The sequence below is a fragment of the Chenopodium album genome, chromosome 9 (assembly GCF_948465745.1).
Source record: "Chenopodium album chromosome 9, dcCheAlbu1.1, whole genome shotgun sequence".
NCBI lineage: Eukaryota > Viridiplantae > Streptophyta > Magnoliopsida > Caryophyllales > Amaranthaceae > Chenopodium > Chenopodium album.
In genome coordinates, this window is record NC_137842.1 from 67177934 (window position 1) to 67242538 (window position 64605).

General features: G+C 36.1%; 8 protein-coding genes and 1 pseudogene across 8 annotated transcripts in view; 6 read left to right on the forward strand and 3 right to left on the reverse strand.

The window, feature by feature from the left end:
* LOC145558897 (arginine decarboxylase-like) overlaps positions 1-216 on the reverse strand; it is a 3125-nt gene extending 2909 nt beyond the window's left edge. The window contains exon 1 of the mRNA XM_081620262.1: positions 1-216. This exon is cut by the window's left edge and continues 2909 nt beyond it. The gene's annotated coding sequence lies outside the window, so the exon portion shown is untranslated.
* Positions 217-12156: 11940 nt separating this feature from the next.
* Positions 12157-17966, forward strand: LOC145558016 (uncharacterized). The gene is made up of 6 exons (XM_081619173.1): positions 12157-12394; positions 12566-14688; positions 15178-15621; positions 15775-15984; positions 16042-16668; positions 17880-17966. Exons 1-6 carry the CDS (start codon positions 12157-12159, stop codon positions 17964-17966), a joined length of 3729 nt encoding a protein of 1242 aa, XP_081475299.1.
* Positions 17967-24685: 6719 nt separating this feature from the next.
* Positions 24686-28295, reverse strand: LOC145558898 (V-type proton ATPase 16 kDa proteolipid subunit). Its single transcript, XM_081620263.1, has 3 exons — positions 28089-28295; positions 27612-27897; positions 24686-25098 (listed from the first exon to the last, which is right to left on the reverse strand). Exons 1-3 carry the CDS (start codon positions 28168-28170, stop codon positions 24966-24968), a joined length of 501 nt encoding a protein of 166 aa, XP_081476389.1. The 5' UTR covers positions 28171-28295; the 3' UTR covers positions 24686-24965.
* Positions 28296-29240: 945 nt separating this feature from the next.
* LOC145558899 (zinc finger CCCH domain-containing protein 1-like) lies at positions 29241-32574 on the forward strand. The gene is made up of 4 exons (XM_081620265.1): positions 29241-29379; positions 30006-30092; positions 30179-30981; positions 32136-32574. The coding sequence occupies exons 2-4, from the start codon at positions 30059-30061 to the stop codon at positions 32238-32240; spliced, it is 942 nt and encodes a 313-aa protein (XP_081476391.1). The 5' UTR covers positions 29241-29379; positions 30006-30058; the 3' UTR covers positions 32241-32574.
* Positions 32575-33318: 744 nt separating this feature from the next.
* On the forward strand, positions 33319-36670 carry LOC145558900 (NADP-dependent D-sorbitol-6-phosphate dehydrogenase-like). Its single transcript, XM_081620266.1, has 6 exons — positions 33319-33706; positions 34756-34850; positions 34940-35057; positions 35444-35576; positions 35910-36129; positions 36227-36670. The coding sequence occupies exons 1-6, from the start codon at positions 33574-33576 to the stop codon at positions 36455-36457; spliced, it is 930 nt and encodes a 309-aa protein (XP_081476392.1). The 5' UTR covers positions 33319-33573; the 3' UTR covers positions 36458-36670.
* A 120-nt stretch (positions 36671-36790) lies between these two features.
* Positions 36791-40305, forward strand: LOC145558901 (NADP-dependent D-sorbitol-6-phosphate dehydrogenase-like). Its single transcript, XM_081620267.1, has 6 exons — positions 36791-37035; positions 38115-38206; positions 38296-38413; positions 38854-38986; positions 39448-39667; positions 39958-40305. Exons 1-6 carry the CDS (start codon positions 36900-36902, stop codon positions 40186-40188), a joined length of 930 nt encoding a protein of 309 aa, XP_081476393.1. The 5' UTR covers positions 36791-36899; the 3' UTR covers positions 40189-40305.
* Positions 40306-40797: 492 nt separating this feature from the next.
* Positions 40798-44718, forward strand: LOC145558902 (NADP-dependent D-sorbitol-6-phosphate dehydrogenase-like). The gene is made up of 6 exons (XM_081620268.1): positions 40798-41103; positions 42324-42418; positions 42518-42635; positions 43018-43150; positions 43574-43793; positions 44259-44718. The coding sequence occupies exons 1-6, from the start codon at positions 40971-40973 to the stop codon at positions 44487-44489; spliced, it is 930 nt and encodes a 309-aa protein (XP_081476394.1). The 5' UTR covers positions 40798-40970; the 3' UTR covers positions 44490-44718.
* A 273-nt stretch (positions 44719-44991) lies between these two features.
* On the reverse strand, positions 44992-48805 carry LOC145560277 (polyprenal reductase 2-like). The gene is made up of 6 exons (XM_081621536.1): positions 48627-48805; positions 47229-47578; positions 46274-46508; positions 45603-45701; positions 45382-45453; positions 44992-45273 (listed from the first exon to the last, which is right to left on the reverse strand). Exons 1-6 carry the CDS (start codon positions 48786-48788, stop codon positions 45169-45171), a joined length of 1023 nt encoding a protein of 340 aa, XP_081477662.1. The 5' UTR covers positions 48789-48805; the 3' UTR covers positions 44992-45168.
* Positions 48806-53045: 4240 nt separating this feature from the next.
* On the forward strand, positions 53046-54295 carry LOC145558017 (protein BASIC PENTACYSTEINE4 pseudogene; annotated as a pseudogene).
* The last annotated feature ends 10310 nt before the right edge of the window (positions 54296-64605 follow it).

Here is a 64605-nt window from a genome sequence, read left to right on the forward strand (position 1 = left end):
AATAGTTTTATGTAAATTGTTACAGATCTAGATGAAACTGACCATGCAGGGGGAATTGTTTAGTATTGATGATTATAGATCTGGGTTTCGGGGATTGGGGCGGAGAGAGAGTAACAGAAAATGCTAGGGTTTGAATGCGGATTTGTTTGGAGAAGAAGAGGAGGAAAAAGAGGAGAGAGAATCGGGATTGTGTTGAATGAGGGAAATGAAAGGAGAGAGTGGGCGAGAATTGCATGAAGGGTTCGAGGTTGCTTTTATAGGAGCTGTGAGCTTCGGGATGAATTTCTATTTTTTATTTTATTTTTTTTTAATTTAAAAAAAAAAAAGGAAAAAATTATTTATTTTGTTTGTTACGTGGAGAGCGATAATGTTTTGCTTTTTGTTAATTTCCCATTAATTCGGGTCATTCCTATAATCTCATTCTCTTTTATATACTTTACTTGAATTGTAATTTGTATGGTGAGAGAATGTGAGATGTGACATTAATCCTACATACTCCATATACCGCGATAACTCATATAATCAATAATCAAGAGTATTTTTTCACCAAAAAAAATAAAATAATCAAGAGTATTTAAATATTACTGGACTAGACCTTGCTAAATCAGTTTGTCACTCGTATATATAATTTGGAGTGTTTAAAAATCAGAATACATCGGGCTAAATTGGTTTAGTCTTTGGGTCATAATTTTTCGATCCCTTTATACTCTATATTGCAATTTAATCTAGGATTTAAACAGATTGTTAGTTTTATGCATAAGCAAACTATACCTAGATAAATGTCTCAAATTTGACTTGATCCAAATACAAATGAAATTAATACTTGGTTTTATATATAAAAAAACAAAGAGCCTTAATCAAATTTGTAATTGTCCAGCTTCATATCCGACCTAATCACTTTTAAGTTTTAACCAAACAACTTATTTGCTATTACCTCCAAATCATATCCATTCGTTTACTACCAATTTGAAGCCCTCTGGAGTAGCTTGGATGGTCCATTTATCTCTCTCATCCACACATCTTAGTGGAGGGCATGATTGTTGGGGATGATAAAGGAAGATAATAGGGAATTTTAGGATTCCATCCATCTACAATTCAGCCTTGCAATTTTTATGCATGTGTCGTCATAACTTTAAAACTTGATTTGAAGACCGATTAGGAGTTCCCCTATTTATAGTTCTTTAAACTTTATTCACAAAATTAAATTTTCCAATAAACTTCAACTTTACATACTTTTGGTTCAATGAAATTTTGTTCATTATTACACATAATTAAAAAAACATAGTATGTTAAGAAAAAAGATAAAGATACAATAATATGGAGTATAATCTTATGAATATAAGGATATTTCAAGCATATGTGAATAGTACTTTGTATTAAAATCTTTTAATATTACCTCTATTTCATATTATTTGCAACGATTTGACATAAAGTAAAGAGGAAAAATGTCTAATCGTTGCAAATAATATGAATCGGGTGTATATAACTAAATTAATATATATATTGAAGTAAAGGGCAATTAGAGCGAAGTTTTCATTGATGTATATGGTAACTTCGTACTCCTTCAATAATAAATTCAAAGTGTTTTTTATAACCGTTCATAAGAGAATAGTTTATGAATAGAGCGAGACACTTGAGTATGAGGGTGTAACCAAATATAATTAATATTGTATCTCGTAACATCACTATATGGATACTTCGGGATTTCATACCCTCCTTCTCTCTATGGTGTCTTGTCAATCAACCCGGACAAAGGTTCACCTAGCTAGATTATCAGGTGTCAATTCAAGAGATTAATTATTAATCAAGTCTAATTAGGTTGGATTATTTCAAATATGAATCACAATAAATCATTATTTTTCACTTATCAAACTTAATAGGGTTAAAAATGATTGTTTTAAATCAGTCCGTTTTTCACACATTTATTTTCCAATAAAATAAGGAGTATTCTTTCTTATAGTCTTACCTACAAAGAAAGTAACAATAATTGTTAGCAATCAATACAAAAAAATTTCTAAAATAAACACAAACATAGACATAAATATTAAAGAAAATTAAAAGGGGATGGGATAGATTGGGATTTGTTCCAAAAATGAAGCCTGAACTAGTTATGACCTTTACATTACACAACAATCATGGAGCCTCTTTCACTCACTCTCGCATCTTCTACTCTCGTGAATCATGGTCCACTTTACTAACTACTCCATATTTCGACATAAAATTATAACTACATTTATCCTATTGAAGAACTTTCCTTGTTTTTGTTTTTTCAATTGAATTGAATTGAATATACACTTGATATTTTTTTTAGTTAAACCTCCCTTAGCTTAGCCGTGATCTTTACTCGTAGTAGCTTGTGATTTGGTTTGCGGTGATTATTCCAATGCCAACATTATTCATAACGTGTTACTTCCGCGTCAACTAATAAATGGTATAGGAATGGGATACTTCCATTGACTTGATGTGATGCAATTCACAATTTAGTACACCGTATTACGTATGAGCATATGCTAATTTTATGGTGGGGTGACTTCTAATTCTAATTTTTGGTCATTGACCACTAATTTTATAAGCATGTTGGTACTTAATTTGTACTATTTGATACAATTATTGTTTGGTGATATAAGTTTTTGTAGTGAATGTGGAATCTTGCGCAAATATAGTTTTATCGTTGATAAGTCTAATATGTAAGCATTTGAAAATTACACATTAACAATAAGTAATATGTACTTTGTATGATATAATATACTTAGTATACTTTTTTGAATGTTAATCGTGAAATAATTTTGTACCTTTTAAAAAAGACTTTAAAATAAAAAATAAAAATAAAAAAAAAAAGCATTATGAGGGCATACTACGGTTTATGGAGTATTGGCTATTGATGACTATGCTTTATACGCTTCATTGAGTTTATTGTACCATCACCGAGCTGAGGTAGATGATCATCCTACACCGTTGTGAAGATAAGATATATATATGCAACATATGTCAACCGTATTACACTTAATTACTCCTTCATATTCCTAGTGTATCGTGTGTATATATAAGAAGATTAGACGAAGATTCTCCTTATCTCCTACGTTACTAGGGTTAAATGAGGTTACTAGGGTTAAATGAGATAAAAGGCTGATTATTACTAACTGCCAAAAACCAAGACATCCCACTACTCTTTATCCCTCCCTTACTTAGCTCAAAGATATTCTCGACACTACAATATCACATCTCTCTTTTTCTTTCCTTTCATTCCTACAAATTCTCTTTATCTAGCTCTTATCTCCATTTGTATATAAGATTTAAGCTAAGAGAATATTTCTAAAATAGTTTTGATGCAATATATTAGTTGATGCTCATTTTAAAGTATGTAGTTTAGTTAGTTATATTTTGGAAATGTAAGTAGACATACACTCTCCCGACAATCTACAAAGTATGTCTTCTAGCTAAAAGAATATGAATAGATAGATTGAGAACATATTCACTATTGATCATTTTTGTGTTTTTAGAGAAATAAATATTGCCTTTATATAAGCAAACAAGAAACAAGAATAAACAGAAGATAATCAATCATATCACTCACCCGCACTAGGCCACTCCCCTGTGCCGCAAGGCATTTATAAAAGTTTTGTATCGCTATGAAAAAATTACGGTGATTGTTATTATATATATATATATATATATATATATATATATATATATATATATATATATATATATATAGATGATGGTTACACTTTAAATTATTATGTTTTTGTTACGGTAAAATTTTAAATATTAATAACTCTAGCTATTTATGTGATTGTTTATTATTTTAAAATTAAATTAAACACTTATACTCGAAGATAAAAATTAATACTCTGTACTTATTACACGGAGTTATATTTTTCTTGCGTTTAAATCACAAATTAGAATCAAAGTGAAACTTATAACTGGTACGGAGTATCAAAATTCAAGGTGCAACATCTTAAGACACGGGTAAAGTATGAATTGAAGCAAATGCAATTTATTAGTCACCTCAACATAAATAAATTAATCCACCATTTAACACTATTCTTCTTATTATTAAATTTTCTTCCGTACATAAATTAAGCTCCAATAAAGAATGTTAAAAAGACCTTATTATAAGGTCTTGAAAAAAAAATGCAATTTAATTGAGAGTAATTACATATGAATATGCATGCCAATATGGTGGAGTAATGACATACAGTACGATAATATGAGTACTATGTAACACCATGTCACCATTACACAATATTTTGAACCACTTAAAACAAAGACGTTATGTTTTAAGAAAGGTAGTATTAATTTTCCTTAAATTTTTGGGATGATATAAGCATATAAAGAACTAGGTTAGGTTCGTGCAATAATGCACGGTTGTTAAAGTTCCTCTATATGTCATATTATTATAAAATAAACTCTTGCTATATTGATTTAGTAATTTATGTTTTAGCCAATTTTTATTTACCTTATTAAAAAATTTACATTAAATAAATTTTAACCAAAAAAATAAAAAATAAAAACTAAAAGACACATCAGGAGATGATACGTGTCATTGCTGGTGTGTCTTTTAATACTACGTATATAGTTATTGATTGTTTGAGATCATAGAATAAGAAAAGAAAGCAATGATATAAGCATATAAAGAATTGTTTGACATGATAGAATAAGAAAAGAAAGCAATAATCTCCGTAATTGATAAATTAGAGAAGAAGAGGGCGTGAGTGGTAACAGTGACGCAACTATAAAACGCAGCAAATAAATCCAAACTTACAAGTTTCAACAACTCACGATACATGAAACTTCCCTTGCATTTCCTTCCGCATATCTGTCAGTCTGTCACCCCCTCGTCTTTTTAAAACAATCTAGTGCATTTTAACTTGTTAACCATAAATAAATACGAAGTATACTAGTCCGTATTCTACTCTATTAGCGGATACATTTTGCTTTTGACACTATTTATAAACTTTGTGAGGTTGAAGCGTGGAGCAGTGGCATCGGCCGCATCGCTCCCACCTCGTATCCCTGAAATCAAGGGATCAAGCCTAATGAGACTCATTTGAGGGATTTCCCTTATCTCCCCTCTCAAATGAGCCCCCTTCTTCTTACCAAAACAAAAAAAAAAAAAAAAAAAAAAAAAAAAACTACTTATATACTTGTATATTACTTTGATATTTTAAATTTTTTATTTTAATAAAAAAAAAAAGTTGTGTCTCAATGTGTCTTTTTGAATATTAACTTTTTTTTTATAATATTGATTGTCTGATATTTTTTTTAATAATATTGATTGCCTGATATTGTTTAAAATCTTATATATATTGACAAACGTGTCTAAAGGAACATGTCAACGATTATAAAGCAGATGAAGTGTTTATGTAGTGTTAATATTTGTACTATTATTTGGAATTGTTTTACAAAGTCAAAATCAATTTAAAATCAAAATTCAACATTAATGGGCAATTAAATTATATGAAGTGTGTTATTTCAAAAAAAAAAAAAAAAAAAAAAAATTACACAAATTGTGTTTTCTAAACTTGATTTATAGAGTAATAAGGTTTTTTATTTTAAATTTTATTTTTTATACTTCAACATCCAAAAGCTTCCCCTATGTGCATTTTATAAAAAAAATATTTGTAACTTCTCTACATTTACTGTTAAATTCAATAATTCATTTCTCTAATATCTAATTACTAAAGCATTACCGTTAAAAATTGATATTTGCAAACTGTATATTGATTCAAAATTAACAAACCTACAACAATACTTTATTTATTTACTCCAAAAACAAATATTTTTCGTGCTTGATTAAAGATGTGAAGTGTTTGAGGCTTTCAAGTTTCAGCTACTCTTCGGAACAAAAATGTTTTAATTGTTCAACGAAATGATGGTGATTGGTAATTGGTTAGCCGGGCAAGACGCGACCTTTGCGGTTGTAGTGACATCCACGCGGCAACTCGACGGCGCTCTTTGACCCTAACTTCGTCTGACGAATCTCTACTTCAATTACTGTACTCCGTACTTTAATTGTCAATATCAATTTACCTAATTTACTCCGTCATTATTTGTGCGGTATTATATCTTCCCCCTTACGGATTTCTAATTTAATACAGTAATGTTCTTGTCCACTAAAATAAGTGCTCAATAAAACAAACACGAAGTAATGTATGGTTGGTGCACCCGCGATGGTGCGCCCAAAAAGATCATTAGCTATATTTAAAAGAACATGGACAAAACAAAAATCATAGATATTTATAAAGAACGTGAGAATAATATGTTCTTTAAGTCTGATTATTATGTTCTTTGAGTTTGAACAATATGTTCTTTACATTATACAATATGTTCTTTAATGTATGTACATTAAAAAAAAGAAATCAATCACCCGAGTAATCATGAAAAATAACATGTTATTTAATGTTTTATCATGTTCTTTTTGTAAAGAGTTTATGTTTTTTAACTAGAGGTGATAAAAGTTAGACCGGCCCGGCTCGATTTTCGACGGGTTTTGGGTAGAATTTTTTCGTCCCCCGAATCCGGTCGGACCCAGCCCGTAAATTTAATTTTTTGGGGGATTTGGGAATGCGTTTTTATGCAATTTAGTTAAATTACTCGACCCGAAAAACCCGCACGACCGGACCATTTTGGGCGGGTTTGGGCACAAAAACTTTGGCCCCTAACTTGGCCCGACCCGAGAACTGAGTTAACTTTTTAACCTTGGTCTAGCCCGCTCAATGATCACCTCTATCTTTGACAAACACAAACATGTTTTTTTTTGTCAAATATTATGTTATTTTTCAAATACGTTCAACCACCAAGTAACATATGAAAAATAACATGTTCTTTTTGTAAAGACTTTATATATGTTGTTTATAATGTCATGTTCTTGTCAAACACACATACACATGTTATTTTGTCAAACACATGTATGTTCTTTTGCAAACACTAGCATGTTCTTCTTTTTTTTTTTTTTTTTTCGTTGTTGTCATGTTCTTTAAAATATGTCTAATGTTCTTTCTTAGTGCACCATGTGCATGGTGATGGTTCACTATACTATTTCCAACACGAAGATCATCTTGTTAGCAGGGGCGAAGCCAGGATTTTTTAGTCTTGGGTGCCGGACTTGTTAAACGACACTCCGGTTCAAAAAATTTAAATGTACTAAGCATGTATTCTATTCACCTAATTTTACCTATTTGAACTTATTTGAACCTATCTGGACCTATTTGAACTTTTCAAAATTTATTTTTGTTGTAATTATACTTGGGTAGTTGGTAACCCTTATCAAAACCGTTATAATTTATACGTGAATAGGGCGATCCTTATCAAAACTTATTTCAGTTATAATTTATACATGAATTGGGTGATCCTTATTATGAAAACTTATTTTTTTAGGAACTTAACTTATCTAAATTTGTTAGACCTTACAAAAGTAAAAATAAGGTGAAAAAAATTAGTTTAATCTTACTTTACGAATTGAAGTACTAGATTTTTTTTTGCCCCATCAAAATGTGTGTTTTGCTCATTATCATCATTCAAATTACTTTTTGAATCCAAATTTTTATAACTATAGAAGATTATTTAATGAAATAAACAAGTAAAACTACAAATCATAGTAATCATATAAATAACATTAAAGAATCTATTAATTTAATGAAATGACAAATTAAAAAAAAAAAAAAAAAAACCTGGACGAAGAACTCCGTACTTTTTTTTTTGAAGGAAAGAACTCCGTACTTTGTTGAACTTGAACTCCCACTTTTATTTTAAAAAAAATACTAGTTATTTTTAGCTAGGTTTATTTGGGCCATACCATCGGGCCAAGAACAACCCACATTAATAATCACGTGGTTGTAAATTGTAAGAATACATGTTAAAGGATTTGTCAAAAAAAAAAAAAAAAGGAAAAAGAATACATGTTATGGAAGGACTTGATCCTGAGTCTCTTGGGTAAGAGTTTCAAGGTTTAACCAATGTGACAAGAATTGGAATGCCTAATTTACTCTATTTTAATGATATATATAATATTTTTATGGGGGCCAGTCAAAAAAAATTATAAGTCACAGATTTGGGCCGGGCCTCCACCAGCCCCCCGTCCCTTCGCCCCTGCTTGTTAGTGATAATACAGTAACAAAACAAACACGATATATTAGGAATTCTCCTCGCGAGGAGAGTTTTCTAAAATTTTCTTTTTTCTTACTCTTATTAAAAAAAAAGTACACTCATGTCTCTATCTTTTTGTCTCATTGTATTTTTTATTTAAATCAACGCGTTTTGTGTGCGACAGACCATATTATATGAGTGCTTGTAATACTAATGACTTAATGAGTAACCCCTGTAATACTGAGTGAATAACCCCTAAAAACCTAACCGGATAACCCCTGTAATATTGACAAAGTAACCTGGTAACACTGACGTAAAACAATAAAAATACTTCGTATAATACTAACAACTCATATTCATGTTGGCATACCACACAATATGTCCAATCACATATAAGAATTGTGTTGTCGTATTAGAGTATTTTTAAACGTAATAACAAAAAAAAAAAAAAAAATAGAAGTTCAAGTAATTACGGAGTACTCGTGGTAAATTACTCGATTGTTTAGAGGGGAAAAGTTATAATGGAGTAATGTTATGTATTTGTAAATACATAACAATGATTAAAATACTACATCCGGATCGTATTATATGCAACTTTGAAATTTTTTATATCTCACAAATAATACCCCAAATTTGCATATAATATGATCCGGAGCCCGGAGGTAGTATTCTAAAAACATAGAGAGAAAAGAGGATAAAGATAGAAAGAGAAAGGTCTTTAGGTAGACCCCACCTATTTTTTTATTCAGATTGTCTCACGTGATGGTGGATTACATGTTGATTGTTCTACTGAAATCTTATATAGTACAATTGAATCTAAAGTGGTACTCCGTACTATTTATGCATAAATTTAGCACAACTGAATGCATATATAGTATAATCGTTTGTTCAGTGATATTATTTGATCATCTAATGATACCAAAATATGCATTCGTATATACATATGTGCAATTACACAAATGCCCTTTGTTATGCATTTCTACACACATAACATTCGTCCCATTGAAATCCCTCTAAGGTAGGAACATAGATAAAAAGCGATGTCGTGGCAGTATCCAATAGAAAGATACAAATCTAGTGAAATGGAGGAAATTAGGTCGTATTTGAATGTGCGCTTATATTAAAGGAATTTAGATGTCTAACAGGGAGTTGAGATGTGGAAAAAACCAAACATACCACTAATAATGAAATGACTCACCTTCAATTTGGGTGGACTTTTTGTTCCTTTCCTCTGCAAGATTCTACTCTACTTAGGGGTCGATGCGACCTTTTCTCTTTTCTCATTTTTTTTTTAAAAAAAAAAAAAAAAATTTAAAAGTTGGATTCTGAAGATTCCTGATTAACCCACTGCCAATCATGGGATTCTGATTAGATCAATCCTCCCTTTTAATTAGGAGATTTTGTTTTTTAATGTCTTTCCTTTTTCTTTTTATCATTGACCTCATTATTGCCTTTGCGCTTCATTAGCTGACCGAATTCTAATACAGTATGTATTCCGATTCATGTTAATCATAACATATTATTTAAACAAGCTTTTAAAAAAGAGATTAGCTTTATGAAGGCAAAAGCAAATTTCACAAGTAAAATAATAAAAAATAATACTATAAATTTAAGGGGGGGGGGGGGGGGGGGGAACTCCATATCTTTAAAGTTTAGCTTGAAGTTATCTATACATATTACATACTATCTTGTTATACGTCAACACTAGTTTATTTATTTCTTTAAATTAGGATCTTCAGTTCAGTTCAGCTCAGCTCCTAATTTCCTTCTCTTATAAAATATTCATTTCACTTCATTTCAGTTCAGCTCAGTTTAATTCAGTTCAATTCAGTCGAGTTTAATCAATGAGAACAGACCCTTAGTTAGATAACGTTCTAGAAATTAAAATCTAATAGATTGAGCAAATAAAAAATGTTATAAATTGGTGCATATATGAGACTTAAATCACGCATAAATGCACAATATAAAATTCGTCCAACAACTTTATACGTAGTACATATCGTACGAGTAATCGATTGGTTTGGTCTTTATGACCTAATTTTTTCTGGTATAGAGAATCATGTTGTTCATTAATTTGGGACAAGTTCTTTATTATTTGTATCAAATATATGGTTTTGTAATTTGTAACGTGTTTAGGAACCTTAGGATTTGTTTTTGTTACATTTCTTAATCTTAAGTAGGTTTTTTTTTTTTTTTTTTTTTTTTTTAAATACTATATTTATTTGTTTATTTATTCTATTAGTCAAACAATACACTATAAATTACAAATTGGGGGAGACAATGTGAATTTGGAAAGAAGAGGAAGGTTTTTTTTTTTTTTTTTTTTTTTTTTTTTTTTTTTTTTAATTTTTTTTTTATTTATACGAGAAAGTAAAGGATTTCATTAATAAAAGATATCCAAACGACACTTACAAGTAATTCCTAAGAAACCTAAAATTCCAATACAAGTACAAATCACCTTATTTAGAACTAGATATATCGCAGATTCGATCAACGATCGCCTTAATAAAAAACTTCATCCGAAGCAATACAATATATGAGTTAGCAATTCAAGGAGAGGAAGATTTAAACATTACAATAAAAAAAAAAAAAAAAAAAATTACATTTTGGTGAAATGTTCTTAGATTAATCTAGATGTAAATCATATAATAGGGAAGTGATAAACATATAAGAAGCTAAAAAAATGTTGAGAATAAATTAACATTAAACCTATGCGTGATTTTTGTTCTGAATTTCTAACTTAATTCCATTTTAGAAAGTATATTTAATGCTTAAGTGTTATATACTCGTATATAATTACCTTTTAAAATATTGACTTTTGTAAAAAAAATTAATGTATGTATATTGGAAACTGTGGAAAAAGACAAATTACACGTTATAAACAAAAAAGACAAAGTAAGATAATGAAATTTATTTGTAATTTGTACTCCATAAAAATTAAATGCCAATTAATGAAGTACCTGTAACTCAATAATTTATTTGGTTGAGTCAAAATTCACATAAAGTAGAATGTTATAGAAAGTGAAAAAAGCGAAATCAAGGTCATTTTCAGTTCAATTTACAACTAAAATATGAATTAATATGATATTACGGAGAATAAGTTTATATAAATCCGAATGATTTATCTAAGTGAAAATTAGCTGAATTAAATACACCGAATATAATATTAATCGGTATTGCAATTTCGTATAGGTTAAATTGTTTATCATATAGATGGCTGGATCAGTGCAATTTTGACACGCACCCAGCAAAGAAGTTATCGGCAATTTACTCCAATGTGTACTAATACAATTGTCGGACAAAAGTTGAAAGTTTAAGCTCCCTGTTGAATACTTGTCTAATAAGAAAGGTGTATGGGATGATATCCGGGCATGACCGACATCTTGCGAAAGCACGTGACCAGATCACGAGAAGACGCCGATATGTTACAGAAAGAGGACATGTCGGCCTGCCGCAATTTAACACGTGGCACCAAAAACTCGACACTTGGCGCGAAAGGTTGTGCATGGGTGAAAGCCACCTGTCAAGGTAGATTACTATAAATAAGTAGGTAAGACCTCATTAATGGGGGGATTGAAAAAAGGACTCTCTCTCTCTAATCTCTCTCTCTACTTTCTTTCTCTTACTTGTCTTCTCTTCTCAAATACTTTCTGACTTTATCATCGGAGTGGTTATCCCCGGATCACCCCGGGGTTAGCTAACCTCTTTTCATTGTGTAGGTTCTCAGCTTGCCGATAGGGGTATCAGAATCTCAGTTCCGAGTTCCTGGAGGAGTTGGGATCAGACAGAAACAATTTGGCGCTAGAAGGAGGGGATTGTTGATCACTTCTATCGCCTAAGAACCTCACACAAAATATATACACAACAACAATAATCATGGCCGGAAACAATTTAAACAATGGGATACCAGAACAACCCCAGGTGGAGATAGTGGATGAAACCCATACCCTAGAGGGTAATCAGTTCCATATGCCGATAACCCCCCCTGCAGGAGGAAGGGAGGCAGAGGATCCTATGGCGGCATTTACTCCAGATGAATTGGAAACAGCCGCAAGGGTGATGAGTGCAATGAGCAAGAAGAGAAAGGAGGCTGAGGCAGCACGGGCTGAAAGAGAAGCTGCCCAGGCCGATAGAGGAACATCGCACCATCATCAGGAGGAGCAACACAATCGACTAGAGAACTCGTCAAGGAGACCCCGACATGAGTCGCCAGTGAGGACGCATACAACATCACGGCAAGATGAGCAATCCTCGAGCCGTGTTGCGAGTACCAGAACTCGGCAGCAAAGAAGCTCACAAGTGGCAGGTCAAGCAGTACGCACGGTAGTGCAGCTAAGGGCATCCCCATTTGCCCAGCACATCTTAGAACAACCAATGGAGAAAGTGAAAATGCCGACTTGTAGATATGATGGAAGAGGGGATCCGGCAAGATTTATAACGTCTTATGAGGGACATATGATGCTGTACACAAATTCAGATGCAGTTTGGTGTAAGGTCTTCCCGACAACTTTGATTGGGGCGGCAGCCGATTGGTTTAACAACCTTGAAGTTGGATCAGTAGATAGCTTTGAAAGACTGACTGAGATGTTTGTAGGGCAATATGTCAGTAACAGCGTGAGGCAGAAAACTTCTGGAGAGTTGATGGCTGTGGAGCAGAAATCAGATGAATCTTTGAGGGATTACATCAGGAGATTTAATAATGAGGCAAACACTATTCCGAAGTTACAACAGGAGATAGCTGTGATGGCTTTGATGAATGGATTAGTTGATTCAGATTTCAAAAGGTATCTTACAAGGAAGAGTCTGCCGACATTGGCGGCAGCGTTCAGCAAAGCTCACGATTACATAAAGAGTGAGGAGCTGTTGAAGACGAGTAGCAGGCATATGGCGGTAGGAAAGGGGCAAATTCAAAATGAGGGGGCCTCGTCTGGAGGGAGCAGGCCGAGAGCTCCTGCCCCGGGAAGGGGAGGAGGAGGCCGGCAAGATACCAGACCGACAAGGCTGCCAATGAGATACAGCACCTATACCCCCCTGAATACACCAAGGGCTGCAATCTACTCAGTGAATCAGAACAGAGAAGATTGGTCAAGGCCGATTCCCATGAAAGCAAGGTCGAGGGACATGAAGAAGTATTGTATGTTCCATAGGGATGTGGGGCATTATACAGAAGAGTGTACCCAATTGAAGGACAACATCGAGGAGTTGATCAGGAGAGGGCACCTAACGCAATACCGGTCGAATACCGGTAGAAATCAACAACCGGCACAGGCCTTTGAGAGGCAACAAATAGAAGCAAGGCCTGAAAGAGCTCAAGGAAGAATAGTCCGGCAAGGGGACGCAGGAATACCACCGTTATCTACTGGAAGGGTAGATGTGATAACGGGAGGACCGATTCACGGAGGGACGATTAGTGGGGCAAAGAAGCATTTAGCGGAGCACCGGCATCTGGTCTGTGCTTTGGATGTAGATAATCGCCCTCGGCCGGCATCAATACCACAAGTTGTGTTTACGGAAGAAGATGCACGAGGTGTAGTGTTCCCACATGACGATCCGTTAGTCTTGATAGTCAAGATAAATGGTGCCGACATCAAAAGGGTGCTGGTAGATGGGGGCAGTTCAGCAAATGTTCTGTTTGTTCAAGCTTTTAATGAGATGAATATCGGGAGGCAATACCTAAAACCGGTGTCGTATCCAGTAATCGGGTTTAATGGATCAACTGTGAGGCCGGAGGGGAGTATTGTGTTGCCTGTAAGGATGGGTGATGGACCACAAGCAAGAGATGTGATGGCAGAGTTTCTGGTGGTGGATGTCAAGTCGGCGTATAACGCAATCATCGGCAGACCGATAATTCATGACATGCAGGCTGTTGTATCAACCTACCACCTGGCAATAGCCTATGTGTCAAACTTGGGAGCTGTGGAGAAGGTGTATGGAGGTCAGGTTATGTCAAAAGCCTGTTATGTCACAGCTTTAAAGAACCCCGTTGGTAGTGCCACAGTTCCATGCAACCCAACAAGGGAAAGTGAGCCGACAGGGCAAGATTTGACAATGAAAAACTTTGACGCAAGACCTGAAGAAACACCAAGGCCGTTGCCGGGCGGAGAAACCGTCCAAGTTGAATTGCAGCCAGGCGACCCCAGTAGAACAGTGAAAGTTGGGGCGGATATGGATGTGGAGACCAGATGCAACCTGATAAGTTTATTGCGCGAGAACGCCGACGTCTTTGCGTTCTCAGCCAGTGAAATGCCAGGCATACATCCTGAGGTAATGGAACATAAGCTGAATGTTGATAGAAAGTTTAGGCCGATAAGGCAAAAGAAGCGTAATTTCTCGACTGAGAAGATAGAAGCAATCCAGGCCGAGGTGAATAAGCTCTTAGCGGCAGGGTTTATAGAACCCTGTACATATCCCGAATGGTTGGCAAATGTAGTAATGGTGAGGAAGCCGACAGGGAAATGGCGAATGTGCGTGGATTTTACAGATTTGAATAAGGCCTGCCCCAAGGATTGCTACCCATTACCTCGGATAGATAGGCTGGTAGATTCGACCTCTGGTCATGCCATGCTTAGTTTTCTGGATGCATTCTCGGGATATCACCAGGTCAGCATGCATAAGGCCGACAGAAATAAAACGGCCTTTATAACGGATGTAGGTGTGTACTGTTACAAGGCAATGCCCTTTGGGCTGAAAAATGCAGGGGCAACCTATCAGAAGTTGGTGGATAAGATTTTTGAGAAACAGAAAGGGCGGAATGTTGAGGTGTATGTGGATGATACGATAGTAAAGAGTAAGAACAAGGAAGACCATATAGCCGATTTGAGGGAGACATTCGAAACCTTGAGAAAATATCAAATGAAGTTGAATCCAGAGAAGTGTGTCTTTGGGGTGAGATCAGGGAAATTTTTAGGTTTTATGGTTAGTGAACGGGGGATAGATGCAAATCCCGATAAGGTGAATGCGGTGCTTCAAATGAAACAACCAAGAACCATTCGTGATATACAGAGGTTAACGGGCAGGATGGCAGGGCTAACAAGATTTATCAGCAAATCAGCTGATAAAGCACTCCCGTTTTTTATGGTGCTGAGAAAGAATAAGGCATTCGAGTGGGGAAAAGAACAAAGTGATGCCTTAGAAGTAGTGAGGAATCATCTTAAATCTCTTCCCACAATAGCGGCCGTTTTGTTGGTAGAAAGGAAGAGGCAACCACAACCGATTTACTTTGTCAGCCATGTCTTGAATGCAGCAGAACGCAGATACCCAGTAATAGAGAAAATGGCTTTAGCTGTACTAGTAGCAGCCAGGAAGCTAAGACCTTACTTTGATGCACATCCGATAGAAGTACTCACCAATCATCCCCTAGAGAAATCACTGCGAAAAATGGATACGTCTGGTAGACTACTGACATGGGCAGTAGAGTTGTCGGAGTATGAAATAAGTTACAAGCCCAGGACGTCAATTAAGGGTCAAGCGTTATCAGATTTTATTGTTGAAGCCACATACACGGATGAAGAAGAGGAATTGGGAACATGGCAGGTATCAGTTGATGGATCAGCCGCAGCAACGGGGGCAGGGGCCGGAATTGTGATAACGGCTCCGGATGGAAAAATATTTGAATACGCCATGAAATTTAAATTCAAGGCAACAAACAATGAGGCCGAGTATGAAGCTGCGGTAGCTGGAATGCAGTTGTCGATAGCGGCAGAGGCAAAACGGTTAGTTTTGACAACTGACTCCCAGCTGGTATCAAACCAGTTTAAGGGGGAGTACGAAACTCGAGAGCCAGCAATGGTAAAGTATTTAGAGAAGATGAAGCAATTGGCAGCTCAGTTACAATACTTTGAGATCAAACTGGTTCCGAGATCAAAAAATGCTCAAGCAGATGGACTGGCAAGATTGGCAAGTTCAAGCTTCAATGACTTGGAAAGAACGGTTATGGTTGAGATTTTAAAGCAGAGAAGCATAGATGAGATGCCGGCAGATGTCAATTGTGTTGAAGTGGAAGATCAGTGGTATGATAAAATACTGGCATACATCGTTCATGGTGTAGGACCAACCGATAAAGGGGAGCTGAGAAGGTTACGGAAGGATAGTGTGTGGTTCGTTATGTACCAAGGCCAGTTATACAAAAGGGGATTTTCATTGCCGTTGCAAAGGTGCATAACGGGTTTTGAATCCGCAAAATTAATAGAAGAATTGCACGAGGGAAGTTGTGGTAATCACCTCGGAGCAAGAGCTTTGTCCAGAGAGGCAATGAGAAGGGGGTACTACTGGCCGACAATGATTGCAGATGCGACGGCCTATGTTAGAAAATGCGAAAAGTGTCAAAAGTTTGCTCCAATTATCAACTTGCCCCCAAATGATCTGACTCCGATGTTGAATCCAGTCCCCTTTGCCCAATGGGGAATGGATATAGTAGGCCCGTTCCCATCAGCAACAGGTGGAAGAAAATATCTGATAGTGGGAATTGATTACTTCACCAAGTGGATAGAAGCAGAACCAGTAGCGAAGATAACGGCATCGGAAGTGAAAAAATTTATATGGAAAAGCATTTTCACGAGGTTCGGACTGCCGATGGCGATGGTTTTTGATCATGGAACTCAATTTGACTGTAAGCCAGTCAAAGATCTCTTAATGATGTATAAGGTAAAATTTGCTTATGCAGCAGTATGCCACCCACAGTCTAACGGCCAAGCAGAAGCAGCAAATAAGCAGATAATAACGGCAATTAAGAAAAAGATCGAAGACGCAAAAGGTTTATGGGCAGATTTGATACCAGAAATATTATGGGCCAACAGGACGACAATGAGAGAAGCCACAGGCGAGTCCCCTTACACTCTAGTTTTCGGAACAGAGGCGGTCATACCAGCAGAAGTCGGGTTGCCGACATTCCGAATTCAGCATTATTGTGCAGATCAAAATGATTTACTCCTGCGGCAACAGTTAGATTTCTTGCCAGAGCTAAGAGAGAAAGCAGCAGTTAAGTCAGCTGCCTTTAAAGAAAGAATGTCACGGGCCTACAACAGAAAAGTATCATATAGGCCGTTAAGCAAAGGTGACCTAGTCTTACGAAGAACCGCAGCAACCGGTAAGGGAAATGAAGACGGGAAGCTGACTGCAAACTGGGAAGGGCCTTATCGGATAAGAGATGTCGTCATCCAAGGGTCATTTTATCTGGAAACCCCGGATGGGATACCTCTAAAAAATGTATGGAACTCCGCTGTATTGAAAAAATACTATATGTAATGAACAAGTCCTTATTTTTTGAGGAAAAAGATATCAGTAATGAATGAAGAAATATCCAGACAATACGCATTGAAATAGGCATCCTCCATTTAACAGAACATCGTTAAGTGGGATGGACAGCTAAAAACCGCTTCCATGAAGATAACAGTTATACAACCTGATCAGTTGTATATGTTAACTCATGAGGTTGCAGGTTCAAAATATAAATACCGGCCAAATCAATTCGAGTATACGCCGACATGAGTCGTAGCTCAGAAAATGATCGCCGAGAGGGTACCTAACTGGCTAAAACAACACAGCAGTAGGTGACCAGTGTTATAATCTGAACCGGCAATAACCGTTCGCTTTCATGTTCGCAGCTCAGTGTGCATAGCTCTAGCGTGAACTATGTACACTGGGGGGCACGAGGAATGATATGGCGTTCAAATGCGTTGTGGTATCCATAGTATGCTGATAAGTTTTTAAAATATGCTGGTAATAAAAATCCATAGTATGCTGATAAGTTTTTAAATATGCTAGTAATTTTTATATGCAATTTCTCGAGCCAGGTTTTAGATCCGGTATCTCCGGAAGCTGGCGTCTTTAAAAAGGTTTCTAACTGGAAGTTTTCTGATTTCAGACAAAGCATTAGGTAAGTAACTATTGTTTGCAACTTTTTATGCGGTGAAAACTAGCAAGGCAAGGCAACATGATTATTATAACCTTGTTTAAAAACAGGCAAACTAGAAAATGATAACTAAAGAGTAACACAGTTATGATAAAAGTATAGAATTTTGGAGGCAAACGGCAGACGGTAAAAATAAAAATAAGTTTACACAACAGATAAAATTAACAGCCGACAGGCATCACCACAAAAGAGGGGTATATGCCGATAAAACAGCACTGTCAAAACATGTTCATACATACAAAAACAATAAAAGAGTTACGGCTGGTAAGGCCCAATGATACAAGACCCACAAGAAGATGTCGGTGATGACTGCCCGCCCCTTTAAGATTGAGCATTCTCAGGCACTGGGGAATCCAAAATGCTGGGATTGCTGGGGCCGTCATCAACAGTTGGCGCCAGGTTATACAAGTCCTCATCAGAAAATTGCTGCGCCTCAAAGCCAGAAGGGATCTTGTAGGCTTCCTCGCCGAAAGCCTTTTCAACTTTTGCCCAATCATCTTTCTTCCAACCGGCGGCGTGAGCAATACATCTCTGAGCAGCGGTCCAACCTCCATCAAAACGATCTTGGAGCTTGGAACAGAACTCATCAGAGGCTAGATAACGGCCAACCGCTCTCCGACGAATACCAGGTTTGTCTGCTTCCATTTTTTGAACCTTTTCTTCAAGGCTCTTAATTTTAATCCTGGCCCCCCGGAGATCTTTTTCAACTGAGGGAAGCCGCTCAACAACCTTGTTTTTCTCAGTGATTTCAGTTTTCAAACTTTGCACCTCTAGCTCGAGGTTGGCAACCCTCTCAGCTTTGATCTTCAGCTCCGACATCTCTCTGTCGTCTTTTTCTTTTATTTTCCTTAAGTCATCCAAAGCCTTTTCAGCATTTTTGATGACATCTTGCATAACACTTTCGCTGGCGGAAGCTTGATGATGCTTCTCCTGATAATAACGATACATCTCAACCAGCTCTGTGCCAGACATAACGGCCTACAGAAATGTATATGCGTAAAAATAAGAAAGCCGAGAACGCTACATAAAGATATATATATATAAAGAAATAAAGTAATAACATATATACGTACCTTCATCATGTTGTGCATATGAACAGCAGCAAGAGGGCCGATTGGACCAGCAGGTCTGTCCATTGGCAGTGTCAAATTGCTCAACAACCGATAACCGAGACTCCCACCTTGCATTGGGTCATCGGTTATCATGGATTCGTTCCGGCCGACATCCATGGCAGGCTGCCAACGGTCGCCGGAATGGCCGGGAGGGACAGCAAACCCCTTCAGAACTTCGTCTGGAAACCTTCCAGAAACACGTTCAATCCATTGATTGGACCGATAAGTCAAGGCTGGGATGCTAGAATCCGACCCAACCGTTGTAGGAGCAACTACGGTGGTTGCCTGAGGTAGACGGGGAGATTCAGCAGAAGTGAGATCTTCGACCTCGATACCCTGAATAACCTTCTTCACAACGGCCTCAGGACTTTTAGCTTTGTTAGCAGTCGGGGTCTTTTCAGACACTGATTGGTCTTTCTTCTTCTCGGGCGCCGATTGCTCCCTTTTCTTTTCGGCTCGCCCTTCCGGTTGCCTGGGGCTGGAGATCACAATGCCGCCTCGCCGGTTGGCTAGAGGTGTTAATTTTCTTTTCTTAGTATTTTCATCGGCCATGATCTCAGCTCTTCTCTTGGCACTAATGGCTGGAGCACGCCCGCAAACGGAAGCAAGAGTATCGTAGGGGTCGGAAGCTTTGGGGCAGCGCCTGATAACCCTTGTCCCGTCAGCAGATAGGCCGAGTTGTCTGTTGTCCAACTTATCAATACCTAGTGAAAAGGAGTGTAAATTCAATCAGTTAAATGCGAATATATATATATAAAAAAAATATAATAAAAGGGAAAAGAAGGTAGCACCAAACAAGTAGGCTACGCCGTTTTCATTATGAAAAAAGAATGAATAATTAGTAAATAAGAATAATAAGCTATACCATGCTGGTCAGTCCAACAAAGACCGACACGAGAAAGCGGCGCGTTGCCCAGAATGTAACTCACATTCGGCACCCACACCGCAGGAATAAGATGAACCTTGCCGTCACCTTCATCATGTTCAGAGATGTCAAAATAATTGACAACCCTCTCTTCATGTTTCCCGAGATCTCTCTCGGGGACAGAATCAAAGTGGGGGTGAGGCTTGAAAAAAGTTCTCCTTAAAGGAAAATCCTCTGGGACTGACATGAAGAAAAACTTATCCTTCCAACCTTTGCAGCTAGATAATTTAGGATGGACGGTATATTTATGAGGTAGGGTATATAAAGACCACCACCCATCTGATTGACCATCTCTCTTTAGGGTAATAAGCCGCCTGAATACATTAAGGGTTAGAGGGAAGTTCCGATATAGCATAACCCAAACTGTAGCGATAACGGCACGAATGGTTTGAGGGGTTAACTGGACCAGGCAAACGTTCCAAGCCTTCAAGATTTTAGCAACAAAGGGATGTAGAGGAAAGCGAAGGCCGAAATCCAAGTGCTTCATATAAACAGCAACGGAACCAGCTGGACAATCCAACACTGAAGCTCCAGATGGAGGGAGAGACAACTCATACCCATCAGGTAAGTTGTAGAACTTTTTCGCACGACGACAATAGTCCTTTGTAATTGCCGTTTTCCTAAAAGCTTCACTTATCTTTTCCTTTGCTACTTTTCCGTCGCTGGCAAGGACCATAGGTTGTCGGAACTCGGCCCTATCAGTCTCAGAACTATACCCCTCATCCAGATTCTCTTCCTGGATAACCTCAGCCATTAAATCAACAATGTTATCCCTACTCTCATTATTTACACTGTCTTCCTGAGCGTCGTCATCTCTTAAAACTGAGTTGACGGCAGAATCATGAACAGGAGATGACGGACCTTCTTCAGGTGTCAAAGGGATATCATCCTCAAGTTCTTCTTCAGAAGAACTTACAACCTGACCTTGTCCAGGTCTTTTGCTAGATTCCGCTGCCTTGATGGCCTCAGCTGCTTTGGCTGCTTTGGCGGCCTCAGCGGCTTCACGGGCGGCGGCTCGAGGTTGATAACTTGTACTCTTTACCCTTGGCATAGTGTTTATACCTATATTGCCAACGTTAGTGCCGTATTGATTAAAATATCGTCTCCCAGTAAAGCTGCGTAAGTGATAACGGATATTAACAGGTACAACATCAGGAATTTCGGTATCGGCAGGGATATCAGGGTTAGTAGGGTGAAGGGCACTTTCACGGTGGGCAATGATCCTATGTGTCCTAAAAGCGCGTTTTTCTTCTTCAGAAGATAACGTCTCAAAAGGATAGTCAATATTATCAGAAAGGGAAGACGAATTACCCTGAATACTACCGGTTTCTTTGCCTAAAGATTGCCTAATTAAACGACGCCTAGCAGTACTAAGGTTAGGAAAATTCTCTTCAGCACTATCTTCAGACATTTAATTGAATATAAGAAAATAAAAAAAAGGCATGAAAAATCAGGGGTTAGGGTACAAAAATACCTTCGATGAAAATCGCGGATTTGACGCCTCTAACTGATAAGAAAGAGAAGATACGCCTGAGGAGACGGAATGCACAAACCGAACGTGAAGAAGATAACAAAGGAGAAAACTTTGGTCGGTAACTTAAACTTTTTCGACAGAAAAAAAAAACTAGGAAAGAATGCGAAGTAATGAGGAAATGGCGGAATTTTGATCTAAAGAGAAGAAACTGAAAGGCCAATTGAAGTGAAAGGCGGTTCAGAGATCTGACGGCTGTTAATTGACAAGCTTTTTCAAAAAGTAGCGGCAGGATTTGTGACACGTGTAAAAACTTTCCCGCCCAAGCAAAAAAAAAAAAAAAAAAAAAAAAAAGGGAGAAGAAAAACGGTTACACTACCATAACGTCCACTTTGCACTGAGTTGACCTTGTATGTTATCAGCATACAAGGTCACTTGGGGAGGAAGACGGAGTTTTTCGCTCCCAGGTTCTTTATAATAAGTTGACCTTGTATGTTATCAGCATACAAGGTCACTTGGGGAGGAAAACGGAGTTTTTCGCTCCCAGGTTCTTTATAATAAGTTGACCTTGTATGTTATCAGCATACAAGGTCACTTGGGGAGGAAAACGGAGTTTTTCGCTCCCAGGTTCTTTATAATAAGTTGACCTTGTATGTTATCAGCATACAAGGTCACTTGGGGAGGAAAACGGAGTTTTTCGCTCCCAGGTTCTTTATAATAAGTTGACCTTGTATGTTATCAGCATACAAGGTCACTTGGGGAGGAAGACGGAGTTTTTCGCTCCCAGGTTCTTTATAATAAGTTGACCTTGTATGTTCTCAGCATACAAAGGTCACTTGGGGAGGAAAACGGAGTTTTTCGCTCCCAGGTTCTTTATAATAAGTTGACCTTGTATGTTATCAGCATACAAGGTCACTTGGGGAGGAAAACGGAGTTTTTCGCTCCCAGGTTCTTTATAATAAGTTGACCTTGTATGTTATCAGCATACAAGGTCACTTGGGGAGGAAGACGGAGTTTTTCGCTTCCAGGTTCTTTATAATAAGTTGACCTTGTATGTTATCAGCATACAAGGGTCACTTGGGGAGGAAGACGGAGTTTATAAGGTTACCCTCTGCCGAATTAATAGCAAAAAGTACTGAAAGTAGCAAATTAAAATGACACTTCTCGGCAAAAGAACATAGAGCTTCAAAATATATGAATGTGTAGAAACTAATTTGCCTAGATACAGGCCAAGCGATTACAATGAATTTTGACAAACGACAACATTATTAGTGAAACTTTGTTAATACACAGTACTTAACATAGTGCAACAAACGTTGTTACAACAAAATTTCCAATTTAGAGAAGAGTCTGAAGAATGAGATGTGGAGCCCAAAATTTGTTCTGTCAGGTTCAACATGTCTCCCATGATTAACTGAGCACGATGATGAATGATCATACGTCCTCACTTGGGGGGCTAATTGTATGGGATGATATCCGGGCATGACCGACATCTTGCGAAAGCACGTGACCAGATCACGAGAAGACGCCGATATGTTACAGAAAGAGGACATGTCGGCCTGCCGCAATTTAACACGTGGCACCAAAAACTCGACACTTGGCGCGAAAGGTTGTGCATGGGTGAAAGCCACCTGTCAAGGTAGATTACTATAAATAAGTAGGTAAGACCTCATTAATGGGGGGATTGAAAAAAGGACTCTCTCTCTCTAATCTCTCTCTCTACTTTCTTTCTCTTACTTGTCTTCTCTTCTCAAATACTTTCTGACTTTATCATCGGAGTGGTTATCCCCGGATCACCCCGGGGTTAGCTAACCTCTTTTCATTGTGTAGGTTCTCAGCTTGCCGATAGGGGTATCAGAATCTCAGTTCCGAGTTCCTGGAGGAGTTGGGATCAGACAGAAACAAAAGGAAATCACATTGACACGTAAATTGAATCGTAATGAATTCCGGATGAGATCAATTACTTTAGAACATGTATCACGTTTTCATGTTTTGTGTTTATCGGGTTGTTTCTTTAGCATTAATCATGTTTCTCTAACTAAACTGTTCTAATTTATTGGTGATGTAAATCATGCATAACGACATAACATAGGCCACTTGGGCTGTTTTAGACCTTTAGGCTATTAATTGTGTCCTGTGTGTCAGGGTCGTTCATTCCAAGTCTCACATGCAAAGAATAAAGAGGAGATGACTTCTGATAAGTAAGTGCACACCCCAATTAGTATGAGAGCTTTTAGAATGATGCCAAAAAACATATTCGTGCAGGATAGGCCTAAAGCAAACAATATCAGACTAATGTAGAGTGGAGTCTACGTGCTGCTCGACAATGTGGGTGACCCGGGTCCAACACCGTGTACAAATTCAAAACTAGTTCTCGACTCTTGAGAGTTTACCAATTCTATATTATCAAGTGGAAATTTTTAAAAACGTAATGACCAAGATAAGGTTGTTGATAGCTATACCGAGATATGCTGCATACTTCACAATGCTCCGTGTTATCCATGATGCATTTCGATGGTGTGAGGATAAAGTTCCTAATGAAGTAACGAGAGATGGTCTTTTGACTATTTAGCTCTGTAAATTCAACTTGAAAGTTGACATGGTTTACGGTTTACTCTTCCAGCTTGGTTGATTAAAAGAGCTGTGTTGAGCTGAAACGCATTTCCGAGGTTGAACTCATCATTCTTATGACTTACGAGTATCTAGCTTATCACAATTTTTCCTGTAACTAACCGTTTGTCTAAAGCAGACGCCCAAGAATTTTTTTTGCGAGCAAGGAGGATAGTTGTAAAGATGGGAGCATAAAGATCGAATTAATATGAGAAGGCATAACAAGGGAAAGGCTTTGAAGTAGAAGAGGGCGTTACTTGCAAAGAAGAGATGAGAGATCGCGGGTGCTTCTCTTTATGCATATACTCCGTAATTCCCTAATCATATTTTTTCCCCTCCATCCATGTACATGAATGAAAGCCTGAATTGCATCACGGATGTCTCCTTCGACCTCCCAGATCCAGAATATGTCTGAATAGAGACGGGTGGTAGTTTTCAGAGTGTTTTCTTACAATCATGAAGAACACAACAGTATATTTTGAAGCAGAAGAAAATCAAGAAATATTCAAAAGCCAAGGATATCATAAATATTCAATAAAACATGAGGCAAAATACATACAATAAAAAGATTGAAAGAAAAATAACTTTGCAAGCAATTTTATTCCGCAAGAGCCTACAAAATAGCAGCAGAGTATAAAATGAATACGGTAGATCAATGTCTTCCACCATAATGTAAACCAGAGTTTCACCACATGTAACCTAATAAGTTATAACAATTATAAACCTGGATATCTCTGCCCTTCACCAGAGGGGAAAAATGGAAGAGGAAAGCAAGGAGAAAGGGCAAAAATGTTGTTTCAATCCGTGTTCAACACTACAACATAACTGATCAAAAGTTCAGTACTGTACTTAATCTGCTCTTGACTGTCCGGCACGAGATGACAAGATGATGCCGACAATGAGACCGTATAGAGCAAGTGCTTCAGCAAAAATGAGGATAAGAATCATTCCGACGAAAAGCTTGGGTTGCTGTGCATTGGCTCTGTCCAACATAAAAGGAATAAGATGTATTAGTGCCTACAATAAGCAAAATTCAGTGCCACATCTTCGAGTAAGATATCAAAGCATGATGTAAGTCAGTCATGGTATTTCGCAGGAGAGAAAATATTTTTAAGCATGGAAACTGAATACTGAAGCTAGTGGGGCATTCATAAAGGACAATAAGATTTTCCCAGACTATTGCATTCATAAAGGACAAATCAAACAATTATCTTGCCAAAGCAAACTTAAATTACAAACCCACAAAAGTATTATGGGCACTCAATGTAAAGACTATTGCAGGCAGCGGAACAGAGAAGGCAAGGCTGGTCACTCATGTGACTCACCCAAACAGACTCTTTCTCTAACTTGAGGAAAAAAGAGATGTTGTACAAGAAGGGAAAAAAAAAAACACTTCATATACTCTAACTTGCAGTTGTTATTATGCATATCGTAAAAGAATGCAATAGTTAACAGTGTACGAAAAATATGCCATCTACTTAGATATTAAAATAAGCGGAAGACATGTTTATCACATAAAATACACTTGACAAGAAAATTACCTCTATAGCTACAGACCTTTCTACCAAAAGGTAATAAAAAGGCTGCTAGAATACTAAGCCCGCATTAATGAATTATGCACAGTGCTTCACTATGGCTCAATTTTGCTAGAATTCCATTTGTCCTTCTCTTAATTCTCCAAAATTTCCCATTCCCAATTAATGTGGAAGTTTATCATATAATCAAAAGGAAATTTGAGTACAATTGAGTAACTGACAATGTTTTACATGACCCATTTTCAATTGAATCATATTCCTCATCCCAAAAGCATGAAATTTCAGGGGGGGAAATTATTCAGATCAAGCACAAGCCTTGTTGCCCAAACCATTTAGGCGAATCAGCTATATTTTCTCAAACACTCACCCTTAAGATAGGACAATAGTAACTAATCCAATTAACAGTCTAAAGTCTAAACTAATACACCTTTCATTTTTTAATATCTACACACTAGTACTTTAGCAATAATATAACAAACTCTATTTTGACCGTCGTTGGTGATTTATATAAAAGGAAAAAACATAATAATGTGGGTTCTTGATATATTTATCACACTATATGCTTTCAATTATCACTTTCTTATAATATTTACTTATTGATAATTAACGACATTGATGGTCAAAGTAAATTTATGTGTTGGAAAATATGCAAGCCTCAGTGTAGATTTAAGAGAGAATAATAAAATACATAAAACAGAGGTAGTAACTTTTGGCTACAGATTGAGTCCGTGTGATTTAACATGCTTCCTTATCAAACTTTCAATGATACTGTACAGCAGAAATTGGCTTCAAGGGTTGCGATAATAGCCAACTCGTGCACTAAGAGACTTCAATACAAGCTAATATTAGTGAATAAACATTTCAAAGCATAGATAGAAGCATTTTGTTTATGACTTATAAAACCTTCATAATGATCCAAGAAACCATTTGAGATTCTAATGTGATAAATAAACTTTATTTCCAGGACAGGCAGGGATGGGGGATGAAGTGTTTTTCCAGTTTTGAACCCCAATTCTATATACATTTGGCATGATTAGTAGACTACCATATAATCTCCAAAAAAAAAAAAAAAAAAGCAAACAAAGTGCCTCTGAAATCAGAACCCACTTCCAGAAAAACCACCACTACCGGCTACCACCTAGTGCCTTATGTTAGTAGTGTAAAAGATTCCTAACCTTATTATACCCCCCTTCACTGCAACTAGAAAAGGGGTTTTGAACAGAGTTTATTGAACCTACTCACAAGCAACATGTATGGATTGTTACACAGAAAATGATGTACACACTAAATATATTAGATCATCCAACTACAGACATATCAATAGAACCACATCGCTGAGAATCAAGATCTAATCACCTCACGGCCAATGTTTTGAATAACATAAACCACATTTACTATTGATTCCCAAACAGGTAAATAGGAAAGATATAACCAATACCTTAATAGGAAGTCAAGATGCAGGCAAACTTGCCCTAAATTGGGCACTTGCCAACTGATGACTCAAACAAACAAATTGACAATGAAGCTAATAATTGAAAACAGTAATACTCCAAATAAACTGAGCACTATTAAGAATGCTAAATCCTATCAAGAAGACATTAAAAACGAGCCCAAATCAAAATTTCTTCGATGCTACAAAGTGGTCAAAAGTTGAAACCAACATGATGAGGCAAACATACAAAGAACCATTAGTTCTAGGCTCTAGCAATCATCACAATTTTCTAATCATACGTCCAGGCTAATCCACATTCAGCAAGTCCAATCACATCAATCAAAGGAACCAAAAATTCAACAAAATAAGTCAAAAGCATAAAAACATTGAATCATCAAAACATTCTTCAATACACAGATAATCATCAACAAAAACAACTAAAAACTCAAGTCAAATCAAATCACAAATCCATATTAACAAGCAGAAAGTCAAATCAAAACGATCAAAGGAGATAAAAGTTAAAATTACCTAACACCAGCATCACCAACAATACCAATAGCCATACCAGCAGACAAACCAGCAAGACCACAAGCAAGACCAGATGAAAGATGAGCATAACCATCAAAAAGGTAGTATGATTTAGCTTTAGGGTTAATTCCAGTACTAATAATAACAGCAATAATCAACCCATAAATACCCAACACTCCAGCCATAACAACTGGAACAATTGACTTCATCACGAGTTCAGGCCTCATTACTCCCATTGATGCTACTCCCACCCCACTCTTTGCTGTCCCATAAGCTGCTCCCATACCTTCAATTCAACAAATTCAAATACCCAGATCAAAAAAATTGAAACTTTATACAATCAAAGGTAAATAAAATTGAAATACCAAACACCCAGATCAAAAAAATTAAAACTTTGTGTAATCAAAGATGAATATAATTGATACACCACAAACCCAGATCAAAAAATTGACAGAAATTGAATCTGAGATTGCTTACAGGAGAAAACTAGGGCAGCAGCGGCACCGAGAAAGCCGAAGAACGGCGCCGTTTCATCGCCGTTAAAGACAGCGGTTGACATGGTTAATGAGATGATCGGAAGGTGTTTGATGAAATGCTTGATCCGATCTGAGAATTGAAAACGAGAGGAGAGGAGAGAAGATGGTGGGGTGGAATATGAGGATATAGAGGAGACAAATTTTTGTTGAATTACTAATTATCTTTTTTTTTTTCTCGTGATAAAATTAATAATTTTGAGATTTTATTTTATTTTATTTTTAATTTTTTGGTTTTGTTTTGTTCTGGAAAAAAACTGGGAAACTTCGTGGACTTGTCAGTTATCATATGTTGGTTGTCATTTTTAGGGGTTAAAGGTTTGGGCCAGTTGTGAATTTCAGTCCAATTTAGCTAGAGATTTCTTTGATCCGAGATCTGTTTGGTGTGTTATGCTACGTTCAATCATCCGATATAATGTGAAATTGTTTAGGGTAAATTCAAGTTTTTATCTGAGATAAATTTGTGAATATATCTTTTCTTATAACTAACTTATTTTCTTAAAGTAAAATAATAAGGGGCACATAAATTATTATATAATAGGTCATTAGAAAACGACACTAAGTTATAACTTTTTGTAGGATAAAAAATCTAATTTTAGAATTTTATTTTCAATAAACTTTGGATAGATTTATAGTATAAAACTGTTGGTTTAGAGTTTTAATTCCAATAAAATACCATTATTTACAAAAATAAATTATAAATTTAGCTAAATTACGAGATAGCAACACCTGTCATTTCAACTTTTCAATAAATAATGTGTTACATAGACAACAATTAAATAATTCATCATATAAATTTATTTTTATGTCATAATTTTTTTGAAGTGAAAGAAGTAGTTCAAAATGTACAACATTCTTTTTTTTAATTTATTCTAATCAATTGAAATTAAATCTGATTATAGTTAGTAAAATGTACAACCTATTGTATGTTGGTGTAGTGGTGATTGATAGTATACTTGTTAGGGAGAACACGTGTTCGATTTCTCACAACAAAAATTGAGAGGGGACTGGAACCTAAGCACCCAGAACTGATCCCGAATCCAAATTAGCCCATCGAACCGTGTGGGAAAAAAAAAAAAAAAAATAGACGCAGTCACGCAGATCTAAGGCTTCTATTACTACCTCTCTCAGTTATTTCATTGAAGCGCACTCAACGCTCTCCATTGAAGCGCAGTTGACGTTCTCCGTTGAATCCAATACTTGTATCCCCCACCCCCATCGAAGCAGCTTCTAAGGTAAGTTGTTTTTATCAATCATATCAATTTCACAATCTAGGGTTTATATTTCATCTAATCTAATTTAATTTCCAGTGCTTTATGTTTAGGGTTCGTAAATCTCAACTATTCATTCCAAATTCTTAGATTATGAAACATCATAACCAAAAGAAAAGAAAATTATGAGCTTATTGAATCAAATATCCCTAAAATTATGTATTTTTCGAGATAATTAAATATGAAATTAGATTATGAACTATTTTGTTTGTGTTGTTATGGTTTGTTCAATATGATCATTGCATACGGTCGTCAAAGGGGCATAATTTACTCTTAGTAGCTTGACATAGAATATCGATTAAAACAGGCTTAATTTTAATCGATATTCTTTGGTTTTATGAGTTTTTGGATAATCAATTCAATAAAATTATACAAAGTATAATACTAGCCAGCACTAGCTATTTAGGCACAACTGGAAATCATTGGGCTACAATGTTACATTACCTTCTTGTGTATGCTGCTAGAATTGGTGTTCCAGTAATTTTTTTTTTTTTTGGATATATGTGTGAGATTATATTTAGTTTTTAGAATGTTGATTGGTAGTTGTTGCTGGCCAAATTGTTAATTTTCCCACCTATGCAATTTTGCAGTTTTCGGTGTGTTCGGTTGGCTCTGTGCATAAGCTAGATTCTTCAAAATTAGTATGTCTGAGGAAAATGAAAAGAAGACTGAACAAGGTTTGATTCTTTTCCTGAGTATCAATATATTTGCTCCTATTCCTGTTTATATTTTGATTGTTGCTGAATTTCTATTTTTTGGGCAGTGTGCAGCTTTGTTAAAAAACCAATGGGGAACAAAAACATGAGAAAACGGCCTATGGTTGACGCTGGAGATGACGATAAAGGGGAGAGTTTTGTGACACACTGTGCTAAAAGGCCTACTACTGGGACATCCAAGCGGACAGTGTCTGAGGAATCAACCAAGGATGAAAAAAATGTGCTGTTTCAATATGAGTCTTCGAAAGAGATTCAGGTGCAGAATGATAGCAAAGCGACAGCTACTCTTGAAACTGAGACAGACTTCTCAAGAGACTCCAGGGCTATTCGAGAGCGAGCTCTCATGAAAGCTGCGGAGGCGTTGAAGGGAAAAACTAACAAGACATCTGGTGATGAAAAGGTATATAAGGGTATGAACAGTTACACTGATCACAGAGCAGGTTTCCGCCGTGAGCAAACTGTTGCTGCTGAGAAAGCTGGTGGGGCTCACGGTCCTCTCAGGGCCTCAGCTCATATTAGAGTATCTGCTAGATTTGACTACCAACCAGACATTTGTAAGGACTACAAAGAAACTGGCTACTGTGGTTATGGTGACTCATGTAAGTTTATGCATGATCGGGGTGATTATAAGTCTGGATGGCAGATGGAAAAAGAATGGGATGAAGCAGAAAAGGCTAGAAAGAGAAATTTAGCTATGGGATGTCATGACAGTGATGAAGAGGATGTTGATCATGACTCGGAAGAGGACGATGATTCCTTGCCATTTGCCTGTTTTATTTGTAGGGAGCCTTTTGTCGACCCAGTAATGACGAAATGCAAGCACTACTTCTGTGAGCATTGTGCTTTAAAGGTAATTGAAAATTTTCATCTGTTTTTTCGATATTATGCTTGCCATGAGTGCTTGTGATTTATGCATACCATGCTTTGTGTTTATTAACAAGCTCTGATTTTTATTTGCTGCTGATGACTTTTGAACTTTGGTATAAAAGAGCTTCATGCCATGTATTATTGTAGCTGACTCTATTGTGATTTGTGTCCTTATCACACCTAGTTTGAAAAGCAGGTTTCCCGTCTCTCATTTATAAATCATTTAAATGAATGAATAATCTTGGGCTGATTGAAAAATCTTTTGACTCGAATATTTCGGTGAAAATTGACGTGTGTTTTATGAGCTATATTTTAGCTGGAGCCAAATGGTTTACAATCTCAAATTTTTACTTTTCTTTACTTTGTGAACTTGCCTTTGGGTCCCTTAAGTATGGAAAAGCTTCAATGAATGCTATACAAGCTAAAGCTTGGCAATGTTTATGCATTAGCACAGTATCGAGGAAAATTGTGGGTGGTAGTCTGGTAGAAAGTTAAACAAAAAGGCAAGGCTGCAAGGTGCCAAGGTTGTCACAGATGGACATGTCTGCTATGGCTATGTTTCATAGCCTCATCGGACATAAATCTTGCACCTACTTCTTCCACACAATTAACTGAAAAAAATAATGTTTGTTGTATAACCCCCCCCCCCCCCACCCCAAATAATAATAATAAAAAAGAATAAAGAAAAAAGCAAGAACTTGCTGCTTAAGCTCAGTGGCATACTGGCATGGCGTCAACATCTGGTAGTGTTTGCTGACCAGGGATTTTCAGGATTGAAGCTGTGGCCATGTAGGTACAATAGGGGAAATTAAGGATACAAAGTCATGTAACTGTAAATTCTCTTTTCACAACAAAAAAAACCTATCCTGATGAGAAGAGGGGGGGGGGGGGTGTTAATAATGTCAACATATTTCTGGCTATTGATGCCATATTTGAATAATTTAATTTATTAGTAGTACTTATGTTTCATAGCAGTTGCCATAGTTCTTTTGGGTATGATTTTTTTGTTGGTCACGTGGAAACACTTCATGTATTGTGTTGTGCTAGTTAACCTTTTCCATTGGTGCAATGGTGTTTTTGACCTTTCCTCTTGGATGTCCCATCATTTACTAATTTGAGCTTTTCTCTTGAATGCAGCATCATGCCAAGAACAAGAAGTGTTTCGTTTGCAACCAGCCTACCCTAGGAATCTTTAACACTGCTCATGAGATACGTAAAAGGGCAGCAGCAGAAAAAAAATGAAGAGTTTGTCAATCTACACTCTTATTCTGTACTTTAGACTAGTATACTGCAGGAAATTTCACTTCGGATTTTCTAGCTACCTGGCAAAACAGTAGTTTTCAAAGAACTACGAGTAGTATTTATTTCTTTTAGGATATACTTCTGGAAAAAAATATTTGTCACTGTAATTCTCGAGGGGCTTTGATTATGTAAATGGGTTTTGGTATGTGCTTAGCTTAAGCAACTATTAATGGAAAAACAGAGTACATTGTGTTAAAGAGGCATTTGGCTCTTGCAACTGCTGCTCAACTTCCAGTTTGGATGATCATCATAAACCATGGTTGTAGTTTTTCGACGAGTGGATCTGGATCCTGTGTTTTTTACAAGCTCAAATAGCTGGAAGCTGATTTGACCAAAGTCAAATGGAAAAAAATCAGTTGCTTTACTTCAATTTTGGTACGTGCCATTTTTTTTCCACTTTTTTTTTTTTTTTTTTTTTTAATTGGACATAGAGCTATGGAAGTAGGTGATGAACAGGTGAAATGTATGCTTTTTTTGGCTTTAAGGGTTGAAGTTTTTGGTTGAAGACCGTTCGTAGTACAAGTAGAAAATTTTGAGTTAGAAGGAAAAAAAAAATTACTACGTACTACTAATAAACTTTTTATACTTGAAAATCAATGTATGATATTAATCCAAAAATGTGAATGGAGAATGCGTCAAAAAAGATTGCAACTACAGTTATGGACATTGTCACGAGGAAGAATCAGGGAAGCCAAATCTACCAAACATGTTAAAAAATACTGAAAACAGATTAAATACTACCTCCGTTAACTTTTATTTGCAACTTTGGAATATTTTATATCTCACAAATAATACCCCAAAGTTGCAAATAAAAGTTAATGGAGGTAGTATTAAAATTATACTCAGTAGTAAGATCTTCAAATTCTACAATTCTGAAAAAAAGGCCACTTCAATGAAAATGAACTGTTATATCTAATTACAAATTTACACCTATGTACTAATCGGCTTAATCCGAATTGTGGAGCATTAACAATACTGATCAGCTTAATCCAAAATGTGGATTATTAACAATCAAATAAAGTATTATCTCTTTCACAAATTCCAAGGTTTATTGCAAAACGTTGAATATAACCTGGTACAAAGTTCATATTTTTTATGGACAAATATCATACAATTATTGGATAATTCTGTCCTGCTTTATCATGGTTTGGTGGTTTGTGCATGTCTGATGCACTGAATATGAAGCATTAAACAACGTGCACACAAAATACCAAAAATAAAAATTACATTGTATACAAGTATGTAGTTAATGGAGTAAGAGAAAGAAAAAGAAATGGCGATAAAACTGAACAATGGATTCAAAATGCCCATAATTGGGCTTGGAGTTTGGCGAATGGATGACAAGGATGTCAAAAATCTCATCCTTAACGCCATTAAAATCGGCTATCGTCACTTTGATTGCGCTGGTATTCTCTTTATCTTCTATTATTAAGCTGCAAATACCACAATTTTTTTTTACTTGCATGTAGTTATTGATGTTATAATCAATTAATCTTAGGGGTCAAACTATGGTTTTAATTTTTTTGGGGGGTTATTTTTATGAGGAGTTTATACAAATTTTTGCATGCCGAATTAATCAAATAAATTCGTGTTTGAATTAAATAAAAATAGTTGAATTTGACTACTTTGATTTGATCCAAATCCATTTGATTTATGGCTGTTTCACCTGTGTTAATTGTGTTGAATTTTTTTTGTAAGAATTCATTTTAGTCTTTTTTTTTTCTAATTCAATTGTGCATGTGTATTGTTGCACTTTGGGAAATAGTTGTTTATGTGCAAGTTGTTAGTAAAGGACTGATGATGAGCCTTGCCTGTTTGTTAGCTACCAGATCAGCTTGCTCAAAACCCGATTGTAGTGAGCTCGTGTGATTGTGTGAAGCTCAAGTTTAGTCTGAGACTGTAACGTTCTAAGCTGTGCACCACTGCACAACTTTGCTTGGCAATGAAGCTCATGAGCTGGAATTTCTGACTGATTGTTTGAATTGAAAAGAGTAGATGAGTTGTGATATTAAAAAAGGATTTTACAAACTCTGTTATGAAAGCCTTGTAATACAGGTGCAGAGTTAGAAGTAGGAATATTATAACTTGAGGAAAAGTATGTGCTAGGTTTATTTGGCTGGAAATGGACAAGAAAGATGTAGTGATTGAGTTTGGCTTGAGCATGAGCTCAGTTATGAGCTTGAGCTTGCTCGGCTTCTTATCATCCCTCATTCTGAGCTTCTGACCAGGTCATGAATAGAGGCCTCGTGATGCTGTTGTGTGATTATGGTTCTGTTTCTTGTTTCAGAATGACTATTAAGTTCACAAAGTCTAGGGTTGTTTTATTTCAGAGCCATCTTACACGTACAAGCCTTAGAATGACAAAGTAGAAAACTCTCATGTTCATTACAATGTACTATTATCTTACTGTCTTTGCTGATAAGATTACGATGTGTAATTGGGACGATTCTTGCAGCTTTTTACCAGAATGAAGCTGAGGTTGGGGAGGCACTTGCTGAAGCAATACAAATTGGTCTTGTTAAAAGGGAGGATCTTTTCATAACCACTAAGGTCTAAGGAGGACAAAGTTTCTAATTTGGGAGGAACTTGGATCACCGGATGACATTTACACTCACTTATCATGTATGATCTTATTGCAGCTGTGGAGCTCTGACCATGGACATGTACATGAAGCGTGCAAAGATAGTTTGAAGCAACTTCGACTTGATTATTTGGATCTGTACCTAGTTCACTTACCTGTAGCCACAAAGCATACTGGTAAATTTCGAATTCTTGCCTCTTGAATGATGAATTGCCATTTTTTTTTTTTTTTTGGCATTATTATGAGATGGATAAAAGCAATTTTCATAGTCTCATACTTGAATACAGAGTATGTAAATGCTCAAGAGCTATGCATGTCTAGGATGTTACATTTAGACTTTTTGATTAGATTTTGATTAATTTCCTTAAGCCATTAGTTGCTTTGCTCATATACTGACATACTGTGTATTATATGTTTTGAGTTTTGGTGCTTCAAATTCACTGAAAAAGCTGATACCGACAGTATTCTTCTCTTGTGGATTTCAGAAGAGTCATGTAGGAATATATATCAACTGATAATTTTAGTGATGCAAACTAAGCTTTTATGTACAATGCTCTTACAGGAGTTGGTACCACTGCAAGTACATTGGATGAGGATGGCGTGCTGGATATTGACACTACTCTATCCTTGGAGACCGTTTGGCATGCCATGGAAGATCTCGTTTCTATGGGTTTGGCTCGAAGCATTGGTATCAGGTAACTCAAATAAAACTACTTGAAACCTTATCTGATTTTGCCTAATCACTCTGATGTGAAAGGTTTGGTCTTCTTGTAATGTAAATAACATGCAAGGGTAATGTTTCACCCTCAGAGGACCTTGCTGTATGAGGCCTATTAATGTCTTTCGTATTCAAACTTTTATTTGAGGAATTGCATCACATCTGAATTTATTGTCATTCACTTCACATCTCATTATTTTCTATAGCGCTATAGATGTTCTCTCGTTGGACTTTGCTGTTTAGTAACCAGTATGTAGCCGGGATTCTGAACTCTGGTGTTTGGATTATTGATTACTTAAATTGGTTGCAGCAACTATGACTTCTTTCTGACAAGAGATTGTTTAGCGTATTCCAAAATTAAGCCTGCTGTGAACCAGATTGAAACACATCCGTATTTCCAACGTGATTCCCTGGTGAAATTCTGCCACAAACACGGAATCTGTGTTACCGCCCATACTCCTCTAGGAGGTGCTGCTGCCAACACTGAATGGTTTGGATCAGTATCTTGCTTGGATGATCCAGTTCTTAAGGCAAGTGTTTCCATTTGTTCTTATGCAAATATTGTCTTATTTCAGTCGCATCAAGCTGTTGGCAACTTTGCATCTAATCCTGTTTCTTTATGATCAGGGTCTTGCGAAAAAACACCAAAAGACAGCAGCACAGATATCTCTCCGATGGGGGATCCAGCGCAATACAATAGTCATACCAAAGTCATCCAAGCTTGAGAGATTGAAGGAGAACTTTCTAGTTCAAGATTTCGAGCTGACAGAAGATGACATGGAACAGATTAAAAGCATAGATCGTAAATACCGGACCCATCAAACAGCAAAGTTCTGGGGAATAGATGTATATGGATGAAGGTGAAGTGCTTGATTTTGTAACCTAGTTAAAAGAACAAGGGATATGCATGTCTAGTTTATGTATCATTTGTAGCTAAGATAAAAAAAAAAACACAAACTTGGCACATCTTTGGAACACTTTAGCATTATTTCTTTATTACAATGTCTGATAAAATTTATAAAATTCAGTAAAAATCGTGTTTGAATAAAATATTTGTTCTTATACTAGGCCCATTGTGATCCCATTTATGAACTGACAATATTGGTAGCAGGCAAAACTATAACCAGCAAGTCACACATGAATCATGAGTGATCCAGAGTAAAATATAAAATACAAAATGCATGGGTTCCACACTCATAATATAATGGTTTAGCAGCAACATAATTATATGGTGTATTAATTATGATGATAAATTAATAATAGTGATTGTAGTTCAAACAACATTCAGTAAGAGAGAAAAATGGCCATAATATTGAACAATGGATTCGAAATGCCGATTATCGGACTTGGAGTTTGGCGAATGGAAAAGAATGATGTCAAAGATGTTATTCTCAACGCCATTAAAATAGGCTATCGTTACTTTGATTGTGCTGGTATTCTCTTTATCTTTTCTTATTGATAAAGTTGCAATTTTAGCAAATACCCATTTTTCTTGGTGTCATTTTTAGAAGATAAACAAATTAGTTTGAAGCAAATCCGTTTAATTAGGCTTATTTTACCTATGTTAATTGGGTTGAGAATTTAGTTGCTTGGTGTTTTATTAGTCTGCTTTTCATTTGATTATGCGCGTGTCGGTGTGTTAGTGTGTAATGTGTATGTCCAATGTTGCACTTTGGGAAATACTGGGTAAAAGTTGATACTTGTTAGTATATGTATGTGTACACTTTACAATTTAAACTAAGAGTTATGTTCGATCTGGGTATATAAGTCAACTGTTGGGAATTTGGGAGTGGTGTGAGGAAATTAGCTCCGATGGTGAATTTTATTCAATTTTACAGGATAAATTGAACGCCTTTTGTAGTAAATGTTTCGTACCTTTAAAAGTGTGGTGGGCTGAGTGAATTTTATTCAATTTTACAGGATAAATTGAACGCCTTTTGTAGTAAATGTTTCGTACCTTTAAAAGTGTGGTGGGCTGAGTGAATTTTATTCAATTTTACATGATAAATTGAACGCCTTTTGTAGTAAATGTTTCGTACCTTTAAAAGTGTGGTGGGCTGAGTATTTGTAAGACCTCAAAAGGTAAATTCCAAGTAGATGTAGGCCTCCATGTGTGTCGGGTGATTATAGTTGTTCATGTGGTTTCGGTCTGAGGTGATGCATTGGTAAGGTGTGTCAGAATCAGGGGTGAAAACCGGTATTTAAGATTGTGTGATTATGATTCTAACCAGATCATGAACGGAGAACTCGTTGCTATGTGCTTGATTGTCAATGTTGTGTGATTATGATTCTACTGGTATACTTTTTGTTTCTTGTTTCAGAATGACTGTTAAATTCACGAAGTCTGGGGTCTTTTAATTTCAAAACCATCTTATATGAAAGAGCCTTAGAATGGCAAGTAGAAAACTCTAGGTCATGTTCATTACAATGTTTTTCTATAGTCATAAGCTCTTTTTGTTGAAAAGATACGATGTGTAAGTGTAACAGGGTAAGCTTTCTTGCAGCTTATTACAATATTACCAGAATGAAGCTGAGGTTGGGGTAGCGCTTGCTGAAGCATTTCAAACTGGGCTTGTCAAGAGGGAGGATCTTTTCATTACCACTAAGGTCAGTCAGTCTTTTTGCGAAGAAGAAAAAGGGATTTTGGTCACCAGGTTTCGATTACACCCATTTATCATTGTATAATCCTATTGCAGCTGTGGAACTCCGAGCATGGAAATGTACTCGAATCCTGCAAAGACAGTTTGAAGAAACTTCAACTTGATTATTTGGATCTGTACCTAGTTCACTTACCCTTAGCTACAAAGCATACTGGTAAACTTCAAATTCTTGACTCTTGAATGATGGATTATTGCGTTTTTTCTATTTTTATGTTAGGGACAACAGATGGCTGAAAATCAGATTGTTACAAAGTAAATTTCTTCATGCAGTGGTATGAGATGGATTAGAGCAATATAAATAGTCTAAATACATGTGTAATTATAAATGGTCAATAGCTAGGCATGTCTATGATGTTACATGCATGAAGAATGTTACTTTTATAATTGGTTTTTTGTGCAATTGGTTTATGAACATTAGTTGTGGTGCGCGTATACTGTATTCATTTTGAGTTTAGGCGCCTCATATTCACTGAAAGAGAGCTGAAGATACTGATAACATTCCTCTCCTGTAGCTTTTCAAAGGACTTATGTAGGAATGTGTCAACTGATATTTTAGTGATGCACGCTAAGCTTTTTTGTACAATGTTCTTATAGGAGCTATTACCTTTGCAAGTGTATTGGATGAGGATGGTGTGCTGGACATTGACACAACCATATCCTTGGAGACCACCTGGCATGCTATGGAAGATCTCGTTTATGCAGGTCTAACTCGCAGCATTGGCATCAGGTAACTCTGATGAAGCTACTTGATATGTATTCTTTTTTTTTTTTGGGTTCTATTTCCTATGTGTTATGTTTTTCCCTTTGTTACAGAGATATCTCGTTAGTTACTTAAGCTTTACAGACATCTTATTAGTTATGTAACATCAATGGCTATGCTCCACCCTCTAGAAAATCTGTTCTATGAGGCCTAATGCCTTTCTTATCCTACCTTTTTTTTTTTTTTTTTTTTTTTTTTATGATTCCAAAATATTTGAATTTATCTAATCATTCCCTTCATCTTATCAATAATTTCTATGATGCTACAGATTTATATAGTTGGGATTTGGTGTTTAGTAACTATTATGAAACCGGGAGTCTGAACAGCATGCCATCTTCACATTATTTTCCTGTGCTTGTCATGGATACATTTTACTCATAATAGTTGGATCTTTAATTTAGATTACTAAATATTTAAACTGGTTGCAGCAACTATAATATCTTTCTAACAAGAGATTGTTTAGCCTATTCCAAAGTCAAGCCTGCTGTGAACCAGATTGAATTACACCCTTACTTTCAACGCGATTCTTTGGTGAAATTCTGTCAGAAGCATGGAATCTGTGTTACTGCCCATACTCCTCTAGGAGGTGCTGCTGCAAACACTGAATTGTTTGGAACAGTGTGCTGCTTGGATGACCCAATTCTTAAGGTAAGTTTTTCCTTGTGTTGTTACGCGAATATTGTCTTGTTTCAGTTGCATCAGGCAATATGAAGTACGAAGTATTATATATCTTACGCCTGTAGTTTTAATAGCACCATTGCATGATAAGGATAAAGGAAGCTGCACAAAGGCTTAGGCACCTTTAAATAAATCGGTTGCAAGGAGTGATGGACTAACTTCAAATTATGATTATTTCATAGATTAGGAGTTCAATCAAGCTAGTTTTTCATTTTGACTCTGGTTTGGTCACTGCATCTAATCCTGTTCCTTTTTATCAGGGTGTCGCGGAGAAACATAAAAAGACAGCAGCACAGATTGCTCTCCGATGGGGGATCCAGCGCAATACAGTTGTCATACCGAAGTCATCCGAGCTAGATAGATTGAAGGAGAACTTCCAAGCTCTAGACTTTGAGCTGACAGAAGAAGACATGGAACAGATCAAAAGCATGGATCGCAATTACCGGACCATTCAAACAGAGAAGTTCTGGGGAATAGATGTGTATGAATGATGCCGAAGTGCTGAACTAAGAATAAGGTTTTAGGACCTAGTAAAGGGTCATGTCCCTGTGTTGCTCCATGGTGTTTATGTATCATTTGCTGCTAAGATAAGAAACTAATTTGTCACATCTATAGCATGTTTAATGTATTAGCGATTTGTTTCATGCTTATTGACCTCAAGTTGTGGATTGATGAGGGTTAATAATCGTGGTCATGATGAAATGATCACCACTATCATGCTTGTGGATATATTCGTGTAATTATCAAAGTTGCATGTTTTCAAAGTTTTTACAAAATATATACTAAACTACTTGTATTATGGACAATTTTGTCAAGTTAAATTATTGTATGCTTACAAAACACGGACTATAATATATGAATATAATCCGTATTATAATACAAAGTACTCCGTATATATTAATGATCAAAGATGCATATTTTCAAACAAAACATACTATATTAAAAACAGATGATGGAGGGAGTAACTTCTCCGTCAAAACATACTCGTATATGCCGTACAAAATATTCGAATACATGTATTTTTTTGGTAGTTACATTCTGTGGTTAAAAATGTTCCTATAATAACAACGACAACAATAATACGGAGTAATATTCCATAATAATAATCACATTAATTAAAAAATCTACACATGATACCGGATTCACAGTGAGTGAAAGGTACAAGAAATAAATACGTGTGCTTCATCTGCTACTGCTCTACGCCTCTACATTGTTCTTGTTCAAACCTTCTCTGTTTTTTTTTAGAGATTAAGAACAAAGAAAACAGATAAAAATGGCGATTACACTCAACAATGGATTCAAAATGCCTATTGTTGGGCTTGGAGTTTGGCGAATGGATAAGAAAGATGTCAAAGATCTCATCCTCAACGCCATTCAAATCGGTTACCGACATTTTGATTGCGCTGGTATCATTTTTCTCTTCTTTATTCTTGTGCAAATACCCAGATTCAATTTTTTTCATTTTTTTGGTGGGTGTTTCAGATATTTTAAGGGGATTTTGTGGTTTATCTGTTGTTATTTGATTTTTTGTTGGAGAGTATTAAACTATTTATCATACCAAGTATAAATTGGTGTTATGATTCAATTGAAATTAGCTGTATTTGATTGGTTTAATTTAAAGCAAACCCATTTAATTTATGTCTATTTTACCTGTGTTATTGGGTTGAAATGTCTGTGTTAATGTTTTTTTTTTTGCAATTTTTAGTATGCTTATTCAGTTGTGCATGTGTATATCTGTTGCTGCAGTTTTGGGAAATACAGTAGTTGTTGTTATAGGGCTGTTACAATTTACAGTTTTAGCTGAGGGTGATAATGAGCTTGTCCTGCTCGTTAGCTACCGGCTCAGCTCGGTCAAAACCCGAAATTAGTGGGCTCGAGTTAAGCCAAGATAAGCTAGGTTGAGACTTGAGACCATAATAAATAAAGGTAGTAGGCTGAGTACCTCTTAACTCGGCGGAGAAGCTGATGAGTTGTAGTGTTTGTCTGCTTGATCAATTGTAAAGATTGAAAAGAGTATAGAATGAGTAATGAGTTATGAGTTACGGGTAACAATGGATTTTACTAAATTCTCATAGAGGTCTTGAAATATTGGCAAAATGTTTTTAATTTTTGACAATATTGGCAAAATGTTGAAAGCAGGAATATTTTAACTATAGAGAAAGTGTTTGTTTGGTTAATTGGTTGGAACTCACTATGGAAAGTTGAGTCTTAAGTGGTTGAGCTAGGCCTGAGCATGAGTTAGAGCTATAAACTTGAGCTCGTTCGGCTTCTTATTATCCCTGATTCTTACCCGGTCATGAATGGAAGCCTGAGCCTCATAGGCTCATAGCCCTCCTCAATATGTGAGGAGGGTGGTTGTTGATGTTGTTGGATTTTTGTTTCTATATTGTTGTTTGAGGGTGGTTGTTGATGTTGTTGGATTTTTGTTTCTATATTGTTGTTTCTTTGTTAGAATGACTATTGTAATTTTTGATTCCGGGGTCAATATGTTTCAAAATGTACTTATATGCAAGAGCATTAGAACGAGTAGGAAAATAGCACTCATGTATTCATGTTTGTTACAATGTATTATTTTAAGCTTTTTGTTGAAAGGTTATGATGTGTAACTGCGCAAGATTTCTTGCAGCTGATTACCAGAATGAAGCTGAGGTTGGGGAGGCACTAGCTGAAGCATTTCAAACTGGGCTTGTTAAGAGGGAGGATCTTTTCATTACAACTAAGGTTAGTCTATTTAGAGAGAGGACAAAGTTCCTATTTTGGAAGATATCCTGATCACCAGATAACAATTACACTCATATATCATGTATGATACTGTTTCAGCTGTGGAACTCTGACCATGGACATGTACTCGAAGCCTGCAAAGATAGTTTGAAGAAACTTCGACTTGATTATTTGGATCTGTACCTAGTTCACTTTCCTGTTGCTACAAAGCATACTGGTAAAATTAATATTCTTGACTCTTTTATGATGGATTGTGACTTTTCTACGGTTATGTTAGGGATAACAGATTGTTGAGGATCAAACTCAAATTACATTATTTGTGCAATGCTATGAGTCTATGAGATGGATGTGGTCAATATTCGTAGTTTCATACTAAAAGACCGCTTACACTTGAATTTATAATTTTCAAGAGCTATGGATGTCTAGGATGTCACTTGAAGACCTTATAATGTTAGCTATAGTTAGATAAACACTCTTTAAGTCATTAGCTGTGAAATTTTTTCTGTTGTAAGTTTTCAGAGGAGTCATGTAGGAAACATATCAACTGATATATTTCCGGTGATACAAAGCTAAGTTCTTCCTGCACAATGTTCTTACAGGAGTTGGTACCACTGCAAGTGCTTTGGATAAGGATGGTGTTCTCGAGATTGACACTACCATATCCTTGGAAACCACATGGCACGCTATGGAAGATCTTGTTTCTAAGGGTTTAGCTCGCAGCATTGGTATCAGGTAACTCAAATGAAGCTACTTATAACCTCATTTGATTGTGTCTGACACAAGTAGTAGTGTGCTCTTCCTACTGCCTTACGATAAGGTCATGTTTTTCCTTGTGTAGACATCATATTAATTAAGTAACCCTTAAAGATGTCTTACTAGATACTTCATACTTGCATAATAACTAGGGTAATGTTTCTATTTCATTATGAAATTACAGAGTATCTGAATTTTGGCTATGCATGTCAAATTTCTCAATATTTTTTATGATTCTTTAGAACTTCTCCTGTTGGACTTTTTTTTTGAAAGACTTCTCCGTTTAGAATTTGGTGTTTTGTTGGTTATAGGAAGCTGGAAGTCTGTAAAATTTGGCAAACTTCACATAACTTTCCTGAACTGATTATAGTTTAGATCACTAATAATTGAAACTGCTTGCAGTAATTATGACGTCTTCTTGACAAGAGATTGTTTAGCGTATTCCAAAATCAAGCCTGCCGTGAACCAGATTGAAACACATCCTTACTTCCAACGTGATTCTCTGGTGAAATTCTGTCAGAAGCATGGTATCTGTGTTACCGCCCATACTCCTCTAGGAGGTGCAGCTGCTAACACTGAATGGTTTGGGACAGTATCTTGCTTGGATGATCCAGTTCTAAAGGTAGTTTCTCTCTGTTCTTATGCAGATATTGTCTTATTTCTATAGGCATCAAGCAATATTTAAAAAAAATTTATGTGTCCAGTTTCATAATGGAATCGTGTCAATATTTTCCATATTGTGGAAAGAAAGTTCTTCAAAGGCTTAGGCAGTACCTTAAAAGAATTGTTTGAGACCGCTTTTTATCCCTTTTTTTTTCTTTTTTTTTTTAATTTTATTTTTTGTCTCCTGCAAAGAGGATTTCTAGAGTGAGTTTTATAGAATGATTTAAAGTTCCACTTTACAAAATGTCTCAACTCTCAAATACCTGGCTGTAATATTTGCAAAGACAACAACTAACTGTGAGACAAGATCATAGAATATCAGGTGTTATGTCCTTTCTTCAGGAAGGATTTGGTAAACATCAAATATAATTCACTTGGAATCTGGTTGGCTACTACTCATCTAATCCTGTTCCTTTATGATCAGGGTCTTGCGGACAAACACAAAAAGACAGCAGCTCAGATTTCTCTCCGATGGGGGATTCAGCGCAATACAATTGTCATACCAAAGTCATCCAAGCTTGATAGATTGAAGGAGAACTTTCAAGTTCTAGATTTCGAGCTGACTGAAGAAGACATGGAACAGATCAAAAGCATGGATCGTAAGTACCGGACCAATCAACCAGCCAAGTTCTGGGGAATAGATTTGTATGCATGAAGCTGAAGTGTTCAGTTACGAACAAGACTTTAGGACCTATTAAAGGGACATGTCTATGCTTAATGATTGATTATAGTCCCTTGGTTGCTTCATGGCATGGAAGTATCAGTTGTAGCTAAGATAAATAAAGAACTTTGCACATCTGTGAAACTCTGAACTTATATAGCTCACTGCTTTTGGCATGCGAATTATCATACCTGCCATCGTATGTTATTAGTGTTTTTATCAAGTTTCCATTGTTTCCATTGTCACTATGTCCTAACCTCACATATAAATAATTCACCGAGATTGACTAAAACTTGAAAAGTTGATTTTTAATACTTTTTGCATAAGCCAAAATTTCTCTTGTTTGTAGAAACGAGGCTTTTTCCCCAAAAAATCTCAAAATAGTGTACACATAACATTATGACCCCTTCGGCCACTCCCCCTGTCTAAACTTAGGGGTCACTTATCTACAACGAGGCAGAAAGCAATCGAAGCAGTGAAAAGTATAAAGTTTCGAATCTTAACCATCTCAGTATTGCCATTTAATGTGAGCCGCAGGGCAAAAATTATACATGAAGTTCAGAATCAGTGAACAAATTTGTATACTCTTTTTCTCTAAATGAGAGTTACAACAGATGAATCAGACATTTTTCAGGTTATAATGTTATATGTACAAATGTAGCACCGATAACTGTCAATACACAAAGGGAATAATTGCATAGCGGTTGCTTGGATAGTTGTCAAATTTGCGTTTATACCACCGGTGTGTCTCTGCTGCTGCAAACACAAGATTAGCCATCTGCCACAAACCATTGCATTAGACCTTCTTAGCTATTACAGATATAGACACCAAGTAAAATGTCAATTGCTTTTCTATATGCATTTCATTCAAGGTAAGAGGAATTACCACAAATGCAAACATTAACCACACTGTCAGATCTAGGCCTCCGCTAGCAACCACAAGACCGGCATACATAACCTTCATGATAAATCAACCAAGAGTTACCAAGGAGAACATATGTAACATTGCAAATCTTACTTTAGTGGCTTTGTGTGTGTGTGTTGTGTGTGTGTGTGTGTGTGGGGGGGGGGGGGTGGAGGGGGTTGATGGAGGAGAAGAAGCATTACAATCTCAGCAAGATAATGAGGAGACGAGGCAACTTCAAACCAGTCACCATGAGGAATTCGATAATCGTTATCTTGTTCCTTCACTTCTCGAAGATTTCCCTGATATATTATTAGCAATTTCGCATTAGTATAACACTCACCATCTTCAACAGAAAGCTTGTAAACCAAACACAAGACAACTAATAGTCTAATAAGCAGAATTAAGGGTAAATGGGTTATTAATAGCATGGCAAATAATCCAAGAAATAGACTGTCCTCTAATCACTAAAACCAGAAAGCCAAGATGTCAGAAATCCCTACAGCCTACAGAATTGACCCCATAGATATAATCATAAGGCTCCCCAAAAAGTCGAAGACACATGGAGACCTGTGATGAAACTCAAAGCACTGTACCTTAAAACTTACGATGGAATAAGCACTATGACATTGGAAGAGAGAAGCATACGTGAATCATCAAAATAATTAAGCTAAGCCAATTCTGAATATTATGGTCTAGTATACAGAGGACTAATGTTGTTACTATTTTTTCCCCACTTATTTAGCTACGAAAAAACTTGCTAATTATCATTAGAACAAATAGAATATATCAAGCAAATTATTGCAATAATGAGTTAGCAAATCTCAATATCTCTTTTTCAGGCCAGCTGGAAATTTCAAAAAGCAATACTCACAAGAATGGCATGACAACGACACTGATGAAGCCAACCACAGAAAAAAATTACTGCTCCAATCCATTGAAACCAACCAAGCTTCAGTAGAGGACTAAGAAACTCCAACCATTGAAATTCTACAGGTGGCATGTGTTCTTTTCCTTTCACAATAAATTCAGCAACTCTGTTTGCTACAAATGTAAATACTTCAGGTGCACAATTGCAGCAAAGGGACAGTGGTGCAGCCGTGTAAAAACTAAACACAAAATTAAATCATGTAAGGTAAAGAGCAGTCGATTTAAAGTTAATATGAAATAAATTAAACAGTTGTAAAGCACATCTCAATCTGTTGAACTGTAAAATCATCAATTTGTTTAACAAACATAAAAGCTAACAATGGCCTACAGAAAAAACTTGTCTTAGCAAAGTTACTTCCATCTACATTCTAAAGTGCATCGCAAGTCTTAAACACAACTCAGGAGCAAACTGGTCCCCAATTATTATTGAATAACAAGTCCAGCTTTTTATAGTCACTCAAGTGCGGAATAAGGATATGTCATGTCAAAAGGTCTTTCTATATCCTAACATCCTCATTATCGGTGGCATAAACAACTGTGCGGTTTATTAAGCCATCATATAGTTTATTGCACAAACCTTGAGCACAGCTAAGAAGTAATTTACCCAAACTACAATGAAAGTCTGGGATCAGAAAAGAGGCAACTGCAGATATTAATATTAAAGACAGTTAAACAGAATTGACAAAAACATTAACACATCCAGAAAATTCATCATTTACCAAGGATAGCACAGATAAGCATTCTTGTGTGTTATTCCTATTATGTATTGTACCAACCATAAATGCATACTTATTTACTAAGCCAACAAAATCTCAGTTGAAGCAGGCAGATAAGAGTATCATGAATAAGAAGGCTATTCAACTCAGGTAACTTTGACACATTAGGTATGAGCATCTTACAAGAAACCCGTTAGATATCCGCAGATATGCATTTGGGCTGTACTGCTGTAGTTGAACACATATAGTGACTCATACAAGCGCCGCAACACTTGAAATTCCATCAAAATAAGAAGAAAGACGGATCGCCAAATTCTGAAGTTGTGCTCCAGTGAAGTTGATTGTGTTTTATAAATGGAAAAAATGTGTGAGCCTCCAGTCAAGTAACTGGCAACAGTAGAGTGAGATGTCGCTTCTGAAACCAAGGATCCAATTTTATGTGCATATTCCCAAGTTGCAAAAAGCAAAAATGATGTCCATATTACAGCAAACACATAGAAATGAGAGAAAAATTTCTGCGGCACTGTGAGTTTCTACAAGTTACAGAAGGGCTCATGTTAGAAAGATGAATTCCATAAATAAAAGGACCAATCTATAACATAAGAAAAGAGGTTACATGCTTTCAAATAAACATATTTCATACATGCATTAAACTGAAATGGTCAAGCCAACAAATGTGATAGTAAGGATTCAACAAAACACATTGCCATATCTAGCTATGCTTGATATATACAAAACACATTGCCATTTCTAGCTATGCTTGACATCATATAGTAATTATTAATCAGAAGTTTAGAAGTTCAGTTCACATTCCTCAAGCAGAAACCTCATGCAAAAACCGAGATTCAAATATAAATTAGTAGTCACATTAACTATTGTTTCCCATTTTAATTATGAGCTCCAACTGAGATAGGGGATCACTATTCACTTCAGGAGTTACCAACTCCAGCTCCAAAGGTAATAATCCCATCTAGGAAATGTAGCTTCATCTCTAAGACGATGATTGACCACAATAAAACCCAGGTTTTCTTCACTATCCCCTTGACATAGATGAACAACTTAATGTGCATTACGCAACAGCTCCTCATTTTCTATCTATTGCTGATCCTACATCAATCATAGTTAACCCAATTACGTGGATGTCAACTAACTTAGTTAGTAAAGTCACGTGGGGGTGATATCGGTACCCATATCCCATCAATATCATTGCCTTTGCGACTCTCTACACACTAATAACTAAAGTTCATCTAATAACATAAGCAAGTGTTCCATCAATCTCTATTTGGGGTACCCAATTCTTAAACCATGTCAAAACCCTTAAATCAAGGCAAACAAACGGGCATCTTATCAATCCAAATTAAAAGAAAAAAGCAGTATCAAATTAAACTCAAACAATTGAAATCAAATTTTGAAAAAACCCCACTTGATAAATATACAAAGAACATAAACCTAAAGTTGTAACATTAATGATACAAAATTAAAACCCAGAACATAAACTGCAATTTCAAACGAACTAAATTCAATCAAATCCAGAAATTGAAATTAAATATACAGTAATTAAAGAGAAGAAGGAAGGATTACATTGAGACGAGAAGATGAGTTGCAGATTTTGCCACGACCAGCACACACAAGAAGAATATGATGCAGAGAATTGAGATGAGAAGATGGAAATGAAACAATTAATATGGGCAAAATCCATGCTAACCATGCCATTCTTAGTAATCTTTCAATTTCTAACTCCATTTTCACCTTAAATCTCTCTGCCGAAAAACCCAATTACAGATTGGATTACCCAATTGTTTTTTGCACTGCAAGCTATCAAAAGACTCAGTTTTTGATGATTTAATGGTGGGATTAAGAAGATACTAAGCTTGGGGTAAGAGCAAATTAAGGGGTATTTTTTGTTTTTGATTTTTTTTAAGGGGTACCTTAGTTAAAGCTACATGTGCTCGAGTGCTCTTTACTCTAGTTTTTGACGGAATTGATTCAATTGAGAGGGGAAAGGAAAACGAAAACGTACTATGAATGAGTGATGGTAGAGACTATAGAGTGAAGACACTTTGATGTGACGAGGGGAAGCAAAGACTAAAGAGTTAGATCTTTTTTTACCCGACCCAATTGGAATCCTTCGTCTAGAGACCATAAATTTTCTTCGTTCTCTACTAGACAAATCCGTCGAAGCTGACTTGATTTGGCATAAGAGTAGAGTTTGATATTTTTTATCCGATTTGACTATAATCCTTTAGTTGGAGAACTCACTTATGCCTAAAACCTTAATTGACTTGACTTATGATTAGGCCTAATTTGGGGCGTTAGATTGTTAGTGATGTTGTAAGGAATTACATGTTGGCTGAGAAAGAGTGTACATTGTGATGATTATGTAGTCGAAATTTAATCATAAGTCTTGAATGTTACTAGTATGACTTTAATCTACAAAGTTAGTAACTTTAGACAATAATTTTTGCACATCCCAAATTGATAAATGGAAACTTTATTTAGATACAAAGATTGTGAATTTCCTACTCCTAAATTGGAAATGGTTTAGTGGTACACAAATGATCAATTAAATGACTTGTTAAGAACTTTAAGAGAGAACTATTTGAAAAAGTTAAAAACATGGATATATTACGTTAATTCACTAGATTTATATTGCAATTGGCCTAGACTAATGAGTTTCACGAAGCAAAATTGCCACCATGAACCAACACACAGATACCTAAGGAAAAATTGTTAGCCAACATGACACGGGACGCCATGATAAGTTATACACATGGGTTTGACCGATACGATCTAATTGGAATTGAGTTGTGCCACCCCACCCCAAATACCCCGATACACCAATATGACCCAAGTCATTGAAGTCAACTTGAGTAAACTAATTGTCATCTAATACAGTGAATTAATTTTGATTTATGTCAAATTTTCACTTTTTTATGGCACCATTTAATGCAATTGAAATATTCGGATGAAATAATTATATAAGAGTGTGAAACCGTTTTCCCTAGATCGTCTAACACTTTTAACATTTTTACCACAACAACAACCAAAAAAAAAAAAAAAAAAAAAAGCAATTTATCCTGAACCAAAAAAAAATAAAAAATTGGAAGTAATTTATACTTGTACAATAACACAACTATACAGGTTTCAAAAAAAAAAAAATAATAATAATAACACAACTATACAAGTAAGAAAATCCTACGGTCCTACCAAACACAAATTGCTGCGCTTTTAGAATTACTCATCTTTCTCTAACTTTCTCAGCAAGGGTTTTTACTGCTGCGCTTCTTAAATGTGGTAATTTTAGCAAATCATTCATTCTTTTTTTAAAGAATTTTTTGGTGAGTTTCTTCTTCTCTTCCATAATTATATGTCACTTTCTTCTGAATTTTCCTTACAATTATTTGATTATTGTCATTCTTCTTGAATAATTTATTTGTGTCCTTTTCAATTTCTCTTTTTGCATGTCATTTAATGTTTTTAAATTACCCAATATTTTGTTGTATCTTTCCTACCCAAAACAAAAACGCACAAACTGAGTAATTTGGTGGTTTTATTTTGAGATTTTGTTGCCAAAAATACTAAATTTTTTTAGGGTTTTGATTTTTTTTTTTTTTTTTTTGTACTTTCATTAATATGTTGGAGTAGAAATGCAATGTGGGTGGTTGGGTACGATCAAGGAACATGGGTTTGAAAGAACAAAAAGAGGGAATTTTTTTGGTAATTTCTATGTGATTTTACTAGAAATTTTGTTAGTAGTAGAGAATTTTAGATTTTTTCATGTTTATATTGATGTTATTGACAATGAACTTTGTTGGACTAGTTATTTTATCTACAAAATGTTCTGTACTCTGATTAATTTTCTCCGTCCCACTAATAGGACATATTTCTATGTTGAGAGGTTGCAAGATATTAGGTTATAATTTTACCCATTCTTATCTTAATAAGATGTTATGAGTAGGTTATATAATAATGAATTTGCCATAAATTGACTGTTTAGTATCTTAATAAGATGTTTGTTGTTCTCCATGATTATATAATTATCATAAATTATCGAGTGTAATTATAGGACGGAGAAAGTAATTAATTTACAAGTAGAAGTTATTAACTTGTTAGTTGTTGGTAATATCTGGTCTAGACTCTATAGCATGACAAAGTTGACAACTTTTCCTACTAGTCACTCAGTCAGCCTATGTAACTAGAGTGGAAATTGCAATTTTAAGAAAAGTAGAATTTTGGCTGGTTTCTCCATATTAGATTTAGGAGAAAAAGGAATTTTGTTGGTCATTGATCACAAAATAGTTTTTGTCCGAAGTTTGAGTTGGACTGAAATGTTTCTTCAATGAATTTTGCAAGATCCACTGTTTCACCTCACTCCCGATAGCTTTTGTAGTCTCAAAGAGGTTTTTGATTTATTCGTCGAGTCCGAAACAGTTGCTCCCCCCTCTAAACTATCTGCTGTTCTAATAGTCCCTGTCTCCCTGATATCTGTGATCTTGTACTGAGTTTTTTATCTGTTTTTTCCCTTGACTTGTTTTTTTTCCCCTAGCGATTTAAAACAAATACTCCCATGAATTTCTCAATGCCTATTTATCAGTGTCATGCTTTCTTTGAGCTGTTTCATAATTACACTGGTCTTCACTGATTACTAGGTCCCTGGATTCTGTACTGTGTTACCAAAAGATGTGAAGCTAATAATATGGCAGTCTAATTTAGTTGCAAGAGGTTGCTATTTGAAATAGAAAAATGAGTTAGTTGTTACAAGATTATTGTTTTTGACATCTAAGTCAAGTCAATATGTTATCTCTTTTCCGAAAAGTGTGGTCATTGCTTGTATACAGTAAGATGTTTATATGCAAGGTCGGCATATATTTAATAACATTTTTATGAAGTCATTGCTGCTTTTGCCTACCTCTATTCCTTTGTTTAATTTTCTAACCATTTCGAATTTATACAATATCCAGTGGTAGAACATAAGTTATTGTTGCTTATGCCAACTGAGGCATCAGATTAGGGATCCAGGTTGACAGCAGGTGCTCAAGAGAGTCAAGACCATATGTTAGAATTTCATCATTTAAGTGTATGTATTGTCTAACATGTTGAAGTTCTCTGTCCTGTGATAATTCATAATGACTACTAAGTGGAAGCTAGTCTAAGATAGGTTTGCTTTACCAAGTGGAAGCTAGTCTAAGATATTGCCATTGGTTTGCTTTACCAAGTGGAAGCTAGTCTAAGATAGGTTTAAGGTTTCTTATTAGATGAGCATGAGATGTTAATTTGATGAAGAATGACCGTATCACTTTAATAAAAATGGCATGCCCAATTGAAGCATAAATTTGTAGGCTAGGAAAGAAAAAAAAAACTTGCACACCTAGACTGTTGATGAGAGGAAATTTCTTACACGAAAATTGGTTTCCCCATATTCTTCCATTTAGTTTATGGGGTTGACAACCATTAGATTTGGTTGACTATTTTATTTCCCTCAGGTGGAAACAATTTTCCTTTTCCAAGGAAGAATTGCCACATTTTTCTGGTTTTCTCCCTAGCTCCTCCCTCCATTGCTCCATGTACTCTTTTCCCTTTTCTATGTACCTTATGTGGCAAGGAAGCAAATAAATTGAAGTTTGTAACCTAATTTCATAGAGCTAACTTTCCACAGGAGTTAAATTTGGTTTAAAATATTTTCCTCTGAATTAAACACATCCCTAGCTTGGAAATTTAACTGTTGTGCCCTCAACATAAGGGTGTTTTTTTTTTTTTTTTTTTTTTTTTTTCTTTTTGAACCAATGAAATGTGGAAAACCTGGCTACACAAAGTTTTCTTCCTGATTTGCTCTTTTGTTGTAGTTATATTTTTTGAATCTTACCACTATATTTTTCTTGTTAAAATGCTGGTGTGTATCAGTAATCTGCAACAAAATCTGGTTTCTTCCTTGAAACAAACTACTTCAGGTTAGCGATAACTTTGCTAATTTCAGGTTAGCGATAACAAAATCTGGTTTCTATGGATGCTGGGGGGCAGCGAGGAGGTGCAAGACATAGGTGTGATGATTTCAGGGATCATTCTCCTGTAAGCAACCATAACTAGATCTCTCTTGCTCTTAAATTTTCCAGTCTCCCCTCCTTGAAATAGGAGTTTGGACGAATGCAAGTTTTGAAAAGTAATGCTGTAGTTACACTCATCTCTTTTTTATTACAGTGGAATATGATTGCATACCAGCATCAGATTAAGGAGCAGAATGCTTTGAATATGAACAGGAACCTTTTGAACATCATGGCTGAGAGAGATGCTGCTGTTGTGGAAATGAAAATAGCTTTGCTTGAAAAGAAAAGGGCCTTGGAAGAGCGAGAATTAGCGGTCTCACAGAGAAACTTGGCAATCAAAGAACGTGATGAAGCTATTACAGAAAGAAACAATGCCTACCATACCCTTCAAAATTCTATGAGGCAACCCTTGAGTCCTGGAGTTCAATGTGGAACCAGTAGGTTGGCTGATCTCCCTTTCGTCACTCAACAAATGCAATTACTTGATGCTTTGTGCAGAACTGCAGTTCCATCTGAATGTAACAAGCTGCCTCAGACAAAGAAGGTGAAGGAGAGCAAGAGATGTGCAAGGAAGCCGAGGGAGAAAAAGACTTCTGATCACTTGAAGGTGAAGAATGACTGGGATGGTCAAAATGTGGGCTTGAATCGAGTTGACTACGATGACACCATTATGCCAGCCCCTGGTTGCTCATGTACGGGGATATTTCGGCAGTGTTACAAGTGGGGGAACGGGGGTTGGCAGTCATCTTGCTGTACGACCGCCATGTCAGCTTATCCTCTTCCACCTGTCCCTAACAAGAGATTTGCTCGTTTAGGTGGTCGGAAAATGAGTGGAAGTGCCTTCTCAAAGTTGTTAAGTGGGCTAGCATCAGAGGGTTTTGATTTCTCTAATCCTGTGGATTTAAAGGATCGCTGGTCTAAACACGGCACCAATCGCTACATATCAATCAAATAGAGATGACGACTGATGACATAGGTACTAATATAGTAGTAATCTTAACTAGTAGGATTCATATTCCTCCCAAATCCATATGAGGTTTATTTTGCTTTTAATGCTTGTATCCTAAGTACATTGGAGATACTCCAGCAAGAAGTGTACATATCAGTGCAGTGATCCTTTTGGCTTAAAACTGGATGAATGATGATATAAACTGAATGTGTGGAATGGGGCAATGTTAGCAAGCAAGTTTTCTTTGTTTCGAAACTGAAGTTTTTGTGTGAAGCAAGGCTTGGGTACATGAAGAGATTCTTGAAAAGACGACGATTAAAATTTGATTATATCATTCACCCAACTGTTCTTGCTCAAAGCTAAAATATACAAGTCATTGCTCGGTTTAACTAAACAAGAAGGTACCTGCCTCTTGCTAGTTGCTAGAATAACTAGTCGTCCCAAAGCTACTTGACCGCCTCATTCAGTTACTTGTTTTGTTTTTTTGACGGACTTTATAGTGACACAAGACAATGTAACATTTGAAAATTTAATAAAAATTATAGATTTTAGTTGTATGATATACGACAACACAAAGTCCAAATGAAAGAATGTAATTAGAATGTTCCAGTAAAAAAAAAGTTTGATTTATCAATCCTTGTGTGTAGTATTGGCGGTAGAGCATCAAAAACTGTGCTCATGATGGGAGCGTCATAGTTAGGTTGTTTCATGCCTTATTGTTATAAGGAATGGGGAATTATTGTTATAATAAATGGAGGAGTGACGAGGGAGAGAAACCCAAAAACTTAATATCAAAGTCCAAAGCGATGTTTCATCCTAAAACTAATTGACAATAAAAAATAAAAAAAAATAAAAAATAGTCCGCTTCTTTTCAACGTGGAACAAATAATACTAACAATTGTACTTTTTTTTTTTTTAAAGATAAATTAGTATTGTTATGTTAATTTCAATTGTACTTAACATAACAATACTAACGTGGAACAAACAATACTAACAATTGTTATGTTAATTTCGATTGTACTTAACATAACAATACTAATTTATCTTTAAAAAATATTATTAAAAAATGTCAAGCTAAATCTTGCTACTCAATTCAAGTTGGGTTTTGATCACGCATTAATTAAATCAAGTTCGAATCTCTCACAAGCTTTACAACTCAATTAGCATGAGAGAGAGAGAGAGAGAGAGAGAGAGAGAGAGAGAGAGAGAGAGAGAGAGAGAGAGAGAGAGAGAGAGAGAGAGAGAGAGAGAGAGAGAGAGAGAGAGAGAGAGAGAGAGAGAGAGAGAGAGAGAGAGAGAGAGAGAGAGAGAGAGAGAGAGAGAGAGAGAGAGAGAGAGAGAGAGAGAGAGTTGTCAAAAGTTGACCCGATCCGAAATACCGACTTAAACCCGATTATTAACCGAATCATCTGAACCCGAAAAAAATGGTGACCCAAACCCGACCTGAAACCAAACCTAGACCCGAGTTGACCCGAGTACGTGAGAACCGAACCTGAACATTAACTGACCTGGAGATGACCCAACCCGAATGTAATCCGTAAATTATTGACTTGAACTGAACCCGACTTGAACTGAAATTGACTCAAACCCGTTTTAACCCGTTAAAACCCGAATTTAACACAACTTGCTACTAACCTGACCTGAATTCAACCCGACCCGTTCCTAACCCGACCCGAATTTAACCCATCCTGTTACAAACCCGACCTGAAATCAACCTGACTTGAAATTAACCTGACCCAAATTCAACCCGACTTGTTATTGACTAGACCCGAATTTTACCAAACCTATTACTTACCCGACAAAAAAATTCAACCCGATTTGTTACTAACCCTGACTCGAAATCAACACGACTTGTTATTAACGAAATAAAAATTGCCGAAATATTTACCATGGTCTCTAATACCCTCCGGGAGTCCAATTAGATGGGTGGAACCATCTAATTTGCCTTTAAACGGCCAATTTACCGGTTTACAACTTGCGCCAATTTCATTAACTCAAGCCTACCACAAACATTTATGACATCATATAATGATCATACATGGTTCCAAACGGCATTATATGAACCCGAGATGTATCCCCTAAAATCTAAAGGCTTTTCGACACCGGGCTCCGAAACCTCCAAAATTTCTCAAAAAACTTAGATATAAGCCTTCAATTTTGGATTTTTTTTTTTACTTTCTTTTGCCCGAAAATAAATTTTTTGAAATGTTACTAAGGTCCCTAATATCCTCTGGGAGTCCAATTGGGTGGGTGGAACCATCCTATTTGCCTTTAAACGGCCAATTTACCGGTTTACAACTTGCACCGATTTAATTAACTCAAGCCTACAACGAACAATTATGACAACATATAATGATCATATAATTTTTCCAAACGGCATTATATGACCCCGAGATATAATCCATAAAATCGTTAAACCTTTTGACACCGGGCCTTGAAACATCCCAAATTTCTCAAAAAAAATGGATTTCAATTTTTGACTTTTTTTCGCTCAGAAATAAAAATTGCCGAAATGTTTACCATGGTACCTTATACCCTCCGAAATTCTAATTGGGTGGGTGGAACCATCCAATTAGCCTTTAAACGACCACATTACCGGTTCACAACTTGCACCGATTTCATTAACTCAATCCTACCACGAACATTTATGACAACATATAATGATCATATATGGTTCCAAACAGCATTATATGACCCCGAGATATATCCCCTAGAATTTCAAGACATTTCGACACCGGGCCCCAAAACCTCCAAAATTTCTCAAAAAGTGTGGATATATTAGTCTTCAATTTGGGACTTTTTTGACTTTTTTTTCGCCCGAAAATAAAAATTGCCTTAATGTTTACCATGGTACTTAATACCCTCTAGGATTCCAATTGGGTGGGTGGAACCATCCAAATTGCCTTTAAACGACCAATTTACCGATTTACAACTCTCACCGATTTCATTAATTATTCAAGCCTACCACGAACATTTATGACAACATATAATGATCATATATGGTTCCAAACGAAATTATATGACCCTGAGATATATCCACTACAATCTCAAGGCTTTTCGACAACGGGCCCCGAAAGCTCCAAAATTTCTCAAAAAGCGTGGATATTAGCCTTCAATTTTAGAATTTTTTGACTTTTTTCGCCCGAAAATAAAAGTTTCTAAAATTTTTACCATGGTCCTTAATTCCCTCCGGAAGTCCCATTGGGTGGGTGGAACCATCCAATTTTCCTTTAAAAGGCAAATTTATCGATATTGTAGGGAATATTTCAAGCATTACCCCAAACTTGAACCCCACTGTGATCATACACTAAAGTACGGTGGCGTCCAAATTAAAGGGAAGAAAGATAGAGCAAAAGAGTCGCCAACTAACAAGTTTTAGGAACTTGTAAACCGTTCACGAGGTGAAGGTTACACCCCTTAACGATCCAGGAGATCGTTAACTCTAATAGGTCTGGAACCATGACTGGAAGTTCGGGGATGAAGGTGCAAATCCAACCTAAAAGAGATTGAACCTGCCCTAATAATAGGCCTCTACTTAATTCTGATCGTATTCATGTGCGCTTTCTGACTAACATGCAATCAATAGGTTAACCCTAAACCTGTTTAATCTATGTTGGTTGAATATTAATACACAAATAAATCTATTATTGGCGATCACTTGGATTATAATCAAATTAACCCAAATAAGATTATTAATTATCTTATTAAGCGTGATTACAAGTACCAATTCCCTTTAAACATGCATAAAAGGTGTAATCAAGCAATAACAATAAATATCAAGCAACATAATAATAGCCATAATAATACCATCATAATCATAATAATTATTATAATCATAAAAATAGCCATGTTAAATCATAATAATAGCAAGATCCTAAGCATGGTACTAATAAGATTAATAACAAACCCTAGCATGTCACTAAACATCAAAGATCAAATATATAGCCCTAACATGATACTAACATGAATATTAGGAAAGAAAATAGGAAGCATCATAATAAGCATATTTGATATTAGAAATTATAGTTGTTTACCCTAAACATGATAATAGGAAGATCAAAACACTCTAACATGACACTAGGAATCAAAATAACAATCTAGACATGATTTCTAAATTATAATATTAATAAATCAATTAAAGTACTTACTTGGATGCCTCGTACCTCTTTCTAATAACAAAATACACACGTTAGTAACTTCAAGGAAAATAATAAAACAAACAATTAAATTAAATAATTGAAATAGAGATTTGGGACCAAACCCTCAGAAATTAAAACCTTTCACGTTTAGGGCGAAGACAACTTCGAATTTGGCTAGGTGTTTCTAGATCTTGTGAATGCGGAATTTTGTATGCAAAAAGTTGGTTAGAAAAGAGAGAGAGTATCAAGAAATTCTTGATGAGAGTTGGTAATTGTTGATGATTGAAAACAGAATTTTAGGAGGCTATAGAGAAAATCAGCCGGATATGATAAAAAACGAATCAGAGTTTCGAAAAGAATAAAACACGCGCGTGGCGCCAGACGCCAGGTCTAGCGCCAGACGCCGGGTATGGCGCCAGGTGCTGGTCTTGTCGTCAGACACTAGAAATAAATTTTCACGCGTTTTCTTAATTTGATAAAATTTAGCCGTACGAGAGGGCAAAATCGTATTTTCTTTAAAAACACTTCTTTTATTCTGATTAAAACTCTAAAAAGTCAACCAAAGTCAATTTACCAATGCTAATTAAATTAGGAATGAAAAGAACCTTCTAGAAGAATCTAGAAGACTATAACCAATTCTAATTGCATTAGGAATGATAAATCCATATTAGGCCCTCATCTAGATCATTGGGTCGTACATAAAGATCAAACCGGGCCCAGTTTAGTAATTTGGCCATAACTTCCTCATTATTCATCGGAATTGGGCTTATAATATATCATTGGAAAACTCTTTTCAAGCCCGACCCAACTACACTATTATTGGACCCTTGCCATGGACCAAAACAAACTAGATTGGTTGTTTTCTTAAAATAGGTTTTCAAAAACAGAGAGAAAGAAAAGAAATAAAAACTAACCGCAACACTAGACTTTCCTCACTTTCACTTCATTCGATTATGATTCGACATGAAAGGTACTCATCACTGGGTTTGGTTTTGGGGAGACACAAATGGGTGTCTACAGATATACAACTTGCACCGATTTTATTAACACAAGCCTACCACGAACATTTATGACAACATATAATGATCATATATGGTTCCAAACGGCATTATATGACCCCAATATGTATTCCCTAGAATTTCAAGATTGTTTGACACCGAGCCCGAAACCTTCAAATTTTCGCAAAATGCGTGGATATTAGCCTTTAGTTTTGGAATTTTTTGACTTTTTATCACCCCGGAAATAAAAATTGCCGAAATGTTTACCATGGTCCCTAATTCCCTCTGGGAGTCCAATTGGGTGGGTGGAACCATCCAATTCTCCTTCAAACAGCCAATTTACCGATTTACAACTTGCACCGATTTCATTAACTCAACCCTACCACGAACATTTATGACAACATATAATGATCATGTATGGTTCCAAACAACATTATATTACCGCGAGATGTATTTTCTAAAATCTCAAGGCTTTTCGACACCGGGCCCCGAAACCTTCAAAATTTCACAAAAAGAGTGGATATAAGCCTTCAATTTTGGAATTTTTTTGACTTTTTTCATCCAAAATAAAAATTGCCGAAATGTTTACCAAGATCCCTTATACTATCAGGGAGTCCAATTTGGTGGGTGGAACCATCCAATTTGCCTTTAAACGGTCAATTTATTGGTTTACAACTTGCACCGATTTCATTAACTCATGCCTACCACGAACATTTATGACAACAAATATTGATTACATATAATTCCAAACGACATTATATGACTCCGAGATGTATTCCCTTGAATTTCAAGACTTTTAGACACCGAGCCCCGAAAACTCCAAAATTTGTCAAAAAGTGTGGATATTAGCCTTTAATTTTGAAATTTTTTTTACTTTTTTTTTCCCGGAATAAAAAGTGTCTAAATGTTTACCATGCTCCCTAATACTTTTCAGGAGTTCAATTGGGTGGGTGTAACCATCCAATTTGCCTTTAAACGGTCAATTTACCGATTTACAACTTGCACCTATTTCATTAAATCACGCTTACCATGAACATTTATGACAACATATAATGATCATATATGGTTCCAAACGGCATTATATGACCTCGAGATGAACCCCCTAAAATTTCAAGGCTTTTCTATACCGGGCCTCGAAACCACCAAAACTTTTGAAAATTGTGGATATTAGCCTTCAATTTTGAAATTTTTTGACTTTTTTCGCTCGAAAATTAAAATTACCGAAATGTTTACCATGGTCCCTAATATCCTACGGAAGTCCAATTGGGTGGGTGTAACCATCCAATTTGCCTTTAAACGACCAATGTACTGTTTAATACCTGCACCGATTTCATTAAATCAAGTCAACCACAAACATTTATGACAACATATAATGATCATATGGTTCCAAACAAAATTATATGACCCCGAGATGTATCTCCTAAAATCTCAAGTCTTTTCGACAACGGGCCCCGCTGAAACCTTTAAAATTTCTCAAAAAGCGTGGATTAAATGCATTCAATTTTGGAATTTTTTGACTTTTTTTCGCCTGGAAAAGAAATTACCGAAATGTTTACCTTGGTTCCTAATACCCTCCGGGAGTCCAATTGGGTGGGTGGAACCATCCAATTTGCCTTTAAACGACCAATTTACCGGTTTACAACTTGCACCGATTTCATTAACTCAAGCCTATCACGAACATTTATGACAGCATATAATGATCATATATGATTCCAAACGGCATTTTATGACCCCCAGATGTATTCTCTAAAATATCAACACTTTGCGACACCGGGCCCCGAAACCTCCAAAATTTATCAAAAAGCGTGGACATTAGCCTTCAATTTTGAAAATTTTTGACTTTTTTTCGCCCGAATAAAAATTGCAGAAATGCATATCATGGTCCCTAATACCCTTCGGGAGTCCAATTGGGTGGGTGGAACCATCCAATTTACCTTTAAACGACCAATTTACCGGTTTACAACTTGCACCGATTTACCAGTTTACAACGGCCAATTTAATTAACTTGCACCGGACCCGACTTGAATCGAAATTGACCCAAACTTGTTTTAACCCGTCAAAACCTGAATTTAACCTACTTGTTACTATCCTGACCTGAATTCAACCCGACCCGTTCCTAACCAGACCCGAATTTAACCCAACCTGTTACAAACCCGACCCGAAATCAACCCGACTTGTTATTTACCTGATCTAAATTACACCCGACTTGTTATTGACCCGACCCGAATTTTACCAGGCCTATTACTTACCCGACCCAAAAATTCAACTCGATCAGTTACTAACTCGACTCAAAATTAACACGACTAGTTATTGACCCGACCTAAATTCAATCCAAATTATTCCTAACCCGATTTCAAATCACCTTAAATGCAATTTAGACCACTTTATTATTTTTTATCAAAGCATTTTGTCTAGGGAGACCAAGTCGGTCCGGGCTAGCAATAGAAAGGAGCATTATCCTCAAATTTAAGAGTTAAATATAGTTTATATTTGTTGTATGGTCAAAGAAGATAATTATCTTCCTAAATTATAGATTATATAGTTCCCTATTGTCATATATTTTATAGTCAAAGGAAATAATTAGCTTGATAAAAATGATAATTATCTATGTGTAGTTAGTTGAACCAGAATATAACCTGACTTGGAAATGACCCGAGCTGATTGTAACCTGTAAATTATTGACTTGAACATAACTCGACTTGAATCCGAGAATGACCCGACTTGGAAATGACCCAATCTGATTATAACCCGCAAATTATTGACTTGAACCGAATCCGATTTGAACCCGAGAATGACCCGACCTGAAAATGACCCGGCCTGATTATAACCCGCAAATTATTGACTTGAACCAAATCCGACTCAAACCCGAGAATGACCCGACTTGATTATAACCCGCAAATTATTGACTTGAACCGAACCCAACTCGAACCCGAAAATTACCCTAACCGTTTTAGCCCGTGAAAACCCGAATTAAACCCGACCTATTGTTCACCCGACTCGAATGTAATCCGACATGTTATTAACCCGACCCAAACCCGATTAGAAGTATGACCCGACTTAAGCATGACCCAACCTAAACTCAACCCGCATAGGTTATGGAATTAATCCGAATTGACCCGACCCACTCTTACCCGACCAAAACCTGACCCGTTTACCCAATATATATATGTATGTATGTATTTTCTTTAAACTATGTCTTAAAGTGGAGTGTTTTGATTAAACAATAACTAAGGATTTTATATAAACAGTGTGATGCAGAAGAAAAGTTACTAAAATGATCATTGTACTATATAGATACTATAAAGTAAACTTACAATGATGCTCTCAAAAAAAAAAAAGTAAACTTACAATGATAATAGTGTGAGCTGATTTAAATATAAATCAAATGTTAAATTTTTTGATAGATAAAGAACATAGAGATTATATTATATGAATTGTTTAGTAGTTTTCCTCTGCAACAATCATTCAACAAACTCTAACAAATTCATCGTTAGAGTTGTGTAAGGCCTCGTTCAAATTGCTGAGAGCCTTATCATACAAAATAAATCCCATGAACCAAAACTCATGCCCATCTTTTGTAACAATCTCAATATATTTCTGGATCGTATTTGTATGGTTTGTAACCGAATTAACAGCCTCAATTTGATTGACAAATATGACAATTTTATAATACACCCACTGGCCCGGTCCACAACCCGGTCCAGTCCAAACCGGACCATCACTCTTGAATCCGACTCGTATATTTGACACGAATAGAGTCCCCAATATGGGTCCTCCCGTTATGGACAAATAACAGGCGTGTGACTTTTTAATTTTTTCACCAGGAATATGTCCGAATTCCTTTTGAAAAACATGCTCAGACCCGCCCCTGATTACGAGCCGTGCTGCATGATCTAACCGGGATGCAGCAACGGTTGTAATACCAGGCCCGGTTCGAAAGTGGGTGAATAGGTTACCAGCGAAACTCTCGACCTTTTTGGTTCCAGACTCGAGCATTTGGCCTATTGAGGTCAGAGTGTTTGCAGCTGTTATGGGCGGCGAGGCCGGACTGCTTTTTATGTAGGGGTTGCCGGAGTTTGTAGGAGTTGAGTGAATGTTCATGATTTTCTTCTTAAAAACTATACTTGTTTAGTTTGGGTGAGAGGGTCATAACATATAAGAGAGTATTTGACTATTTGTAGATTGAAAAAAGAGAAAAAATAAAAAGGTAAGGAATTGTTAAAAGATGAAGAATATCAATTAATGGTTACAATCGATCTCAATGTCAATGGGAATATTTGCTGTTTGTACAAAGATTGATATACTTTATGCATTGATACTAGTTTTGTGCCCGTGCGATGCCCGGGTTGTTTATTGAATTTTAAGATAAATTTTTAATCTATATGTCAAATTTTAAAATATATCATTGATACAAAATTAGTTAGCAATTGATATGTTTTTGTGATGATTTAAACTATATAGTAGGCATGTAATGATTAATAATAATAACATTGGTGAAAAACATTTATTGACCCGTAGCCTGAAGTAATGACCCTATCCGAAATAACTCGTGACCCGACCCGATTGACAAGTCTACACACAATAATAAAATTATATTGGATTGTAAAGTATATTGTTTCAATTGATTAGAATATATTATAAATAATGGATGTGGTGCATTTTGAGCTAATTTTTTCGCTCCAAAAAAAATACTATGATACAAAAAATAAATTTATATGATAATTTATGAGTGTTATAATTTTTTTTTTAATAAAATTTAATTTAATTTGTACATATGAAATATTGGTACTTTATCGAAAATAAAACTCTAAATTAACAATTTTATCCTAAAATTCTATCCAAATTTGATTGAAAATAGAATTCTAAATTAACTTTTTTATCCTACAAATTGAATTCTATATAACTATATCCTACGTGGCGCAACACTTGGCGAAAAGTTGGAACGCCAAGTGTCGCTATCTCATCGTCTGGCTAAAAGTTTAGCTTTATATATTAGTTATATGATTTGATATACAAATGGCCGAAATCGGCCGGTTTTGGGGATTAGTGGCATTAACCGGCCGATTTCGGCTTTTAAGGCAAGGGGGACGAGGGTTTTGGGTTTGGCGGTTTTTGGGGGCGTTACGGTTGCGAGAAAAGGAGGGGGAGGTTCAGGTGGGTTGGGGTTGGGGCTGGTGGTGCGACACGGGTGGTGGTTTTGGGGAGGGTTGTGGTGAGTTGGGGGGAAGGCAGTGGTGGCGCGGGGGTGTCGCTGTGGTGGTGACTGGGGTAGTTTTAGGGTTTTTTTTTATTTCTCTTTTTTTTTTTAACAAATAAAATGTTGACACGTGTTACTGTGGGCCACACCTAACGAAATTTTTGGATGGAAACCGTTAAGTGGTGGTAATACCAATTTTTTGGAAATTTATCTGGTGTTAAAATCCATTTTTTATG

Bases quoted from the DNA above. Each gene is read 5' to 3' on its own strand.
- LOC145558016 (XM_081619173.1), top strand. From the start codon at position 12,157: ATGAGCAAGAAGAGAAAGGAGGCTGAGGCAGCACGGGCTGAAAGAGAA. The intron at 15,622-15,774 runs GTATCAGTTGAT...GCTGGAATGCAG, and splicing joins AGGAATTGGGAACATGGCAG to TTGTCGATAGCGGCAGAGGC. The intron at 15,985-16,041 runs GCAAGTTCAAGC...ATTTTAAAGCAG, and splicing joins CAGATGGACTGGCAAGATTG to AGAAGCATAGATGAGATGCC.
- LOC145558898 (XM_081620263.1), bottom strand. From the start codon at position 28,170: ATGTCAACCGCTGTCTTTAACGGCGATGAAACGGCGCCGTTCTTCGGC. The intron at 27,898-28,088 runs GTAAGCAATCTC...GTTGAATTGAAG, and splicing joins TGCTGCCCTAGTTTTCTCCT to GTATGGGAGCAGCTTATGGG. The intron at 25,099-27,611 runs GTAATTTTAACT...TATGTTGGACAG, and splicing joins GTTGGTGATGCTGGTGTTAG to AGCCAATGCACAGCAACCCA.
- LOC145558899 (XM_081620265.1), top strand. From the start codon at position 30,059: ATGTCTGAGGAAAATGAAAAGAAGACTGAACAAG. The intron at 30,093-30,178 runs GTTTGATTCTTT...TTTTTTGGGCAG, and splicing joins TGAAAAGAAGACTGAACAAG to TGTGCAGCTTTGTTAAAAAA. The intron at 30,982-32,135 runs GTAATTGAAAAT...TCTTGAATGCAG, and splicing joins GTGAGCATTGTGCTTTAAAG to CATCATGCCAAGAACAAGAA.
- LOC145558900 (XM_081620266.1), top strand. From the start codon at position 33,574: ATGGCGATAAAACTGAACAATGGATTCAAAATGCCCATAATTGGGCTT. The intron at 33,707-34,755 runs GTATTCTCTTTA...CGATTCTTGCAG, and splicing joins TCGTCACTTTGATTGCGCTG to CTTTTTACCAGAATGAAGCT. The intron at 34,851-34,939 runs GTCTAAGGAGGA...ATCTTATTGCAG, and splicing joins ATCTTTTCATAACCACTAAG to CTGTGGAGCTCTGACCATGG.
- LOC145558901 (XM_081620267.1), top strand. From the start codon at position 36,900: ATGGCCATAATATTGAACAATGGATTCGAAATGCCGATTATCGGACTT. The intron at 38,414-38,853 runs GTAAACTTCAAA...ATGTTCTTATAG, and splicing joins CTTAGCTACAAAGCATACTG to GAGCTATTACCTTTGCAAGT. The intron at 38,987-39,447 runs GTAACTCTGATG...AACTGGTTGCAG, and splicing joins ACTCGCAGCATTGGCATCAG to CAACTATAATATCTTTCTAA.
- LOC145558902 (XM_081620268.1), top strand. From the start codon at position 40,971: ATGGCGATTACACTCAACAATGGATTCAAAATGCCTATTGTTGGGCTT. The intron at 42,419-42,517 runs GTTAGTCTATTT...ATACTGTTTCAG, and splicing joins ATCTTTTCATTACAACTAAG to CTGTGGAACTCTGACCATGG. The intron at 43,151-43,573 runs GTAACTCAAATG...AACTGCTTGCAG, and splicing joins GCTCGCAGCATTGGTATCAG to TAATTATGACGTCTTCTTGA.
- LOC145560277 (XM_081621536.1), bottom strand. From the start codon at position 48,788: ATGGAGTTAGAAATTGAAAGATTACTAAGAATGGCATGGTTAGCATGG. The intron at 46,509-47,228 runs GTAAGATGCTCA...TTTTGTGTTTAG, and splicing joins GGATATCTAACGGGTTTCTT to TTTTTACACGGCTGCACCAC. The intron at 45,702-46,273 runs GTGAGTATTGCT...ATAATATATCAG, and splicing joins GTCGTTGTCATGCCATTCTT to GGAAATCTTCGAGAAGTGAA.